The sequence below is a fragment of the Oryx dammah genome, unplaced genomic scaffold (assembly GCF_014754425.2).
Source record: "Oryx dammah isolate SB20612 unplaced genomic scaffold, SCBI_Odam_1.1 HiC_scaffold_28, whole genome shotgun sequence".
Lineage (NCBI taxonomy): Eukaryota > Metazoa > Chordata > Mammalia > Artiodactyla > Bovidae > Oryx > Oryx dammah.
In genome coordinates this window covers 3650117-3722205 of record NW_024070212.1, presented here as the reverse complement: position 1 = coordinate 3722205, position 72089 = coordinate 3650117, and the positions used below count along the sequence as shown (strand labels likewise).

The following is a 72089-nucleotide window of genomic DNA, read 5'->3' as shown; positions in this document are numbered from 1 at the left end:
CTTTGATGTGTCCCCATCATTGTGTGTGTATGTGCGTGTGTGTGTGTGTGTGTGTGTGAAAGCGTTGAGGCTCATCTTGTATAGTTCCTGCCTCAGCCCTACTAGAATCAGTCATTTTTCCCAGCACCTCCAATTCCTTGTATTAGAGAATGGTATTAGAAATCAAGATCTAGATACTAAGTACTCATGGATTTTAACATAACAGAGAACTTGGTTTCAGATTCAAATAACCTTTAGGGAGCTATACCTTATCAAGTTTGGGTTTAATAGGATTACATGTACCTGTTTCTCTCTTGCACAAGGACAGGCGCTTCTAAGATTCACTACTCTACCATGGTTCAGAATGTAACGCCAGGCACATATTTGGCATCCAGATATGTTTGTTGAACAGCTGACCCAGTGAAACTGTCTCTTCCAGAGACTGATCAGGTATCTCTGCTGGCTTTACATCTGAATGAAATTTGTTTTTCTCCATTTCCCTAGGGCAAAAAACAAGTGTTTACATCTTAGAAAGTGAAAATATTAGTCTCACAGCCATATCCAACTCTGCAACCCCATGGACCTGCCTGGTTCCTCTGTCCGTGGAATTCTCCAGGCAAGAATACTGGAGTGGGTAGCTATTCCTTTCTCCAGCAGATCTTCCTGACCCAGGGTTTGAACTTGGGTCTCCAAGGCAGATTCTTTACGGTCTGAACCCCCAGGGAAACTCCATCTTTTCATCTGAATTAAATGAAATTTACATCTTGGAAATTGTCTAGCAGGAATAACTGGTCATTGCATTCAGGGCCAGTGGACATAGATCAGTCAGCTGCATCCAAATGTAGTCTTAATCCCAGAACATAAATAGGCCAGGAGCAAGCAGTTATCCAGTCAAAAAAACTGTAGGCAGCTAGCCTTAGTAATGAAATGTGAAAAAGATCTTATGCTAGCTACTGGTCAGATTTATCCAAATTCAACAGCTATGATTCCTCTTGAAAATGATATGCAAATGTGACCAAGTCCTTGCTCCCTCAATAGTTTAGCATTTGCTTTCTGGCAGGCATGAGATAAAAGGAGGTGCAAAGAAGACAATAGGAAGAGATGATGCAAAAAAGAGAATTCAGCTCGCGGTGCTCTTTGCCAGGCACATGCGGGTAAACGCCAATACGCTGCTTTTTCAGATATTTCAGGCTAGAACCACAGCAGTGTCCTTTTTGCCACTTGCTTGGTATATGAAAATGTTTTGGCCTAAATGGTCTAGATGTGTGCTATTCAATACAGTAGACACTACCCACATGTGACTATTGAGCAGTTGAAATGTGGTTAGTGGGACATGTTGAAAAATAATATTTGGAATATATGGGACTTATTAAAATTTATATCACCTATCATCCATTGCTTCTTATCATTTTTAAACATGGCTAATGGAAAATCTTAAATTCCACAAGTGGCTCATATTGTATTCTGAGTGGATACTGCAGCCTCACTTTACCATCTGATGTTCAGTTAGCAGAGGCCTTGGTTTGAGTCATTTCTCTGTCCCATATGATTGCTCACTTGGCTAGAAAGCCCTGCTTTTAACTCCAAGCCATGGCCTCTGCCTGCCTTTGCAAAGCAAGGTAATTAACCTAAGATCACTCAGAACAGGCTCTTGCCTGTCTCCTGATAACATCACGTGGAACCCCCCACCTGAAAGGCAATCTCCCAGCAAATCTCAGGCTGGCCGTCAGGCAAGATCTGAGGACAAAGAAGGGGTTGTTGATGGAACGTTCCAATCCTTAGAGGAAGGTCAATCCCAAATTCATCCCTTCTCCTCTCCCTGTCCTCCTGCACCTGAGGAAACCTTCATTCCCCTTAGAAGCTCCCCTCAAAGACCCCTATCTCTGAACCTCCCTGCCTTCCTTCTCTGCCAGAGTTCTCAGCAGCAGCCCTGTTTCGTGGCGGGCATGGAAGCCTCCCTGGAAAAACTCCCTCTGATCTGCTCCCCTAGCCAGGCTGGCTCCCAGACACGGGCCTGACATCCCGCAAAGGCTAGTGAGAAGCCAGTTCGGTGTTCTGGGTTTGCATTCGTCAAAGGCAATCTTCTACCACAGGGAAGACAGGATGTGGTAAGACTTACTTGATATCCTTGTTTCAAAAGGCATCACCATGTTTCCAGTCACTCAGCCCCAAAAGGGCTTTAATCTCTCTTCCCTTGTCTGATCAGTGAACAAGTCCTGCGACTTGTCCCGCTAAATCATTCCCCTGTTAGGACCCTTTCTTCCCCTTTCCATCTTCCTGGCTTCCCTAGTGGCTCAGACACTAAAGCGTCTGCCTGCAACGTGGGAGACCTGGGTTTAATCCCTGGGTTGGGAAGATGCCCTGGAGAAGGAAACGGCACTCCACTCCAGTACTCTTGCCTGGAAAATCCCATGGACAGAGGAGCCTGGTAGGCTACAGTCCATGGGGTCGCAAAGGGTCGGACACGACTGAGCGACTTCACTTTCACTCCCCCTTCCCATCCTCCTACACCAGGCCATTACTCTGCCCAGAGTCACTACAATGATGGCCCCCAGGTCCCATGCAGCTACTGATCTCACACTTCTACTCCTAACACCAATCTGGCAATCAGGAATCTTTATCTGATAACAGAGATTTGGGGGAGAGGAGTGTTAAACGTGTGGCTTTAAGTGGCAGAAGGACAAAGAAAGCATGTCTGGCTTCACAGTACTCTTATGTACCTTCTACACTGGTTTCCCTATCTCTGTGAAATGAAAAAGAAAGAACTGAGGTCCTATCCTTCTAAGTTGTTTCAGTTTCTCCATAAGTCAATGTGTGGATGAAAAGTGAAAAGTTTAATCCATCACCTAGGCGTTCCAAACATCTTGCTATCGCAGGTTGTAGGACCCAGCTGGCTGACATGGTGGAGTCTTGACTTGTTGGGATCTATACTTAGGCCTCTGTTTTACATTGCTCACTGTGTTTTGATCTGTATATGTCTCATATAGGTCATTATTAAATAGTCAAATATTTTCTTAAATAAATATGCTAAAAATATTTACTGATATGCTTTGCCTCCTTACTAACCTTTAAGCTTTATAAGGATGGAAGTTGTATCCTTATCTTTATGGCATCCCTTAGCAGGGCCTCTTCCCCCTCGATGTTCAGGAAAGGTTTGTAGAATTGAATACTTTCTGATACCTGGTGGATAAAGTCCCATCTGTTAAGGAGGCATCTGAAGTCCTTCCCATCCACACAGCCATAATTTAATTTCACAGCCTTGGCTCAGCCACTCCCTGACCCCTTTCCCCTGCCTCCAGTGTTCAGCCACAATAGGCACCTTCCTCCTGCACTCTGCTCTACACTAATTATTTCCTCTTTCTGGATTGTCCTTCCCTGTATTCCTGGCATTCTCTGCATCTTTCAAGGCCCCGATTAAATATCACCTCCACCATGATGTCGTTCCTAACCCTCTTCTCACTTTGCCTCTATGGAACACTGTACATACCCTTGTTAAAAGTCCAATTATATCATAATGATCTATTTACAAATCTTTCCTCACCAGCCAGGATTATGCTCTGTGGGGAAAGATTAATTATTTCCAGAACCTAGTGAGGCAGGAAAATATGTTACTCTAAAATAGTATTTTATTTTATTGCAGGAGGATTAAGCCAAGGAAAAAGAGTGAGGAGTCAGGACATGGCGGGGCGGAATATCTTGATTGAAAACATAATTAAGAAAAGCTTCTTCTAGTGTTATTCAATAAAAAGGGATCCCTAGCTTGATTATGAGAAGGAAAAGGGTGGGAGAATACATAGGGTTCCTAGTAATGTTAACAGAAGACCCAAGAGAAATGATAGCTGTGAAAAAGGAAAGGATGGCACGGACTATGGTGATGGGTACATCAGAATAACGTCCAACACCAGATGGGTTCCTTAACCTTAAGTCTTCAGCTACACTGACCTTGTCCAAGACCCAAGGCTAGAATATGGCCATGGGGTTGGAGAGAGAAATCCAGCCTAAGGAAAAAGGGACTGAAACTAGACATAGGTTGCATATAGAAAATAAGACATATATGCTTCTTATAAAGCTGGGATTTCAAACTAAAATTCATGCTCACTGTTCCAGACTAGTGACTGACACAGCAATGGTTCTGAAAAAGTTTGCCTTAACTTAAACTTTGAATGGATGAATGAATAAATTTATAAACATTTAACTTTGCCATGCAGTTGCTGAACTTTTTATGGTAGATTTAATGGGTATTTAATTGTTGGAGTTTGGGGGAATGATAAATAACATCGTTGGTTTTGTTTCCCAAGTTGGTAACTAACTTGCAAATATTACAAAGGAATCAGCCATATGGAGATTTTTGTAAAAAATCAGCTTTATTGGTCAATCTAACTAAAGGGTGATCCATTAATAGCCACATTCAGGATCCCTAACACAATCGCTCTGAATGGAACTGTTCCCTAAACTGCATTTCTGTTCCTGGACCTTCCACACGGATGAACCAGGAACACCCAGCGCTGAGCCCAGGCCACCGAGGCACCAAAGACCCACAGACTCAGCAGGGCTGGTCCACACATGCTCGGCTCCTTTCCTCGCACCATCGATCAGATGCTTTATCCACTCCTTCAGGATAAGCAAATTAGGACAAAAGAGGCCAGGGGTGTTTCTCTAGGGGAAACATGTTTCTCTTCACAGAAGCATGAGACCAGAGGAATGAAGTTTCCTCTCTAAATCAGTACCTAGTGAGTTCCTGCATGAGGTATGATAAGTGATCACTCAGCTCCACTTGGCCTCCCAGATGACTTCATCCCCTCCTCACCCTATTAGGAGGCCCCCACCCAGGCCTGTCTGTTCAAGGGTCTGATGGGGCCCACCTGATGCCTTAGACATCTTCACACCCTTTCTCCTACTTCAGAGTAGGAGCAGACTTCCTTAGCGTAATAGCTTAGCCTGCTGTTTCCTGCTTTCTCCTTGAGATTATAGAAAATGTTGGAAGAAGCATGCTGTGTATCATAAGAAATGAACAGAGCATTTTGGTTTTCTTCACCTCTCATGTCTCCTAGATCCCCAACATAGACATAAAACCATTCTCAGGATTTGTCCCAATTATAGCTTAGGGCTAGGACTGAGAAAATATCTGATCAGCTGGGAGTGTGACTTCTGGTCAAACCTCCTCATAAATATATATGTATATGCAAAAAGTGGAAGCTGTGACAGATTTTTTTTCTTGGGCTCCAAAATCACTGCCAATGGTGACTATAGCCATGAAATTAGGCTTTCCTGGCAGCTCAGTCAGTAAAGAATCTGCCTGCAGTGCAGGAGACCCGGGTTCGATCCCTGAGTCAAGAAGATCCCCTGGAGAAGGAAATGGCAAACCACTCCAGAATCCTTGCCAGGAAAATCCCACAGACAGAGGATCTTAGTGGTCTGCAGTCTACAGGGTCACAAAGAGTCGGGCACGACTGAGTGACTAACATTCACTGCTCCTTGGAAGGAAAGCTGTGACAAACCTAGACAGTGGATTAAAAAGCAGAAACATCACTTTGCAGACAAAGGTCCATATAGTCAAAGTTATGGTTTCTCCAGTAGCCATGTATGGATGTGAGAGTTGGATTATAAAGAAAGCTGAGCACCAAAGAATTGATGCTTTTGAATTGTGGTGCTGGAGAAGACTTTTCAGAGTCTGTTGGACTGCAAGGAGATCAAATCAGTCACTCCTAAAGAAAATCAACCCTGAATGTTCATTGGAAGGACAATGCTGACGCTGAAGCTCCAGTACTTTGGCCACCTGATGGGAAGATCCAGCTAACTGGAAAAGACCCTGATGCCGGGAAAGATTTAAGGCAAAAGGAGAAGGGGGTGGCAGAGGATGAGATGATTAGATAGCATCACCAACTCAATGAACGTGAACTTGAGCAAACTCTGGGAGATAGTAGAGGACAGAGGAGTCTGGTGTGCGGCAGTCCATGGGGTCTCAGTCGGATATGATTTAGTGACTGAACTTCAGTATGTATGTGTGTATACATAACGGTGTACATACATAAGTGTATGTAAATAACATATATGTGTGAAAATTTGAAAATGAACATGAATATATAATATGTAATATATATAAATATATAAAAATGATTTTTACAGCTGCACTGGTGGCCAAAACTGGGGTATGGAGGAAACAGTGTATAGAGCTGCCTGTTCATTCTCCTTCAGGAGGCCAAGTAATCTGCACAAGTTCCACACTGCAGAACCCAGGTAAATGCCCTGGGTTCTAAACGTACCATGTAAGTCTACATCTAAATGCTACGTGTAGATGTCCAGGTAAATTTATTTAAGAAGATAGAGAAATTTGTGATAAAAGTGATTAAATAGATAAACCACATTGATGTCCACAAGAGGACCCAGCTCCAAAGTTGGTGCTTTTTAGATCATCTGTATTTTCTAAAATCACAAAATGATCCTTCTACCCTCTGTCTGCCTTGCCTCAGTTGACTCTTGTTACCTGGGGCGTCTGAACAGTTCACTTTTTATCCACAGGAGAGGAACAAACCAGGCCTAGATTGCTTCTTAACTGGCTTAGGACTAGATTGAACTACGAGTCAAGGAAATACAGAACAACAGTAATTTAAAGAAAGAAGTTTATTTTTCTCTCATATATGCATCAGGGCATAGATAGTTCAGGGTTAAAATGGCAGCATGGCTCCCAGGCATCCTCAGGAATTCAGGTCCCTTCAACCTTATTGTGTTACCATGTGTCGCCTCCAAATTCACCTCACGACCTCAAGGTGGTTGCTTCAGTTCCAGCCGTCACATTACATCCCTGGCCAGGAAGAAGAAAGTGACACAAAAGAAGAGGGGAAGAGCACATGCCAGCTGTCTCTTAAGGAAATTACCTCAAAGGTGTCATGCGATACTTCTGCTTATCTCATTGGTCAAGATTTAGTCAAATGAACACACTTAGCTGCACTGGAGTTTGAGAATGTAGACTTTATTCCAAGTTAACTTGTACCAGCTAAAAACGGAAGATAATGCTTTAGGAAAGAATAGATCAAGGGGAATGACTAGCAGCCTCAGCTACATCTTGAAATAGGATGTCTTTGATCTGTGTTAGGAAATCACTAGCAACAAGCTACTGTTGCCAACAGCTTTATCATCAACCTCATCCAGGGCCTTAGTCAATCTTCCACTCCAAGCAGAATGGCCTTTGTGCATCTGTTCTTGTACATGTCTAGCATCCTTTCCTCTGTACCTACTCTGGTCCTTTTTAGAGTGTCCTCTCTATTGCTACTTTTCTAAATTCTACCCATCTTTGAAGGCTCAGTGGAAGTCCCATATTCCTAGTAAAGCCTCTTCTCACCTCCCCATTTCTCGGTAACCTCACTCTCTTCAGATGGCCCAAAGCACATATTACTTATGCCAGTGACCTGACCCCTTACATATACAGGCATTTATGTTGAATCTACCTGATGCAAAGAGCCAACTTATTGGAAAAGACCCTGACGTTGGGAAAGATTGAGGGCAGGAGGAGACAGGAGGGACGGAGAATGACATAGTTGGATGGCATCACTGACTCAATGGACATGAGTTTGAGTAAACTCCTAGAGATACAGAAGGACAGGGAAGGCTGGCGTGCTGCAGTCCATGGGGTGGCAAAGAGTCAGACATGACTTAGCGACTAAACAACAACAATGTTGAGTTAGTGTGTACATCTTTTACTTTCAACTAGTCTCCTTGTAGGAGGAAAGATATCATAATTCTCTATACCTCTCACCGTCCCTGGCATGCATGTACTTCTAAATTCGTGTATGTTGACACTTAGAAGTCAGGGTTGGGGGAACAGCAAAAAACTGAAAGCCAAAAGGAATGAATTAGAAACTGCACTCTGATCCTAACTAACTCTACAACCTTGGGCTTAATTTCTCTGAACTATAGGTTTCTTATCAATAAAAGGAAGGACGGACTACCAGCCCAGGCTAACCCAGAGGCTGTGGCAAGGACAACACACACCCTTTATATAATGTCAAACATTACACAAATTAAGTAGGGATTCCCTGGTGGCTCAGTGGTAAAGAACCTGCCTGCCAGTGCAGGAGATGCAGGTTTGATCCCTGGGTCAGGAAGATCCCCTGGAGAAAGAAATGGAAACCACTCCAATATTCTTGCCTGGGAAATCCCTTGGACAGAAGAGCCAGGGAGGCTACAGTCTTTGGAGTCACAGAAGTGTTGGACATGACTTTGCAACTATACAATAACAACAAAGCTTTTGTCAGGGCTTTTTGACTGCAAGCAACTGAAACCAACTCAGGCTAACTTGAGAAAAAAGGGTCTTTACTGGAAGATCAGAGAAGATTGCTCACAGAATCATAAGTTGTCTGGAACCCAGTCTTGGCAACAGATGGGCAGCAGGGCAACTCCAGGGTCCACTCAGCAGGAACTGTTTGGCCATCTTGTTGGGAGCACCTTCAGAAGTGAGCTAACTCTGAACACGCTCCCAACTCTGTATGTCCCTGCTTCTTCGTTATAGCAGCCTGGAGTCACCCTGACTTATAGTCCCACAGAGTCTACTCCATGCAGAAAGGTCAAAGCCCTGAAGGAAATCAAAGTGATGTTATCAGTAGAGTGAAAGAAGGCTGGACGGCCAGAAAGCGCCAATGTCCACAATCAGCTTAATAAACAGTGTTGATTGACAGAGTCCACTCCTTTGATTCTGAAGACATTTTGCATTAAAGATAATATAAGCAACTTCTTTAGACCTTATCAGCAAACACCTTGGAGGACATGAGTTCATCAGATTCTTTCCATCCACGGCAGTGAAAATATTAATGCCCTTATAGGAAGGAGACGCAGAACTACTTACTTGATGGGAGAGAGCACAAGGACAGGTGAATAAAGTCACAGCTCCATCATCACTGGGCCACAGAACCTTCTCTGACCTCCCTGGCTAGGTCATGCCTCTGTGCTTTCTACTCTCTTACAGTTCTTGGTCTTCTTGGCTCTTGATACTGTGTAAGTTAAATTATTACCATTTATGATTATCAGTTATTTCCTCCATTAAGTTGTAACCTCCATGAGGGCAGAGCCAATGTCTCTGCTCCTATTTCTATATCCCATCCCAGAGCCTGGCACATTCTAGATGCTCAGTAAATATTTACTGAATGAATACATGAATAAATAAGGTGCTCAAAGCAATCAGTTGCACAACTATCTAGGGAGGGTCATTCCCATTACAAATCAGGGGCAGGTTTCACCTTTTCCTTTCTAGGCACATGGGGTGATGGAACAGATTAAAAATAGTGGCAGATTAGCTAATTCACCATCCACTAGGGGTTGGGCCACCCTGGTGGTTGTTTTTTGTTTGTTTGTTTGTTTGCCAAAATCTGCTGCTAGAGGGGAGGAGGCCCATCAGGCAGTGGGAGAAGTAATCCACAGCTTCTGGGAGAGGAAATAAGACAGTCTTAATGATCCTCCATTCACTGTACTGATAACATCACGCTTATTTCCTTCAGGGCCATCCTGCTGGGAGCATCCACCCAAGTAGGAGCACCGCTCCCATGGATAACATGACCCCCAAGTGGTCCCTCTGTGGTTGCTTCCTGAGACAAGATACTAAGAAGCCCTCCTATTTGTACAGCATCTGTAGTCTACAAAGTGAAAATTGCTCAGTCGTGTCCAACTCTTTGAGACCCGTTGGACTATACAGTCCGTAGAATTCTCCAGGCCAAAATACTGGAGTGGGTAGCCTTTCTCTTCTCCAGGAGATCTTCCCAACCCAGGGATTCAACCCAGGTCTCCCTCATTGCAGGCGGATTCGTTTCCAGTTGAGCCACAAAGGAAGCCCAAGAATACTGGGGTGGGTAGCCTATCCCTTCTCCAGTGGATCTTCCCAACCCAGAAATCAAACTGAGGTCTCCTGCACTGCAGGCAGATTCTTTACTAAATGAGCTATCAAGGAAAGCCTGTGGTCTACAAAAAGCTTTCCTAATTATCTCCTTTGATGCTCACCATGCCCAACCTGTAAGATAGGCCCCATTTCACAGATGAAGAAATAAAGGCTCAGAGCCTTGCTTAAGGTTATTTAGGTAACTTTAAATATTGCACAAACTTCATGGTTAGGGAATCTCCACATCATCCTTGTGTATAGGGACTATATTTTTAACATAAACATCTCAAGGTCTTTTTTTTTTTTTTGAGCCCTAAAGATAGCTCACTCCTTTTTGTCATTGAAATGTTGCAACATAATAAACAAAAGGATTAAGGAAAGCAAGATATTCATTTGGTTTTTATTCTAGTGAAATCATATCAGTTTGCAGGTCAACTTGGATTGACTGATTATATTTGTATTTGTATGTAAGGAGAGGGAAGAGGGGAGAGATGGAGAGAAACATTTTGATTTTACTTGAGGTTCAGTTAAAATTTTATTTTGTCTTTGAATTTGGAATTGACAAATTCATTCCCACCTTGTTCCCATTTTTCACTCATGATGGGTCAGCTCAGAACTCTCCTATTCAGCCTGTGGATCTGGGCTCTCACTCTCATCTCAGCCCTAAGATCTAAGCCCCAAGTGACAGATGACTGGAGAAATCACCTACAACCTGACTGCTTCTCCTTGGGAGCCAGAGTTCTTGATGTCTCTTTGGAATTGGAATTTTATCTGTGTGCATCTGAAACATAAACCAAACCAAACCACTCCCCAACAACTGTTAAGTCAGGCTAGAAAAGACCCACACTGAGATTAAAGGGAGTTCCCCTGAGGCGTGATCAGGAGCCTCCCTCTCAAGCGAACCAGTGTGTGTTCTTCTTCTTCAGACGTGGTCTGAGACTCCCAGGGGCCTTTCATCAGTGACCAAACCGTGAGAGCAGGGTCTGGCCCCTGGCACAGCAGCTAACACACATGCCCAGTACAGCTCTTGGCGTGAGCTTTCTCACTTGTCCTCACCACCTTCTCTGCAGTAGCTAGTGAAAAGCACTGGGCCTGTCCTGTGGATGAGGGGTCAGGGCTAAGCAGGGGGAAGTAACTTGCCCAAAGCCATGCAGTTAGTAAGGGGAGAAGCTGGATTTGGATCTAGACATATCCACTTTCAGCTGGAATTGGGGAGAAAAGAAAACAGGAAACAACCAATCCCCAGTGGAATCTTGGATGGAAAAGAGGTGCCCTTCTCACGCAAACCTCCTCCCAGGCCTTTTATGTGAGCAAAAATAGAAATTTCTCTTGTGTTAGAGCTATTCTAAAATTGGGGGGGGGTGGCCACAGCAGGTAGCATTTGTCCAATTCCTCCTCACAGGCAGGCAGGCAACCCAGCCCTGCAGACTTCTCTGAGGAAGCCAAGTCTAGGCTGATGCTGCAGGGTGAGTGGATGCCAAGCAGGCAAACATGAGGGGTGAAGGTCTCATGCCTAAGCTCTGTCTGGAAACTGGAGATGAAACCCAGGGTAGCCCAGTCAAGGCCAGTCTGAGATAGACGTTTCCTGGGTGGACACCACCTGCCCACCAATTTCTCATTCTAGACTCTCAGTGAGAACCAGAGCCAGCTTCTAACAGTAGGTGCATGAGCCAGGGTGGGGGGGTGGAAGGGTCTGAACAACTGCAGGGGGTGAAAGTCTCTCAGTCATGTCTAACTCTTTGCGACCCCATGGACTAAACAGTCCGTGGAATTCTCCAGGCCAGAATACTGGAGTGGGTAGACTTTCCCTTCTCCGGGGGATCTTCCCAACCCAGGTATCGAACCCAGGTCTCCTGCATTGCAGGCAGATTCTTTACCAGCTGAGCCACAAGGGATGCGCAAGAATACTGCAGAGGGTAGAAAGAATATTCAAAACAATGCCACCTCTCCTCTGAGTATGTCTTATGCTCTTCCAGCCACACTATTTCCTGACTTCTTTACTCCATAAGCATAATCTTTGCCATTCATACATCATATTTAAAATTGTTGAGGGTTCGGGGAGAATCTATCAGGGGACCCTGATCCTGGCAAGGCACCTGCCTGCAGTCCTGCATGAGAAATCTTTCTCCTGCCCATGACTCTGCTCTGATATCCAAGCAAATGCATATCACAGGCTGGCCTGCCTTGAGTGAACTTGCTGGGAGCATGGAATGTTCCCAGCACCTCCTCCTGGAGAGGCGTCTGTAGGGACTGAGGTCTCTGAGTCCATCTCGGCAGGAAGGTGAGGGCTGCTTTCCCCTTCTGTTTTGTTGTCATCGCTTGGTCAGGTTTCCCCTGCACGGGCAGCTTCAGCCACTGCTGACAAAACATCCAGGTCCCCCAGTCCCCTGCCAACCACCCCTGCCCCTAAATAAACACCAGCTCATTTGTAAGAGGTTTTTAATTTGATCTTGGTATGCCATTAAGGAGCGGAATAAGGATCTCTACTCATCTTCACTCACACAGTATCTACTGCTTCTCTCTAACTGATCTTCACATTGGACGCCTGTGTAGTCATAGAGCGCCTGCGTGATTTTCACTCAGCAGACTGGTTTAGGTCTCTCGGTGGTTTGCAGAAATTATAAAAAAGAGCACAAAAATCACACAACAGTGACTCTATCGTAGGGAGCTGTGTTCCCTCTGGCCTTGCAGACAGTGATGGGGACAAGCAGCTGTGACCAAAGGTCTGATGACTGGTAACATCCCTAGGAGGGAGGCCAAGCCTGTCCCGGCCCCTCTCGGAGGAGTCCTCTGTCTTCCCCATCAACTTGTTCTGGTTTCTCAGGAGGCCTCCTAACACAGAAGGGTCCCATCTTAGCACCACAATTGGTGGACAGGGTGTGGAACTGTCCCTGTGTACAATGGCAGCTGGGTCTTCTATGCTCAGCAACACGAAAGCGAGCCAGGAGGAGGAGCCCTGGGTTTCTGCCAGGACCTCTTCTGCCTCTGTGAGCTCCAAGAGGCTGTTAGCAGAAACAGCATCTGGACCATGGGTCAGCCAACTTTTCATGAACAGAGCCAGATAGTACAGATAGTAACTATTTCAGGCTTTCCAGCTCACATACATTCTGCTGCATATTCTTCTCCCCCCTCCTTTTTTTTACAACCCTTTAAAAATAGAAAAACTCTTCTTAGGAGGCAGGCCGTAAAATACAGGCCTGCAGGCTGCAACCTCTGGTCTAAAATCTGATAATAACCTGTCCAACCCATTAGTCACAGTCTCCTCCCCGTCGAAAGCCTCTAGTCCCCCTGGGCTGCCCTGATGTAGTATGTGCAGCCCAGGCTTGCCGGGGGTACTATGGCAGGCAGAGTTGCCCTCAGGCTCCTGCCCTATAGGCCCAAGTATCCTCCTTTGCCAAGTGGCTGGTTGGCTGGATTTTAAGCAAGTATAGATATTAGTCTCAGCCCTGCTCATGTGTCCTGGGGTTGAATTAAGCCTCAGTGTCCCCAGTGAGGTAGGTAAATACTATCAGCCTCATCCCACACTTGCAGATGGTGAAGTTCAAGAGCAGAATTGACTTTCCTAGTCAATTTCCTAGTCGTGTGACTTCCCAACAGTCACATGTCCAAATTTCAAAGAAAGCCAAAGAGTCTAGGCTTTAAATTTCCTAATGATCAGGAATTGTTCTGTCCCCTCACAAGCTCAGTGATTGATTCCACCTCAAACAGAGCAAGAATCCACCAGTGAATACTGTCAGCCACACAGAGTAATTGCTTTCCAGACCTCAACGACACTCTCTGAAAACAGAATTAACTCAAGCACTCAAAGCTACGGGCCTCGGTGGAGCGGCGCTCTCTGCCCTGGCCACAAGTCTCTTCAAACTCAAAATAAAGTTTATAAAAGTAAATTATCTCATTTTATAACTTAAGTGCATCAAGCATTTCCTTAAATATAGTTCACACTGAAAATAAAGTTACTTTTTGCTGTACAGTTGGTGTGTTATAATTAGGAATAAACTTTGATGATAAAGTAGGAAAGGTTACACACTCACGCACACATCTATCTATCCGTCTGTCTGTCTGTGGGTGTGTGGATGGGTAGACATATGCACCTCTCGACAAGAGCTTCCCCCCAAAGTGGTGGGAAGTTGTTAGGGGTCTCTAGTATCTAGTTTGCATGAAAATGCCTATATTAAAAGTCCCTGTCCTTAATGATAAACACATTTTCGTACCTAACACTAAGACTCTTATTAGAAACATTAAGCTATGCAATCCGTAATGTATTCAGTCTTTGGAAATGCCAAGCTACACCATATCATTATACAACAGCATCCCCAGCAAAACTCCCACCCCTCCCCATCCTAAAGCCAGTCGACCCCTCACGTAACACCGTTGTTCCAGAACGGGAGCTGAGCCACAGGATTCAAGGGGAGGACTCAAGAGGTGAAGTAAGAATTTTGCATGGAGTACAGATGATCAATGGGGTTTCCCACTCTGGCCTGCAGGGGCCCAGCTTCTGAGGTTGCTAGGAAACAGTCACCCAGGTTACTGAGGGAGGTGTCCTCACTATCCAGCTCGTGGAAGAGGGGCTCAGCACCTGCAACGGAGACGAAACACTGCCGTGAAGGTCCGGAAGGAGGGACTCACTCGGTGCCGGGACATTCAGCTGAACTGGCCCGCGCGGTCTAAGCACACCACCCCGTCCCCACGATGGAAAGCCTTCTACCGGCTGCTGGGAATGGGGAGCGCTGGGGGTGACAGGAGAGCTACACAGAAGAGCAGGAGGGGGCAGAATCCCTGCCCACCAAAGACCTCCTTAGAGGGTTATGTCTAACGTGTAACAACTGAAAATAATATAAACTAGGATCTGACAAAGTAGTGCTAAACCGAGCGCAGCATAAGCAAATATCAGCATGTTTAGACATTGGCGGTGGGGAGTGGGCGAGACCCAGCACGGCAGGCTGCAGAGGCAGGCACAGGGCTTCCAGAGGACTCTGGCCACAGAAAAGGTTCTTGTAGGAGGGAGGGTAAGAAAACACACATCGGCTCTGTGAATGATGCTCACGAATCCACCACTGGTGATAATACTTGTCCTTTCAAACAGCACAAACATACTGAGTGCCAGCTGTTTCCCCAGATTTGTACTGCAAAGGAAAGGAAGGTTAGGTGTCCGCACTCAACTAGTATAACCTTTGACAATGAAACTAGTAGGGCAAATTAAGGAAGACCTGGGGGACCACTGTGACCAGAACCTTGAGGTGTGGACATTTCACCTCCACTTCAAGTAAATGGGAGAGAGGAAAACTGCTGTTTATAAAACTTGTCATGTGGCTTTAATTATTCATTGTACTAAAGGATTCATCACAGGACTAATTTACGTAACAAGACCCTTAGGACTCTGAAAATGTATGAATTGGCAAAAAAACAAGAGCTATTTGTCCTGTTTTTGCATAGCAGAAGAGTGAAGACAGGCGTAGATGTGTCTTCTCAGGAAGCAAAGAGGATGGCCGTCACTGAGCACGCACAGACGTGTGTATGAGTGAATGAGGTTAGTCGATGATGGCCCTGCAAGTGGCTAGATCTTAATAAATATTTGCTGAATGCATCACAGGGAAAGATAGGGCTGGTTTCAACAATATAGATAATTTTATAATGAAGGCAAAAAAGAAGTTGACAAAATCTGTGCACTGAGGCATGTATCTCTGATACTGACATTTTGAAGGCTTACTGAATAAAACTTTATTTTTAGCTATCAGGGTTACTGATTCACAGTACAGGCAAATGCATTACATAGGCCATATACCTTCTCTGTATAAAAACCCAATGGCCTATATTTGACTCTAAGATTGAACTTCAGCCTTCAACTCTAGAGCCTGCCCACTCCATCAGGGCATCCAGGTCCCAGCTGCTGTCCACTGGCTTCAGAAGCAAGCCAGGAAAGTGGGGGAATCTCAGCTGCCCCCACACCCTGCCTTTAAAGCAACCCCATTTTGGCTGCGGTGGGACTGGGACTTTACTTCACAAGTCAGCTTATGTTTTAGGAATTCCATGAGAATACCTGCTAGTGTCCATAATAGGAGAGTCCAATTAGAACCTTTGTTTTCCGTGCTTTTCTATGTATTCTTTCTTATGTAAGAGTTTGCATAATTAAGGCCTCTGACTATATCACTACTGATAATGCTTATGAACTTGTAAGTGTGGTAAAAGTGATAGCGTTAGTCGCTCAGTCCTGTCCGACTCTGCGACGCCAGGGACTGAAGCTCACCAGGCTCCTCTGTTCATGAAATTCTCCAGGCAAGAATACTGGAGTGAGTAGCCATTCCCTTCTCCAGGGGATCTTCTTGACCCAGGAATCACGTGAGTCCCAGGCACTGCACGAGTGTGGTACCTGGCATGGCGGTGTGCACAGCAAGGTAAGTGTGGTGTTTGTGCTTAATTGCTCAGTCAGGTCTGACTCTTTGCGGCCTCAGAGACTGTAGCCTGCCAGGCTCCTCTGTTCATGGAATCCTCCAGACAAGAATACTGGAGTAGGTTGCCATTTCCTACTCCTGGAAGTGTGGTATCTGGTAGGAAACGGAAGACTTGGGAAGTTAAATCCTAACGAAAAGGTCTACAGTGAAAACACAACCTCCTTTTCTAACAAATAAAAAGTTTTGAAAAAGGAGAATACATGGAAATATGACTCATGGATATGCATCCTGGTCTTACTTCTGGAGCCATAGGTTATGTGATTCTAGCAGCATTTTATGGGACACTTATTCTGCTTTGGAACTTTAATGAGCAACTAGGAACTGCAGAGGGAAAGGAACTGGGAGGGGATGAAAAACTCACGCAAGCAAGCTGTGCGAGGTCCCTGCGGGGCTTGAGTCCCTCTTACCATAGGGGTGCATGTGGTCTCCAGGCATCTGGGGTGGGGTGAGCCCCTGTCGGAAGGGATCTGAGCTGTAGACACTCTGCTCGATGGCCAGGAGCTGCTGTGGGGTGGGCAGAGCCGTGTAGGGGTTCATGATCCCTTCCATGCCAGCGCTCCCACCACCGTTTGTCTGAGCTGTGGGACAAAGAAGAGGATAAATAATTCTCCACGTGCAGCCCAGTATCTCATGCTGAAGGTGGGGCAGGGCCTCTGAACAACCTCTGAACTTCACGTGCCCCACTGGCTGGGGACCGCACACGCTATGTGGCCATGGCGACATCATTTTACTTTCCTCATTTACAGAAGGGAAGGGATGAGGTGACATCAGTGGTTCCCAGCTTGTGCCCTACCATGGGCCAGAAGTGACTATGTTGAAGGATAGAAAAGAGGGATGAGTGTTGCACCTGGAGAGTTTCCTTGAACCATATCATTAAGACAAAGGCAAGACACAGGCTTGGCAGCCAGCGGAGTATACACATCCAAAGATCCTTCCAGTGTTACCCCACTAAGATCCTATCAGTCAAGTGGGTTCATCGTTTTGATCCAGGGGGCCTTGTGGAGCTGATATGAAGACTCCGTGAGAGGCGGTGTGTGTGCTCTGGGTCTGCAACTTGCTCTGCTGTGTACACAATTCCATCAGAAAAGGAGGACTCAGTTCCCCCTTCCACATCCTGCTGTGGTTCTCTGAACATGGCTGCATTAACTCTCAGCCTCTAGTTCCACCTTAAGTGCACCCTAGGAGCTGCCCCTAGAATTCTTCAAAGTTCCAAGCACTAGGAGTCTGTGTTCTCATAATGCCATGATGCGTTCTCCTCCCTTTGAGCAAGCTGGCCTGTATGGAGCCGACCAGCGTGGCTCCTCCTGAAGCCCTGTCCGATCTGTGACCCTCTCTGAGGCCCACAGAGTTGGGAGACAGGACTATCAGACAGCTCTACCCTACCCTAGGGACACAAGCCCGAGGTGCAGAGAGACAGAAAGGCAGGTCTCAGGTCTCCAAACAGCACGGTACGTAGAGCCGCAGCAGATTCAGGCCTTCTGAGCAGCTTGGCTCCACCCTGCCCAGCTGCCCATGCTCTTGCTTGATTTTTCTACCAGAGCATCTCTCTTGTCATTAAGATACTATTTGGCCTCAAAGGTAAGGAATAGAAAGAACTCTTGACTGGAAAAATCAAATTTTTGATGGAGCCTAACCCCGCATCAAGCACAAGGCAAGATCCATGAAGTTAAGGGGCCAGCCCCTCTCTGTTTAGGGGCCAGACAACTGATGCCACTTTCCATGGCTTTCCAAGTGTGGTCCACAGGCTGGTAGAATGAGAATTTGTTAAAAATGCAGACTCTTCAGCCCCTTCAAAATCTCAAGGATCAGAATCTACCCCAATACCAGCTGGTTGCGGTGAGCCTTAAAGGGCGAGAATCCCTGCTCCAGGGCGCAAACAGACCACTCGGGAGAGTCTAGTGGGCATCTGAGGCTGGCGCCATGTCCCTTTAAGAATGACACTGTTTCAATGTCGTCATTCGTGCTTTTTTTCTCTTAACTTCCTTAAAGGGCCCCACAGCTTGTCCCGTTTCACACACTCCCCAGTCCTCACATCACCCCGATTAAAAAACAACACATGAAGGTACACGGAGGTAAGGGCGAGCTAAGGCAGCGTGACCAAGTGAGCCTTAGAGAGACAGGTTCCAGCCCAACTCCATCCTTCGCTGACCTAGGACTGTGGTCCATCTTGCAGAGCCTCTGTTTGTGCATCTGAGATGGAAATATTAATAACTCCTCTGCTCCCCTTGGGGGTTGGTGGCTGTGAGTCAGGTCAGTATGAGTGAGAGCAAAAGTGCTCAACAAAGGAGGGTTTTCTTTTTTTTTTCCACTATCATTATTTTTACTATTTCATATTATTTTGGAAGGGATTGTAAGTCACTGTGGTGTCTTCCATGAAACTGATTTGCCTAGAAGAAGGAGGGCTAGGCTGGACGAGAAACAGGGTGTGTCTTTGACTCTGCAGGTAGGCCCCGACACAGGGCCGGATACCCCAGCAGGGTCTGGGCACGGGGGCTTTGGACTGGTTAGTACCACCTGCAATCCACAGTTCTAGGCCTCAGCTGGCGCCCTTTGCCCTCTCACAGTTCTCATGGTTTGGTCCTCCCTGGAAGGTCCCTTCTCTCAAATGAGTGTGGACTGGGCTTCAGGGAGCCCAGAGATGTGATTCCAAGGGCAGGGCAGTTGCAGGCCCCTGGCAGGAGAGGTCTGGCCAGGAGGAGGTGCCAGCTTACCGGAATTCAGCCTCTGGGTGTTCTGCTGATCTTGCTGCTGCTGCTGCTGCCGCCGGGCCAGCTTCTTCATCTGGGGAGGACAGAACTCAGGATTAGAAGTTAGGGGGCCTGCAGCAGGTTCTCACAGCTAGGCCAGGGGGAATCGGCTCAGGGGGAAAGCAGAGGGACCCCTTCCCTAGCTTTTTCTCAGGAGAGAATCCACGTTTCAGGAACCGCGCCTTGAGCCTGATGCATGGTGGCTGAGGGATTTCTACACCGCAGCCATGGAAAGACAGCTGGCTAGGAAGCCACAGGGCAGCTGCTCTTAGCAGGAATAGGGATGCCCTCTCAACAAATAAAACCTGCTGCTTATGGTGTCACAGTTTAATGTGAGGTGTAAGTGAGGGATGTGCAGTCTGCAGGCCAGCTTAGATGTGCAATAAGGGCCTGCTGACAGCTGTGATTTGGCATGAGCCAAGAGGCCGTTCCACCCACTGGCCCTTGTGGCAGAGACTCCTACCAGAACATGCCTGCCTTTAGGTAAGGAGCTTGTCTCCCAAAGCACACTAACTTCCCAGAAGGAACACATCAACCCAATCTTTCTCAAAGTGTCTTCTGTGGAACATTAGGGTTCCATGAGATCCTTGTTGTGTGTGTGTTGGGGGGGGCAACATTAGGTAAACCTTCATTCCCCAGGTAAAAGAGAAAAATAAGCATAAATTTAGGTATGTATTTCAAGAAGTGTTCCTGGGTTTCTCATCCTCTGGAAATTGGGCCTTCAGGTGGTTTTTTTTGAGAGAGAGAGAGAGAGAGTGTGTGTGTGTGTGTGTGTCTGTGTGTGTGTGTGTAGGGAACATTAAATTTTTAAAAAAACTTCTTTATTGCAAGATTTCTCAGAACTTCAAATATGCTCCCTGCTTATGAATACATAGGCTATAGGTTCTCTCAAACCTACTGAACTATGAGATTCTTTCACAGAAAAGACCATGGACTACACACCAGAAGCCCAGTCTGAGGAATTCAGTTAGGGAAATGGTATCTTAACCAATAACGATTAGCTAATGAGATACGAATCCATCGCCCACTAAAGATTAGAGGTCTAGAGAAATGGGCCACTAACACACGTGTGTGTGTGTGTGTGTGTGTGTGCTCAGTCATATCCAACCCTTTGCAACACCCTGGACTGTAGCCCAGCAGGCCCCTCTGTCCATGGAGTTTTCTGGGCAAGAGTACTGGAGTGGGTCACCATTTCTTCCTTCAGGGAATCTTCCCAAATCCAGGGATCAAATCCACGTCTCCTGCATTGGCAGGCAGATTCTTTACCACTGTGCCACCTGGGATGCCCAACACATGCATGTGTACAGGTAGGAAGATAAGTAAAAGTCTAAGAGAAATGAGAGACCGTGGCAGGGGTACGCACACCTTGGTAAGATCCAGAGGACAACACGATGATCTAACAGGGACAGGCGGGGCACTAGGAAAGGTGAGTTAGGACATCCAGTCCATGTGCCATAATGTTGTCTTAGACCAATCATATAGGTGCTACGTTGGTTTCCCTCTGAAATTTCAGAGGAACTCTGGCATCTGGTTAAATGAATAGGAATTAAAGAATCTGCTTTTACCAAGACACAGAAAGGTATTTCTTCATGAAAACGACTGACAGTCACAATCACAAGGAAAATAACAGCATCCCACTAGAACAAATGCCCTTCTGTGAGTATACTGTGGCTGAAATGACTGCTACTTTCTGAATTGAGAGCACTGGTCTATCCAATGAATTGAAGTTAGAAAATTTGTGGGCAAGTACAACATTCTACTATTATTTCAGGAAACCAGCCACACAGAGACAGAAGTAAGAAGCAGATTACCTTAGCTCTCTGGTTCTGGAACCACACCTGAACCACACGGACGCTCAGCCCTGTCTCTGCAGCCAGGGTCTCCCTCACCTTAAAAATATGTAACATTAGAAATATAGAAATATTGGCATGTCAGAGTAGAAGGCAGAACACTTTCTGTGCAGTGCACAGAGAGCCCAACAGGCCACATCCTACACAGAAGCTGGTGAATATTCAATGCTCAGCGAAATCCCAAACACAGAGCATTGCTTCCCTTCAGTGGAGAGACAGTGCTTCCCCAGGTAAGTGAGAAGAAGCATTCATTTATGTTTCCTGGGTTTCCCATCCTCTGGAACCTGGGCCTTCAAGTGGTTCTTAGATACTAGCAAAATCTATCTTTGTGTTTCGGCTGTATGCCAAGTATATGCCATAACCTACTTAAGGAGAACTGGGGGTGCAAAATCACTTTGCAAAAGCACATGGTTCTCACTTGCTCTCTTCTCCTACCTTAATTCACTGACTTAAATGTTTGGTTTTGTCCCTTATAGCTCTAGGTCACTTTGGGTGTCTCGGGGATATTCGTATTTACAGCGAGCTCTCCAAAAAGATAAGACAAGAGCCACCTGGGATCTGACAGAGCAAGGCAGACCAGGCTGAGGTGGGTACGTGGCCTGCGGCTGTGAAGAGACAGGACAATCGAGGTCCCTCTCGTGAAGAGAGGGGTTTAAACGTCTACCCTCCGTACAGGCACATGGCGAGGGACGGGCCAGAAGGGAAGAGGGGAGAGGCACAGATCTCCCAAGAGTGGCCCTGAGACACACTGGCCCCTCATGGTTAGATTCTGAGGAAATCAGACTTAGGAGCTCCTTGAGTAAACATAGAAAATAGAGCAAGCTGGAGGCCTGCGGAAGCGTTTACTTTTGTCATGCTACTCAGGCTCAAGCTTAGGAGAAACGGGATGATTGGAGCAGATTTTTAAAGCACATCCTTCTGCTAAGCCAACTTAAACAGCAGTGTACTCGGGCCCACAACCACCTGCAGAAACCTTATCCACCCTTCAGAGGCCCGGCTCAGAAGCCACCTGTCCCACAAAGCCTCGCCTGATTTCCCAGACTCTAGTGGCCACTCCCTTCTCCTGGCTCCAGGCTGCCCCTCTGTCTTGGCCCTTGCACTTTCTCCCCAGGGTCCCAGCGCACAGCTCCTCCCTGCTGGTGGCCTGGAGACAGGCGGTGGGCACAGGCCACACACAGGCTGGGGGTCTAGTTCATGCAGAACAAGCAAACCACCGAGGGAGGTGGGAACTGGCTTTTGTGCCGGCCTACTTTGGGGCTCACTTTCTACCAGCTCATTCTGCTGGAACTTATGGGGCAGTGAGGTCAGGGAAAGAAAGCATCCTGCAGTTGAAACTTCAAAAGTCAGAAGTGGTGGGAGGATGCATTATGGTTCAGCAAATAACCATCCTTCCCACGCCTGGATGGGTTTGTGCTTCCCCTGCACTCACAGTGGGCTTACCCACGTGACTTGCTGTGGCCCATGGACTATTACTGGATGTGAAGCGAGTGGTCTCCATGGAGATCCACTGGGCATGCCCAGTGGAACTCAGCCTCTTGCCTTCTGCCATTGGCAGGAGACCCATGTGCCCCAGGTGGCTGCTGCTCCCGTGGCCTGGACCCTTTAATGACAGGCATGCGGGGCAGACCTGACCCCGAACCCAGCCAGGCCCCAGCCAACCCACAGCCTAGCAGTAGGAAATAAATGCTGGAGCCGCTAAGATTTTGTTTGTTACCACAGCAAAAACTGATTCCTACACAGAGGGAGAGAGGAAAAACAATGCTAAAATTTTTTTAATGTCTTTCTTCTATGAATTTCAATTCAATTTCAAGAACCTTTCTTTTCTTATCTTTGTCGCATAAAAGACAGTACCTGGTATGGCAGAGTCAATAAATGGTGGGTACTTAATAAGTAAATGCAGCTATTTGTGACCGAGACTACTAATTGTCTCCAAAATGAATTCTCTCTTTCTTCCTCTTAGCCACTGAATTCCTAAGTTTTAGGAATTTATATGGATACCCAGATGGACTCATTTCCCAGGTCCCTTTGTAATCATGGGATTAAATTCTAGCCAACACGTGAGAGTGATGCAAAAACTCCCAGGATATGTATGTCCTTTAAAAAGACACTGCTTGCCTCCCGCCCCCCCGCCGTACTCTCTCTCTCTCCACCGTGGTAGCTGCAAAAAATGGTGACATCTGGAGCAGGCCCTTAGACTCACGTGATAAGACAGAGCTTCTCGGCCAATCTTGTGTTGCTCACCTCTGGACTATGATGTGAAAGCAACATGAACTCTTATCTCATTAAGTCACTGTATTTTTTTTTTTACATAGCTGTTCACAAGCCGTGTCTGTAACAGCCCCAAACAGGAAACAACCCACATGGCCATCAACAGGTAACGGGACAAGCAACCCACGGTATACCTATGGAATACCACGCAACAACAAAAATGGGTGGACAACATGGGTGAATGCCAAAATCACCACCTTAAGCAGAACAAACCAGACCAAAAAAAGAACCTATGCTACAACCCACTGTATTTTTCTTCTACTGTAACATCTTGACCTATACCCCAAATGGAACTCCTTATTATTCTCCCCATTGCTCTCCACAAAATGAAAGGTAAGAGGAGGTAGCCAGTTGGAATGGTGCATGCCGAAAAGCGAAAGGAGATTCTACCACTGCCCCCGCCACAACTACAGGGATCCCTGGAGCCTCCAATGGGGCTCAAGGCCACCCACCCAGACTGTCTGAACAGCACTCCCCACCCTGACCGTCCCCCCAGGTGCCCATCGACTCCCCAGAGGAGTCCAGGGTACACACAAAGAGGGGCCTTATCCCCTTTCTTCCCTTCTTCCCCTCTGTACCTTCCTGCACGGCTTGGAGGATACTTCAAACGAGGCCTTGAATGCTCTCCTCTGTTGGGTTGTCAAGATGGTTCTGGGACGTTTGGGGCGCTTATGGTCCTTGCTGTCCTCAGAGGCTCCTTTCCCTGCCCCGTGGGCTGACTTGCAAAGACTTTCCTCATCATCACTTTTCCCTGAAAGAAGCAGAAGTAATGTGTTGAGTCCCTCAAGCCTACTACCTGGAGTTGTATGTTATTCCATAATAAGACACTCAGGTCTGCGTTCTGAGGATGACTTAAGATATGAATGAAACAACCTGTGTGGTATTGATTCCAAAGCCCCCAGGAAGGGGCTAAGGAAAAACTTCTGAAACTTGGAGATAGGAACCAGGAAGTTCACCATCACAGCTCAGGACGTCCTCCCAGGATGCTGTCCTAGCTCCACATTTACCAGCTGTGTGGCCTTGAGCAAGTGACTTAACTCCCTGTGGATCAATTTCCTTCTCTGTAAAATCGGGATAGAGGAGAACACTTCACTGAGGTTATCTGAGGACTAAATGAGGTTACCAAGAAGGCATTCAAAAGGCTGATAAGCATATAATAAATGCCCAGTAAGCACTGGTTATAAGTGTACTAATAGTTTGTGTAGTTTTCTTTACCTGGGTAAGTTATATATAACTTCTAGATACTATGTCTGAAATACTAGCCACTGCCAGGAGGTAAAAAACAATACTGTTTAAAAGGCTATAGAAGACCAGCATAAAACTACGTGCAGAGACAGATAAAAGGCAATTAGTCAAACTGCCTGTCTATAAAATAAATAATTCTCTTATTTCAGCTTTATCAGCAGTGATCAATACAAGGAGTAACTTGAAGGAAATAAAGCCTCTAGTACATATGACATTCATTCCCAGGCTACCTTCTGCATCCCACAGATTTCACACTTCTGAGAAGATGTTTCCAGGATCTAGAAAATACCCCTATGAGAGAGATTCCTTCCTACTTTTGGCATTCAAAGCCACAGGCAGTTGTGTGCTCACATTACCCTAGTAAGACCCTCATTTCTCTCTGGGTCCTTACACAGCTCAGCTGCTCTCTTTCCTCCAGGAGAGACCTTTGTCCCAAGAGCTTCCTTGGCTCCAGTCCCCTCATTCTAGTCCCCTTCTGGCCACTTCAAGAAATCTAGGATGAGGGGACCCACTGGGTGTGAGCTCCACATCCTACTTCTTCATCTCAGCCTCCTCTGGAAAGTTGGTTTTTGCATACCATCTTTGAGTTTAGACTTAGTTTATCCTACTTTTTGACTCTGCTAGAGCCAAAAAACCTTATTTTTATCTGAAAGACAATGGCTAAAAAGCTTTCCTCCATGAACTTTTAGACATACAGTCTGAATGCGAAGGAAGATGAACCTGTGAGTTCCTTGATGGCATGACCCTTGCAATGTAACTGAACAGTCTGACACAGGCAGACCTGGGTCTCCATCCAGCTCTGTCCTCTTGTTTTAAGTTCAACCCTGTGTAAGGGATGCCCTTCACTGAGCCTGCCCTGGAGATAAGAATACCCAAAGCAGCTAACACGGAGGCACAGAGGAGGCCTCTATTAGACGTTATGGGAGGGACATCTTTTCCTCTCTGCCTTACTCCCTATGAGAGTACAAATAATAAAACCTAAAAGACGGATGAAGGTGGGATTAAAGAAGAATCTTCATGACAAGGATTGGCCTCTTCAGCTCTTCAGCTTCTTTCCCCAGGGGAGAATTCAGTAAGCTGATCTAAGTCAGATGTAAGGGGTTTTAGGATCTTTCTAGAAGGAGGTTTTCAGAATGGCAAGAAGAAAAAAGCATGTAAGAACTAAAAGCCTTGGGGAACTAAGAAGATCACACAAAGAGAGAAAAGGTAGGAAAAAGGGGGCCATTGATGGTGCAGATTCATCCTTGCTGGGCCCTACATCCTGCTGCTTGGAGACTCCCCAAACTCAGTCTTTTGTGAAGCCAATAATTCTGAGTGGATTCTTTGGGATCAAAAGATGCTCCTCTGATACCGTTGATGCTTTGGGTACTATTTCTGAGGCAATGTGGCTGACACCCCATGCCAAGCATTGTGCAGCTCTCCTGCAAGGCAGATGACTACAAGGTTACTGAGTCTGGAACAAATGAGTGAGCAATCCAAAGCACAGAACTGATTTTAAAATGCAATTGTATCACCTTCAGAACCTACATGTCTTATACCTGTTTTGTTCATAAAATGGTATTTGCAAGTGTCTCACAGACTCAGTCTGGTTCTTTTACAGTCACATAGCTTGATACAAATGCATACTGATGACTAGGATGATGCAACTATTGAAAATGGAAAATCTAAAATAATGCTAGGTTCCATGATAATGGCTCATAGATGCTGACACCATTCAGAAGAGCATGATGGTACAGTGTCCACAAGCATGGGCTCCGGAGCCATAGGAACTCGGGTTTCAATTCTGGCCTTGTCGGTGATGATGTGTGATTGTCAAGAAATTCCCAAGACTCAATTTTCTTATTGGAGAAGGTGACAGTGTTGTTGGAATTAAATGAGATGATATATGTAAAGGGTTTAGCACTGTCTAGGTATGATAGGTACGTAGTAAATCATCATCATCATCATTTCAAAGGACGTGTTCTTAATCTGAGATCCGCGTTTTCTCTTAACAGTTGCACATTGATGGGAGTCTGAGTTATGGTTTTAAGTGCAAGCATTCATTCCTCTCTTTGCAGACATGACCCTAGCTTGCACTGTGAGTTGGTTTTATAGAAAGTGAGTGTGTGAGTGCTTGTGAGGAGGAAAAGAGAGGGAGAGGGGGTCAGAGCTGGTTCCAGAAGGAAGATGTGATGAGTGAAGTTTGTTCAGAGCCCCAGCAGTGGTTGGCTGGGGCCCCTGCCGTCTGTGTACTCTGGACTCACATTTCCCAAGATCCCATCATGGAACAGCTAGGAGGAGGGCAAAAAGAACCGTCTGCTAGGGCAGCATCACAAGCAGCTGCTCACTCATTCTCTCTATAACCCTGAGAGGAGAGATGAAAACATTTGTTTTCAGAGGAGGAGGAGAAGGAGGACGGGCAGACGTGGGAGGAGAGGGAGGATGAGATGAAGATCTGAGCCTGGAGTGCCTCTGTCATTTTTGTGGCGCATTTTCTCCCTTTGATTCCTCCTGGTTGCTGTTCAGTCTTTCTCCTCTGTCTCCTAAGGGGCCCCATTTTGCCTTCCAAGAAACACTAGATGCTCTAGAGCAGGCATCTGCAGACTTTAGGGGTCAAAGGCCAGGGAGTAAAATATTTTATTCTTTGCAGGTCTTATGGTCTCTATTGCAACCACTCAACTCTGCCATGTAGCGTGAATGCAGCACAGACGGGATGAAGAGGCGTGGCTGGGTGCCAATAAAACTATTTCCCAAACAGGCACCCGGCCAGACTTGGCCTGCATGCCAGTGTGCTGACCCCTGCCCTGGACCGCTCCTGACCTGTTCTCCGTCAAAACGTACATATCCTGTGCTCCAGGCTCTCAGGCTCTGACTCTGGAGCAGCAAGCACTGTCCAACACTGAGGAGTTAGTGACTGCCATAGTTTGATGTGTCCTCTGGCACAGTCAGAAATGTACAGACATGGAACAGGAAATGCCTCCAACCAAACATTCACCTCTGTGAAATTTCAGGTGTCTTGGCAGATCTGAGCAAGAGAGAGTCTGAAGACGGAGGAATGGAGCGCCTCTGGGCATCTCCAAAAATGCAGACAGATGTCGCGACCCAGCTGCCAAGGGGAATGCAGGCCATCGCTGGCTTTAGCCTGCCAGGTGGTGAACAGGAGCGCAGCAGTGCCCTCTGACTCTTTCGGGGAATTTCCAGGCCACTCCTGGGATGGTAACACAGGCTCCTGCCGCCTCCTCCAGCAGGGGAGGGCTGCCTGCCTCTGATGCTGACTTCTCCATGCAAGTCTGCAGGGCCTCAAATATACACTTAACGATTTGTCCAAGAGAAAGGAAAGTTCTAAATGAGCCAGGAGATTTCTCACTGGGCCAGCAGGAGTACCATAGAGCAGAAGACGAAGAAAACCCTTCTAACAGCAGAGACGTCGCGGGAGCGGAGGGAGGGCTGGCCCCTCTGCCTCGCCAGAGGCTCCCACACCCAGATGCCGGCCAGAGCGATCCCTCATAATTTAAGCTGACACCCCTCAGCGGAGATGAAAGGAACACCACTTGCTGTCTCCAGCAACAAATGTCAGCATCCCTGGAGGCCGTTTAGACACAAACGCAGCATAAATCTGACTCCTAGAGGGAAAGTCCAGAGATTAAGTCTCCACACACAGCCTACCAGGCTGAAATGAATTTGCTTGGCCCAAAATTTGCTTGGAGCATGTTTCTCAGGGCCTTTCTTCCCGCTTTCTTGTAAAAAAGAAAATCTGGAATGGCTCAGGGGCTATAGCTTCCCTTTGCCTGGTCCTCCCACTCATTCGTGACATAAGCAATGGCAGATGAAAGATCAGCCGTGGTTTATGGCTCCGAGACAGGCTGTACTACCTGTGGGGCCTCCCAGATTCATTTCAGGTTGTTGGAAAAATCCCAACTGCCCATAAACTGGGCAAGAGATATCAGAGCTTGGCCCAGGAGGCGAGGGTGAGGGAGGGGGACCAGAGACCCTCAAGTGAGGGAAGGGAGAGGCAGGAACAGGGCTCAGATGCTCCCCCATGATGGTCCTCATAAATGTCCTTCAGGCAGGGGAGAAGAGGAAGGCTCTGGGACTTGTGGTGGGTGGAGGGGGAGGGAAAGAAGCAAGGGAGGAATTTATGAGGACAGAATATAGAGGAAACTATTTCAGTCGCTGCCCTGTGCTAGAGGATCAGAATTCCACTCTCCCCGAGCATAGATACAAGGCAGCATTTCACATTCAAGAGGCAGGAGGTAAAGCTCTCTAGAATAGTGACATCCCTGCAGCTACAGTTTGAAACTGCCTTATACAGAGTCCTTCAAGGAGGTCTCAACTCAGACCCAAATCACGTTTCTGTAGATTTGCCTTGGACTTTGCATCAGCATCCACTCAGCATCTATTGTGGGCTCCCGTGTCAGGCAGTGCGGAAGGACAATTCTGGGCTACAGAGATGATGGAGATTCGGCCTCTGCTCTTACAGATCCCAGATTAACAGAGGAGAACGATCAAGTGCCAAAATAATAACTCTGCTTACAGGAGCTGGAGGAGGGGCCTGGGAACGCAACAGAATACAGGTGTCACTGGAGGTGCAAGTGAATGACAGGCAATGCACAGAAGCTTCCAGGCAACAAAGGACAGAGAGGGTGTTTTGTGTCAAGAGGGAACGTCAAATAGCAGGGGAGCAAGACCTGGGCCTGGCAAGTGAGGCTCATTGAATATACAGTCCACTTGCCCATCACCAGGTATGCAGCCCCAGGGATGAGAGGGATCAGAGGTGACCCCTTGCTCTCAAGGAACAGACAGCGAGCATGTGAGAGGGTTAGCATGTGTGAAACAATAAATATAACATAGTATTTGGTTATGAGTTTTAGGCATGGTAAAAAAAACTATCAATAAAAATGGAGGCATATAGAAGGGGAAAGAAGGAAGGGATAAATTAGGAGTTTGGGATTAGCAGATACACTATATATTGATAATACTATATGTATAGTATTATACTATATTTCTACTATATAGCTCTACACTTATACCATATATAAAATAAACAACGAGGTCCTACTATATTACACAGGGAACTATATTCAATATCTTGTAATAAACTGTAATGGAAATGAACCTGAAAAAGAATATATATGTAGGTATAGCTAAATCACTTTGCTGTATACCTGAGACTGACACAATACTATAAATAAACTATACTTCAATTTTTAAAAATAAAGGCATTGAGGAAGGAGGGTGTCAATGAGCCGGAGGAGCTAGTGAAGGCAAGAGCCTAAATGCAAGGGAGGAAGGAGGAGCGGGTCCAGACAGGCACAGGCAAGAGGGCAGGGGCGGGAAAAGGGCTCAGCCCGAGACTGGAGAAAAGGGGAAAGAATGTGTATGCTGGCCAGTAGGGGGACCTCAGGGCCTCAGAGGGTGTGCACATCTGGGGAAGAAGACCAGCAGGGTGGAGAGGCCACGTGGAGCTTTCTCCAGGGGCCCAGATGTTCCTGAGCCAATGTCATTAGCAATGACGAGACATGGGGGAGTTCTGTGGCTGGAGCTACACAGGAAAGGTGTGGAGACAGGTTAAGGGCCCCGGGGTCCAGGAAAGCAGACACCAGGGTCTACATGCAGATGATGCCACCCGGCCGCCAGGTCTGCTTTGCAGACTGGGCTGAGGAAGTCTCTCAAGTCTCAGCACTAGACAAGGGACCTGAGAAAAGAAGAAAAGGCCCACATCCCAGTTAGGTGTCAGTCTGTGTCCAGGGTAAACATTTCACCTCATCTCCATGGCAACACAGCATGGCAGGTACTGGAAGAACTCCTCTCCTACCTAAGGAATAATCACAGCTTCAGAAAGCTTCAGGAACCTCCCCCAACACACAGGATCCAGGTGGTGGGGCCAGGTTTCACGCCAAGCTTGCCTACTTCCAAGCCCAGGTGAGAAACACTCCTGCAGGGAGCAGGGATTCAGACTTTTTACCCAGAAAATAAGGCATAAACAAATGACAGTCACCTGTGTGGGCCCTGGCCCAGGAGTGGGGGCAGTTTAGGTGCCAGGTCTCCTGTAAGCACTGAAACACCACTCTTTATATCAAAAGAGCAGATGGAGTGGTGGAAGGTAGCTCTGGCCATGAAACAGGAGACCTGGATTCTAGTGCTAGTTTTGCTACTCGGCTATGTCTCCTCGAAAAAACAGCCCTTTCCCTTAACTAACACTTGACAGCTTCACTTTACAATTGCATTATTTCCTTGCTTCTGTTGGAACACTAGGAGGCAGGAATTGTGTTATTATCTGTCCCCTCTTTTTTTAAACTACACAGGAGTAAACCAGGCCCCAGGGAGGTGAGTGATATTTTGCCAAAGGGCACACAGCTGGGATGCTCTGTCTTCCACTTCCATCTTCCCTCTCCTGCCTCCTCTGCCTCCCAGGGTCGTGAAGATCCAAGGATACCTGGGACTTGCAGCACCAGGCGAGGCAGCATCACTGTTATTAAAGAGTGAGGAGAGAGAAGGGAAGGGTTTCTGGGGTAACGGGTCTTCCACTCTGAGCTCCTGCTGGAAAAGCCATTCTTTTCAGTCCAAAAAGGACAGACCTTATTTTAAATCCTGGTTCCCCTCAATCCACCCCACTCTCCCCAGGCACACCCTGCCACTCCAACCCTCACTCTGGGAGGATCCTCAGTCACGGGACACCTAGCATTTCAAGATCACGGCAGACAGGAGCAGAGCTACACTCCTGAGCAGACCACGGGTAAGGGGTCCCAAAAAGAACTTCTCTGTTCAGCCATGTCCACTGCGGATGGAGGCTCCTGTGCCAAGAGGAGGGAGAGGGGCAACCAGCTCAGACTTCCAGGTAGTCCCCCGAGAGGAGCTCGGTCTCCACTCTGAGAATGCAGGCGCCCTCCCCCCCCCACCACAGCCTAGCACCCTCTCCTTTTGCTTTGCTTGGCTGGCTGGTGTTCCTGAAGTTCCCCTTGAGCCTGGGAGGTTTGTCGGGAAAAGAGACAGTATTGGTCTGACTAGTGGAATTTCCGTGGATCTGCATCAGTTTGGGGTCTTTTCACATTTCAACAGGCCTCCTGCTGACATTTACCCTGCCTCACTCCCTCTCCTTTCTATACAGGCATACACACTCTGTATCTTTTCCTCTCTGAGTTTTCCCACCTCTTTGCCCTCCCCTTTTTAAAGAAAAGATGGCCACATGCAACCCCAACTGATAAGCAGAGGCAAATGTTCAATGGAACTATGCATAGCTTTGTCAGTACTGGAAATCTTGATCAGGACATCAGAAAATACCTCTCCACCACCATCACTGTATTCCAATCAAGCATGGATGCATAAACCATAACTTGTTCTTTTTGATTCAGCCAGACTTAGAGAAGGTCAGGAAGCTCATAACAAGTCAGATTTGGGGTTCTGCTCTCAGTCTCAACTGCTGTTTAATTACTAAGTCATCTCTGACTCTGTGACCCCAGGGACTGTAGCCTGCCAGGCTCCTCTGTCCATGGAATTTCCCAGGCAAGAATACTGGAGTGGGTTGCCATTTTCTTCTGCAGAGGATCTTCCTAACTCAGGGTTCAAACCCACATCTCCTGTTGGTAGGCAGATTCGGTGTGACGTGCATGGCACTGTATTTGGTTATATTATTAAGGTTTTAGTGTGTTTGCTCCAAACTTAGGAACGGACTTAAGTGGATTGAATACCATATCTCTTTGGAATAATCCAATTTTGCTGCATTAATCACCAGTCTTCAGGAGGATAAAATTATCTGGAATGGAAGACAAAGGGTTAATTATCTAAGTTAAAAAGACCCAGACCAACAATCCTCTCGGTGACTGGGGAGCTGGGGTGAATTGGCTAAAACATTCTAAATATTAGGACGAATTCGTTGTGGACTTTATCACAGAGAGAATTTGCCTAGAGAACCACAGCTGATCTGACTGCCTACCCTCTTGGTCTAAATGTTCTGGTTCTGCCAGGCCCTCTGCTGGTTTGGAAAGACAAACCAAGGCCAATACCCAGTCAGGCCTGTGCCTTCAGACTCTAGACCATTCTATAAACCACTGATAGACTCAAAAGAAAAGGGCCAAGTGAAGTCAGACACCTAGCCTCTGATATTACATCCACCACTCATCTGCTGTGTGACCTAAGGCAAATGACCTAACTTCTCTGAGCCCCACCTTCCTAATTTGTAAAATCAGGGGAATAAAGAGCTGATAAGCTACCCTGATGGTATTATGAACTCAACAGTAAGAATAGGTAAAAGCACTTTGAAAAAAATTTGTAAAATAGCATAAAAATGTGCGATATTTTAAATATTTTTACTTTATTATGCTTCTTAGGTGTTCATGAACTTATTATATGTTTCCACTGATTAAGAAACTCACAGTTCTCATACAAAATTCCTGTCATTCAACAACCACACACGAGTGTGCCTACTGTGTACAGGTGCTAGACCCAGGATAAGGAGGAATGGACAAGGTCCAGGAAGTCACTGATCTCCTATCCCTAGTGGGAGAAGAGAGAGAAAAAGGAAAGAAAAACACAATGTAGCTGCTAACATGTTAAAATGTTAAGAATAAAATAAAACAGAGTAATTAGCCAAGGAATGACTGGGGGCAGGGCGAAACCTTCTTTTGTTTCCATAATTCTCCACTAATAAGATCCAAATTTATCTTGTCCTGAAGCCTCCCTCAGCTTCTTCCCAAGTCAGTTTCATCCCTTTCCAAATGCCCCGAGCATCTCCTTGTCGACCTCCAATGTTTTAGTTATTCAAGTGTATTCAAGTTAGAAGACAATTGTATATGTTGCTCGACATTATTCTCAAACCGTTTAAACAAAAACAAAATTACAAATGCTCAGATTTTAAAAAAAAATTGTACTGGACTAATATAAAAATTTCAGTATGGGGGACTTCCCTGGTGATCCATCCAGTGGTTAAGACTCCACGCTTCCACTGCAGGGGGGCATGGGTTCGATCCCTGGCAGCGGATTCCACATGCCTTGCAGAATAGCAAAATAAATAAATAGATGAAATTCCATTATGGGCACTAGAACAGAGTGGTTAAGGACAGTGCCTTGGCCTCAATACTTTGCTGCATCACTTACTAGCTAGTAGTCTGAGCCAAGATGCCTCTACATTGCTTTGGTTTGTCAAATGGGGTTTAATAGCATCTACCTAATAGGATAGTTATAATAATTATATGGATAATTTATATACAGTATTTATAGTACTAATGGAGAAGGCAATGGCACCCTACTCCAGTACCCTTGCCTGGAAAATCCCATGGATGGAGGAGCCTGGTGGGCTGCAGTCCATGGGGTCGCTAAGAGTCGGACACAACTGAGCGACTTCCCTTTCACTTTTCACCTTCATGCATTGGAGAAGGAAATGGCGACCCACTCCAGTGTTCTTGCCTGGAGAATCCCAGGGGCAGAGGAGCCTGGTGGGCTGCCGTCTCTGGGGTCGCACAGAGTCAGACACAACTGAAGCGATTTAGCAGCAGCAGCATAGTACTAAACTCATGGTGAGAATTTCATAAATTCTAGCTAATTACCATCGTTATAATTTTGCATCCCTTCTATAGAGACCAAATCTAAATCATCTTTGTATCCGCCACATATACCACCACATTGAACTCTCAGAAGACTAATAATTACTTTTAAGTAGTTTGTATCTAAAGCATACAGAACAAAGTGATGCAATGTATTAACATACATGCCGAGGCCTGTCTTTCCATTTTTCAGAGATTAATTCACCAGTGTCAACCAACTTCCAGTAGCTATAGAAACTATTATAGAATTACTAGCTACTTCCATACTTGGGCTCAGCTAGAATGAAATAAAGAAAGCTGAGTGCCAAAGAATTAATGCTTTTGAACTATGCTATTGGAGAAGACTCTTGAGAGTCCCTTGGACTGCGAGGAGATCAAACCAGTCCATCCTAAAGGAAATCAGTCCTGAATGGTCATTGGAAGGACTGATGCTGAAGCTGAAACTCCAATACATTGGCCACCTGATGCGAAGAACTGACTCCTTGGAAAAGACCCTGATGCTGGGCAAGACTGAAGGCAGGAGGAGAAGGGGATGACAGAGGATGAGATGGTCAGATGGCATCACCAATTTGAAGGACATGAGTCTGAGCAAGCTCTGGGAGTTGGTAATGGACAGGGAAGCCTGGCATGCTGCAGTCCATGGGGTCGCAGAGTCAGATATGACTGAGCGACTGAAATGAACTGAACCATGGATGAAATTCACTTCCCTTAAACCACAGTTTGAATTTTTTTTTTTGTGCTGACATTCATTCCACTGACAGTCTCATCAGTACCATCCAGTTATGTTTCCATAAGAAGGATAGGAGAGAAAACCATGACAAAGAAAACCCAAAATACAATAATTAAGACTAGAAGAAGGTTGGCATACATACACTGCTATGTATAAGATGCTTAATAAAAACATAATTTTACCTGTACCAACCCCTGTACCCAAGGTTTTCTCTCACAGTTTTATACAAGATGGCAGAGTAGAAGGACGTGCACTCATCTTCTCTTGTGAGAACTCCAAAATTGCAACTAACCACTGAACAACCATTGACAGGAGAATGTTGGATTCCACCAAAAAAGATACCCCACATCCAAGGGCAAAGGAGAAGCCCCAACAAGGTGGTGAAAGTGAAAGAAAGTGAAAGGGAAGTCGCTCAGTCCTGTCTGACTCTTTGTGACCCCATGGACTGTAGCCTACCAGGCTCCTCCCTCATGGGATTCTCCAGGCAAGAGTACTGGAGTGGGTTGCCATTTTCTTCTCCAGGGGATCTTCCTGACCCAGGGATCGCACTCAGGTCTCCCACACTCCAGGCAGACGCTTTAACCTCTGAGCCACCGGGGTGTTAGGAGGGGCAAAATCGACGGTAGCCTGCCATGGGGTCAGGGGCACAGAATCCACCCGTTGGGCATAAGGCCTTTGAAAGGAGGTCACCATAACCTCTACCATAGTAGAGGCCAAACTACAGGAAGGGAACACAGCCCCACCCAACAACAGAAAACTGGATTAAAGATTTACTGACCAGAGCCCTTTCACAGCATCATCTTTTAGGATTTGAAATAGCTCAACTGGAATTTCATCACCTCCACTAGCTTTGTTCATAGTGATGCTTCCTAAGGCCCACTTGACTTCACATTCCAGGATGTCTGGCTCTAGGTGAGTGATCACACCATCATGATTATCTGGGTCGTGAAGACCTTTTTTGTACAGTTCTGTGTATTCTTGCCACCTCTTCTTAATATCTTCTGCTTCTGTTAGGTCCATACCATTTCTGTCCTTACTGTGCCCATTGTTGCATGAAAAGTTCCCTTGGTATCTCTAATTTTCTTGATGAAATCTCTAGTCTTTCCTGTTCTAATGTTTGCCTCTATTTCTTTGCACCGATCACTAAGGAAGGCTTTCTTGTATCTCCTTGCTATTTTTTGAAACTCTGCATTCAAATGGGTATTTTTTCTCTTTTCTCCTTTGCCTTTTGCTTCTCTTCTTTTCATAGCTATTTGTAAGGCCTCCTCAAGCAACCATTTTGCCTTTTTGCATTTCTTTTTCTTGGTGATGGTCTTCACTGCCTCCCGTACAGCGTCAAAAACCTCCGTCCATAGTTCTTCAGGTACTCTATCAGATCTAATCGCCTGAATCTATTTGTCACTTCCACTGTATAATCATAAGGGAATTGATTTAGGTCATACTTAAATGGTCCAGTGATTTCCCCTGCTTTCTTCGATTTAAGTCTGAATTTGACAATAAGGAGTTCATGATCTGAGCCACAGTCAGCTCCCAGTCTTGTTTCGGCTGACTGTATAGAGCTTCCCCATCTTCAGCAACAAAGAAAATAATCAATCTGATTTTGGTATTGACCATATGGTCAATGTCCATGTATAGAATCTTCTCTTGTGTTGTTGGAAGAGGGTGTTTGCTATGACCAGTGCATTCTCTTGGCAAAACTCTGTTAGCTTTTGCCCTGCTTCATTCTGTATTCCAAGGCCAAATTTGCCGTTTACTACAGGTAACTCTTGACTTCCTACTTTTGCATTCCAGTCCCCTATAATGAAAAGGACATATTTTTTTGGTGTTAGTTTTAGAAGGTCTTATAGGTACTCTTGCCTGGAAAATCCCATGGACGGAGGAGCCTGGAAGGCTGCAGTCCATGGGGTCGCTGAGCGTCGGACACGACTGAGCGACTTCACTTTCAGTTTTCACTTTCATGCATTGGAGAAGGAAATGGCAACCCACTCCAGTGTTCTTGCCTGGAGAATCCCAGGGAGGAGGAGCCTGGTGGGCTGCCGTCTATGGGGTCGCACAGAGTTGGACACGACTGAAGTGACTTAGCATAGGTCTTCATAAAACCATTCAACTTCATCTTCTCCAGCTTCTACTGGTCGGTGTATAGACTTGGATTATTGTGATACTGAATGGTTTGCCTTGGAAATGAACAGAGATCATTCTGTCGTTTTTGAGATTGCATCCAAGTACTGCATTTCAGACTCTTTTTTTGACAATGAGGCTACTCCATTTCTTCTAAAGGATTCTTGCCAACAGTAGTAGGCATAATTGTCATTTGAGTTAAATTCACCCATTCCAGTCCATTTTAGTTCTCTGATGCCTAAAATGTTGATGTTCACTCTTGCCATCTCTTGTTGGACCACTTCCAACTTGCCTTGATTTCACGGACCTAGGATGGATTCTAGGTTCTTATGCAGTACTGCTTTTTATAGCATCGGACTTTACTTTCATCACCAGTCACATCCACAATTGGGTGTTGTTTTTGCTTTGGCTCTGCCTCTTCATTCCTTCTGAGTTATTTCTCCACTGATCTCCAGTGGCATATTGGGCACCTACCAACCTGGGGAGCTCATCTTTCAGTGTCCTATCACTTCATGGCAAATAAATGGGGAAACAGAGGAAACAGTAACAGACTTTATTTTGGGGGGCTCCAAAATCATTCCCAGAGAAGGCAATGGCACCCCACTCCAGTACTCTTGCCTGGAAAATCCCGTGGATGGAGGAGCCTGGTGGGCTGCAGTCCATGGGGTCGTTAGGAGTCGGACACGACTGAGCGACTTCACTTTCACTTTTCACTTTCATGCATTGGAAAAGGAAATGGCATCCCACTCCAGTATTCTTGCCTGGAGAATCAGAGGGATGGGGGAGCCTGGTGGGCTGCCATCTATGGGGTCACAAAGAGTCGGACATAACTGAAGCGACTTAGCAGCAGGAACAGCAGCAAAATCATTCCAGATGGTGACTGCAGCCATGAAATTAAAAGACACTTGCTCCTTGGAAGAAAAGTTATTACCAACCTAGATAGCATATTCAAAAGCAGAGATATTACTTTGCCAACAAAGGTCCATCTAGTCAAAGCTATGGTTTTTCCAGTGGTCATGTATGGATATGAGAGTTGAACTATAAAGAAAGCTGAGAGCCAAAGAACTGATGCTTTTGAACTGTGTTGTTGGAGAAGACTCTTGAGAGTCCCTTGGGCTGCAAGGAGATCCAACCAGTCCATCCTAAAGGAGATCAGCCCTGAATGTTCGTTGGAAGGACTGATGGTGAAGCTGAAACTCCAATACTTTGGCCACCCGATGGGAAGAGCCGACTCGTTTGAAAAGACCCTGATGCTGGGAAAGATTGAAGGCGGGAGGAGAAGGGGACAACAGAGTATGAGATGGTTGGGTGGCATCACTGACTTAATGGACATGAGTCTGAGTAAACTCCGGGGGTTGGTGATGGTCAGGGAGGCCTGGCATTCTGCAGTCCATAATGTTGCAAAGAGTCAGACATGACTGAGTGACTGAACTGAACTGAGTTGAGCACAGCCCTGCCCATCAGAGCAAAACCCAGATTCTCCTATAGCCAGTCCCTCCCATAAGGAAGCTTCCATAAGACTCTTATCCTTATCCATCAGAGGGCAGACAGAATGGAAACCACAATTACAGAAAACTAACCAAACTGATCACCTGCATCACAGCCTTGTCTAACTCAATAAAACTATGAGCCATGGCTGTGTAGGGCCACCCAAGACAGATGGGTCATGGGTGAGATGGGAGAGATCTGGATCATGGGAGAGATCTGACAAAACGTGGTCCACTGGAGAAGGGACTAGCAAACCACTTCAGTATTCTTCCCTTGAGAACCCCATGAACAATATGAAAAGGCAAACAGAAATGTCACTGAAAGACGAACTACCCAGGTCGGTAGGTGCCCAATATGCTACTGGAGAAGAGTGGAGAAATAGCTCCAGAAAGAATGAAGAGGCGGAACCAAAGCAAAAGCAAAGCCCAGCTGTAGATGTGGTCAGTGATGGAAGTAAAATCTGACGCTGTAAAGAACAGTATTGCATAGGAACCTGGAATGTCAGGTCCATGAGTCAAAGTAAGCTGGAAGCAGTCAAACAGGAGATGGCAAGAGTGAACATTGACATTTCAGGAATCACTGAACTAAAATGGATGGGAATGGGTGAATTTAACTCAAATGACCATTACATCTACTACTGTGGGCAAGAATCCTTTACAAGAAATGGAGTAGTCCTCATAGTAAAAAAAAAAAAAAAAAATGCTGTACTTGGGTGCAATCTCAAAAATAACAGAATTATCAATGTTCGTATCCAAGGCAAACCATTCAGTATTACAGTAATCCAAGTCTATGCCCCAACCACTAATGCCAAAGAAGTTGAAGTTGAATGGTTCTATGAAAACTTACAAGACCTTCTAGAACTAACACCAAAAAGAAGATGTCCTTTTCATCACAGGGGACTGGAATGCAAAAGTAGGAAGTCAAGAGATGCCTGGAGTAACGGGCAAGCTTGGCGTTGGAGAACAAAATGAAGCAGGGCAAAGGCTAACAGAGTTTTGCCAAGAGAATGCACTGGTCATAGCAAACATTCTCTTCCAACAACACAAGAGATGACTCTACACATGAACATCACCCAGTGGTCGGTACTGAAATCAGATTGATTATTTTTTTTTGCAGCCGAAGATGGAGAAGCTCTATACAGTCAGAAAAAACAAGACTAGGAACTGACTGTGGCTCAGATCATGAACTTCTTATTGCCCAGTTCAGACTTAAATTGAAGAAGTAGGGGAAACCACTAGAACATTCAAGTATGACCTAAATCAATCCCTTACAATTATACAGTGGAAGTGACAAATAGATTCAAGGGATTAGATCTGATAGACAGAGTGTCTGAAGAAGTATGGACAGTGGTCCATGATATTGTACAGGAGGCAGTGCTCTAGATTCAAGAGATTAGATCTGATAGAGTGTCTGAAGAAGTATGGACAGCGGTCCGTGATATTGCACAGGAGGCAGTGATCTAGACCATCCCCAAGAAGAAGAAATGCAAAAAGGCAAAATGGTTGCCTGAAGAGGCCTTACAAACAGCTGAGAAAAGAAGAGAAGCTAAAGGCAGAGGAAAAACCATAGCTTTGACTACATGGGCCTTTGTCAGCAAACTGATGTCTCTGCTTTTTAATACACTGTTAGGCTTGTCCTAGCTTTCCTTCCAAGGAGCATATCTTCTAATTTAATGGCTGCAGACACCTGCAGTGATTCTGGAGCCCAAGAAAATAAAATCGGTCACTGCTTCCACTTTTTGCCCTTCTATTTGCCTTGAAGTGATGGGCAGACGGGGCAGGTGCCGTGGTACAATTTGTTCTGCAGCCATCCCTTAGGGGACTGGAAAGCACAGTCTCCAAGGTCAGCTGGGGGAATGACGGGCCCTTGGCCTGGAAGCCCTCCACCCCATCTGGCTGGGCTGCCCTTCCCAAGTGACAGATCTTCGACAGACCTTCCCCTAGCCATGGTTCTTCATGAGTGAGAACACAAGCTTGGGTGAGAAAAATAAATATTTATCACAGGAAGAGCTCTCCCTAATTTAACTATCAACTGAGTATAACTGTGTGCAGTGAACTCCTTTACAGCCCTTCACAGAGTATTTATGGTTATTACTCATAAGTGAAATTGGGTGTCCCAACATGATTTTGAGCTTGATGAAATCATAGTTAATAGCATCATCATGAATTCTTCTTACAATTAGTTAGCCATGAATTTCTAAGACTAAAAATGTTTCTTTGCCATCCTGTCATTAGTTGTAAAGCACAAAGTTTACTGTTGAAATAAGGATGAGAGGAAGAATACTGTTATTATGAACCAAAGACCGCTGGAGTTCTAGTCTAGACTCTGGAGAAATGGATCTCCAATCTGAGTGTGCCTCAGAATCACCTGGAAGGCTGGTTAGACACAGACTGCTGGGCGCACCCGCAGAGTCTCTGACTCAGTAGGTCTGGGATGCAATCTGTGATTTTTCATTTCTAATGGTCCTGGGTGATGCTGATGCTGCTGGCCCAGGAACCACACTTGGAGAATCACTGGTCTAGAACATTCCTCTTGCTCTCTTTCTCCACCCTTATACCTAGACACAGGGATATGTATATGGGCAGGGATGGGAAGTCTGCAATCATAACACATCCTTTCAGTCAACATAGGCCTTCATACCTTTCCAACGAGTCCCAAATCTTCAGAGTAATTTCTGCCAGTTTTGATAATTAGGGGAGAATAAAATTATGATAAAAAATAATGGTGTGCGTCTATAAGCCAGCTAGCTACTTTGACCTTGACAGTGTTGACCCTCAAAGTATTTTTGCTTTTAAGCTGTTACATGAATTGGCAACATTAAGAATGACTAGCTATTGAAACTTGGAGAAGAAAAGTGGTTGCCAAGCGATTGGGAATAGGGGAAACAGAGTGAGCCTGGTAAAAGGATAGAACCTTCAAGATGAATCAGGTCTGAGGCTCTAATATATAACATGATGACTAGAGTTAATAACACTATATTTTATAACTGAAACTTGCTAAGAGAGTAACACTTAAATGTTCTCACTGAAATACATTTTTAAAATAATAATGGGTGTGCATGGGAATAATGGGAAAATTGGGGCTGAATATATGATGACTTTGGGTTGACATGAGCAGGGATAGATAGCCCTTGTTATCCATCATCTTGAAATACCCTACCAAGCACATGAGTCAGATTTGCCTCTTCTTTGTCAAGGGTGATGGCCTCAAAATACCAAACCCACAGATACTTGAGCTGGTAAGACAGCAGAGAGCCCTAAGAGGGCTCAGCTCTCCCTCACCCTGGTGTGGAGTTGCTCTGTTCCCCTCTATTCAGGATCACCTCTTCCAGGATTGAGGCAAAAGGGCTGGGTGGCTGTTCTGCTTGCCTCACCCAAATGATTCAAAGTTATGAACCACTCACCAAACACAGATGTCATCATGTGTCCATTTAGCTTAATGTCTTAGATCAAGTCTAAATGCATCCTCCCTTGCAATCAGCTGTTTCAGCTCTAGAGATCTGGGACAAAAGGTTATCAGGAAAGACCCAGTTCCCTTCTAACAGCTAATATTCATTGTGTATATGTACCACATCCTATTCATTCCCCTGCTGATGGACATCTAGGCTGCTTCCATGTCTGGCTGTGGTAAACAGTGCTGCAGCAAACACTGAGGTACATGTGTCTTTCTGAATTATGATTTACTCAGGGTATATGACCAGTAGTGGGGTTGCTGGGTCATATGGTAGTTCTGCTTGTTTCACAACATGGAAATACCTTGCAGGTACAGCTGAGCTTCAGGAAAATAGAGGTGGCTGATGGACTATAATGCCAGTTGTAGCTTAACCTTGCTATTAGGGTCTAAGTTAATATAGGTTTTCTTTATATCACACATCTTGCTCTATAAAATGAACGTGCACCTGAGAAGCATGCATGGATCAAGCTCTTTATGTAAAGCTAAATTTTATTCTCCCAGTGAAGAAGAATTCTTAGTTTCATAGATTCCTTATTTTCAGAGATAAATATTTTTCAGTACGCAGGGGTCCTAATATACCCATCATTAGTATTCATCTTAAAAATTTTTAATTAAAAAATCTTTAATTGAAATATAATTGACATATAACACTGCATAATTTTAAGGTGTACAAACAAAATGATTACCACCACAGCATTAGCTAACACCTCTAGCATGTTGCAAAACTGTCATCTCTCTTTTGTGGTGAGAACAATTATCTCATCATGTTTAGCTGAAGCTCCAATACGTTGGCCACCTGATGCAAACCACCAACTCACTGGAAAAGACTCTGGTGCTGGGCAAGATTGAAGGCCGAACAGAAGAGAGTAACAGAGGATGATATAGATGGTTGGATGGCATCACTGATTCAATGGACAGGAACTTGGACAGACTCCAGGAGACAAAGAGGGAAAGGGAAGCCTGGTGTGCTGCAGTTCATGGGGTCGCGAAGAGTCAGACATGACTTGGTGACTGAATAACAAATGTTTAGCAACCATGAAGTTTGTGGTACAGTATTGTTGTCTATGTTCACTATGCAGTGCATTCCATCTTCAGGACTTATTCATCTACTAGTTCCCAGTTTGTAACCTTAAATAATATCGCCCTAAATCCCCCATCACCCATGCTTTGGTAACCAGAATTCTATTCTCTATTTTTAAAATATTTATTTTTGCAAAATATTTAGCATACATCCATGAACAAGACAGAGTCCTGGCTCAAGAATATACAGTCTAGTGGAAGAGATGGCAGGTTAGTATTTACAAAGCAGCAAGAGAAGTGTTCTGATGGGGATTCTCCCCATCAGAGCGTGATGCTGGGCAGAATTCAGTAAAGGGGCATCAAATGTGGTCACTGGGGAACAGGGTGGGATTACTCAAGAAGACCTATGGAAAGAATAGGTTGGATTTAACAAAAATAAATATAAAATAAAGGAGGAGGCGGCAAGGATATTCCAGACATGGAGAGACAGTGGAGTATGGACAGTGAAGAAGGAGAAAGTGGAACCGATCAAAATTGACCTTGTGTTTCAATTTTCTAAAATACAGAAGCACCACAGTGAAAGGATTAAGAGGAGGGGCTTTGAAATCAAAGAGATCTGGGTTCCATGCTGGCTCATTTGAAAGTAATTTCTCCAGATCTCAGTTTCCTGTACTGGGCACAGAGTAAACATTTAAGAAATTTAAAATATTAATTTTCTTAGTTACAAGTACATATTCATAAAGTAATATCACATACTCTATCCACAAGGGTCTTATTAACATTAGAAATGGCCAATTTTTTTTAATTTAAAAAAAAAAAGGAAGGGAGGGAGGAATATCTTTAGTCTGAAACTAGGGAAACAGTCAAACAGCAGATAATTAAATACCAGCTAAAGGCATTCTTGAGCCTTGGACTGCAAGGAGATCCAACCAGTCCATTCTGAAGGAGATCAGCCTTGGGATTTCTTTGGAAAGAATGATGCTGAAGCTGAAACTCCAGCTCATGCAAAGAGTTGACTCATTGGAAAAGACTCTGATGCTGGGAGGGATTGGGGGCAGGAGGAGAAAGGGACGACCGAGGATGAGATGGCTGGATGGCATCACTGACTCGATGGACGCGAGTCTGAGTGAACTCCAGGAGTTGGTGATGGACAGGGAGGCCTGGCGTGCTGCGATTCATGGGGTCGCAAAGAGTCGGACACGACTGAGCAACTGAACTGAACTGAACTGAAAGGCATTCTTTGGTTCACTATGTTGGCAAACATTTACTAAACCCATAAAATGTTGCCACTGTTGTTCTAGATTTGGGGACTACGGTGGAAAATAAAATAGACGAGACTCCTTCCTCTTGGGGCATTTACCTATCTTTGGGGGAAACATATCAAATAAGAACAAACTAGATCATTGCAGAATTTAAATAGTGAAAAGTAATGAGGAGAGATTTAAACTATGGTGACTGTGAGGGAGAAATCCACAGTTAAGGATGACTTTTTAGATAGGGTGGTCAGTGGAGCCCCTGCTGAGAAAGCACCATTTGAAGGTGACAAGAAAGAGCAAACCATGGGAGCGTTCAGGGCAGGATGTCCCAGCAGAAGCGCAGAATGAGCTGACCGAGCTCAGAGGTTAAGGCCAGGCCACAGTCCCCAGGAGGAGAGAGGCGGAAGACAAGGCGAAGAAGCTGATGCCAGACCTGGTTAGGGCACACAGGCCATGACCTGGGTTTGTTCTTGACATTATGGGAAGCCATAGCAAGTCAGGGAAGGGACTGAAGCAGAGTTCTAGTCCCCATCCCCTATCTCCTTATTTCAGGGCTTTCCCCTATACTTTCCTGCATGCCTAATGCACTCTAGGAAGCCAAGAGACCTACCTTTCCTCTAACACAAAAGGCCTCCATTTCTGTGAACAAATATTGATTTTAAAATTTTCTTTCCACTATTTTGCTGCTAAGTCACTTTAGTCGTGTCCGACTCTGTGTGACCCCACAGATGGCAGCCCACCAGGCTCCGTTGTCCCTGGGATTCTCCAGGCAAGAACAGTGGAGTGGGTTGCCATTTCCTTCTCCTTTCCACTATTTTAGAGGTCTCTAAATTTCTTCATCTGCTTTACAGGTGTCACAGATTAAGTGCACTTCCTTGGAACTCGTATTCCTCCTTTGCTTCTCTTTTATCTCCTATGTATCACCTGGCGTGCTGACCCTTGCAGGCTGCTTGTCTGCCTGGGGCCAGCCAATGGGAGGCATTTACAAGGAATAAGAAAGGGAAAAACGAAGGTATTTCCTTGACCCCCCTTCTGCCATGGGTGTTTTCTCTGCATCTCCTGAATGGCTCCAAGTCCCACCTAAAAGTCCCACGGCAGTGTTTGCTTCCACTAGATGTCCACAGAAGTCACATCACCTGTCGTTCCGAGGCTTCTCGGTTGCAAATCCGTAGACTGCTTCACCATCCTGATCTGTTTGTATCGCCAACAATCTCATCACTGTGTCATCAGTTCTCTGTATGAAACCGTTGTAAATGCTGACAATTAGTTCTGCCCTCCCGCTGGTCCCTGGCTGATATAGATCTTGAGACTGACAAGTGATTTTGCAGGTTTGGCAACTGTCCTTTCATCTGCCAGGGGAGCATCTCCAAACACCCCATTTACTAGCACTATTGAAACCTAAGTTAGCTCAAGTCACCCTCTCACTTCCTTTGTTATTTTCCTTGGAACTAGTTTTGAAGACTTCTTCCAGAGTACCAGTTAGGTAATGAGATATGGCAATTATCTACCCCAGCATTTAGGTATTTGGTACAGAATTCACTGGAAACAAGTAATAAATTTCTATGAGCAGTCAGCACCATGGCCAGATCCAAAGGCCAGGGACAAAAACTGGAGTCCAGAAAAGACTTCAACAGAACTTTATTCCAGGGACAAGAGAGAGACACTGGACAACTGATCATTTTTATTTGCAGAGCCTCCTTTCAATTTCTCAATACCTATACTACTGTGTCACACATAAACTAAACAATTAAAAGGGCAGATTTTGCCACATGCTGTGACAGCTCTCGGAGAAGGCAATGGTACCCCACTCCAGTACTCTTGCCTGGAAAATCCCATGGGCGGAGGAGCCTGGTAGGCTGCAGTCCACGGGGTCGCTAAGAGTCGGACACGACTGAGCGACTTCACTTTCACTTTTCACTTTCATGCATTGGAGAAGGAAATGGCAACCCACTCCAGTGTTCTTGCCTGGAGAATCCCAGGGATGGGGGAGCCTGGTGGGCTGCCATCTATGGGGTTGCACAGAGTAGGACACGACTGAAGCGGCTTAGCAGCAGCAGCAGTGACAACTCTAGGAACAGTTAAAATTGAAGTGATCTCTATACTTCTACAACCTGTCCTGAAAATAATCTACCATATTTCATCAAATATAAGATGCTTTTAATTATATAATATGTTATTGTTTTATGGGCCACCAAGGAAAAAGAACTTGACCAATTAAAGTTTGATACAATGCTTTCTCATCATACCAACCGTTGAGTTATGGTTCAATTTTGGATATATTAAAATACAACCAGTAAAAGTGTCTTAGAATATGAAATACAGCATTGGCTCTGCTTAGGCACCTAAGTTCGTTTAAGCAGGTGAACTGGCTAAAGGACTGGTCATTCTAGAAAACCCTCAGGCTTGGGGCTTTGGGGAAGGCGTTCATTAATAGAAGTTATAGATAGCCCCCTAGTCATTTAAATTATTAGTCCCAAATATCTCTTTGACCATATCAGTGAGTCTTGCAGTGGGTGAGAGTCTAATACTAAATGGGCCTCCTCCAATAATTACAATGTGGCCTTGGATGAGGTACTTCATCTTAATTTCCTCAACTATGAAGTGATAATGTCCTAAGATTCATTTCAACTCAATTTTCTATGTTTTTAAATGAAAGGAGAAAATACTAACTAAACTACTGTCTGATTATGATCACTCAACTGACCAGTGGTACTCAATCAGGAATGTTCTGTTCCACAGGGTCAAATGTATGGGTTTTTCCTGCTTGATGCAATAACTGGTAGCCTTATGGGCATTTGGGCTTCCCTGTTAGCTCAGTTGGAGAAGGCAATGGCACCCCACTCCAGTACTCCTGCCTGGAAAATCCCATGGGTGGAGGAGCCTGGTGGGCTGCAGTCCATGGAGTCGCTAAGAGTCACACACGACTGAGCGACTTCCCTTTCACTTTTCACTTTCCTGCATTGGAGAAGGAAATGGCAACCCACTCCGGTGTTCTTACCTGGAGAATCCCAGGGATGGGGGAGCCTGGTGGGCTGCCATCTATGGGGCTGCACAGAGTTGGACACAACTGAAGTGACTTAGCAGCAGCAGTTAGCTCAGTTGGTAAAGAATCCGCCTGCAATGCAGGAAACCCTGGTTGGATTCCTGGGTTGGGAAGATCTGCTGGAGAAGGGATAGGCTACCCACTCCAGTATTCTTGGGCTGTGGCTCGGCTGGTAAAGAATTGGCCTGCAACGTGGGAGACCTGGGTTTCATCGCTGGGTTGGGAAGATCCCCTGGAGAAGGGAAAGGCTACCCACTCCAGTATTCTGGCCTGGAGAATTCCATGGACTTTACAGTTGCAAAGAGTTGGACACAACTGAGCGACTTTCACTTTCCCTTTTACTGGCATTTACTGCATGAAAGCCATAGATGCAAAGCAGCAAACTCACACCCAAAACGCCAGTAATGCTCAACTGAAATATGCTGACTGAGATCTTCTGCAAGGTGTTTATGATGGTGGACAGAAACCGCTGTGCTTGTGTTCTGTTTCCATTATGATTCTTTCTAATTTTATTGTAATGACTTAATGTCAATAGCTATACAAGAGAGATAGCAAGATTGTCACTCACGCAATGCCTAAGGGCCACCGCCCCCACGTTTTCTCTCAAGATGACAATCTAAATCTTAATATTCTCCCAGGAACTTTTCAAGTGTCAAGTTTCCTACATGTATAATGAGCTCTACATTTAAGGTGATGAAGCCAGCCCTACATTTCAGGCAATAACTTCCTTCATGAGTTGAAATAAGTTTCCCACTGTCTTATCATATTGTTCACTATTCAGTACATACACATAGCATTATGACTTACCTTCCAGCTGCTCCTTGGTGGAACATGTTGAGAAGAATAAACAAACCCAGAGAACTTATAGATCAATGCCCTCACATTGCAGGTAAGAAAATGAGCCCCGCTTTGGTGAAGGAGTGTGTCCAAGGTCATACACCTAGTTATAGCAGCCTGTAAATAGGCTTTTAGTCTCTTGACTCAGAGTCCAGAGCTTTCCCCACACCAAGTGTCCAGCATAGTTGTTGAGAGAAGGAAAGTCCTCAACAGTTCTGAGTCAGGCTTCTGCTCAGCAGATAGGTGAACACCTCAGCATAGAACTTTGTTGACCCACTGCCCGGAGAATGGGCTACTCTTCCCCTGACACACATGCAAATATTGGATTGGCCAAAAAGTCATTTGGATTTTCCTGTAAGGTGTTACAGAAAACTTGAACATTTTGGCTGACCCAGTACTTCAGTATTTCCTAATAATTATATCCTTGCATACTTGTCTGCATGTTTGCTCAAGTAGTCGTGTCTGACTCTGCGACCCTATGGACTGCAGCCCACCAGGCTCCTCTATCCATGGAATTTTCCAGGCAAAAAGTACTGGAGTGAGTTCGCATTTCCTACTCTAGGGAATCTTCCCGATTCAGAGATCAGACCCTCGGCTTCTGCTGCGTCTCCTCCATTACAAGCAGTTTCTTTACCACTGCTCTACCTTGTCCGTATTGTGACATCAATACAATTTTGAATCTTCATTCAAATTTTGCTAATTGTCCTTCAGTGGTCTCCTTCTGGTCCACAGTCCAACCCAGGGACCCACAAGGAAATCAGCTGCTGGGCCACCAAAACCTTCCCTAGTCTAGGACAGTTTCTCAAACTTTTACTTCCATGAAGATTCACTCATGAAAAATACAGGCCAGTTATTCTACAGAACATCTTCCAGTTTGAGTTTGTCTGATGCTTCCTTATTATTCATTTTAAATCATGTATTTTGGGGCAGGAACCACAGGACTGATGTAGAAAAGTACTGTTCTTATTAACTCTATGCGCTCAAACTGTCGAGCTGAGCACCAACACCCCTAACATTTGTTGATAAAAAGTTTTCTGAAGTAAATTATGCCATCTTTCTGGTTCACAAACTAGAGTTTATAGACCTAATTGGTCTTTTCTGTATGGTTCTTGGTCTCTCAGTAAGTCCTAAAGGGTATTGTTTTTAAACATAAACAATTACTTTATACAACTGCAAGGGTAGAAAGTATAGAAGACAGAGCTGAGTAGGGACTAACCCTGGAAAAACATTATTTCAAGGTTATTGCTTGAAATAAATCTTTAATACCTGTTTATTTTCTGTTTCATTCATTCTTTATACTAAAGGAGAATTTCAAATAACATTCTGCTCCACTGAGAGTTCAAATCAGTTGGGTTCCATTCAGCTGTGTTTGATGCAAAATTAAAACAGTTGCTATATCTGAATAACCCTTTTCCCTTACTTAACACTGATATAATAGGCATTTTAACCTGTCCTGAAAACCATAAATTGTATAGCTTATAACTTGAGAATTCTAGCCTTTGAGTTTCAAGTTTCTCCCAACTTTCTGGAACCTTTAAGGATTATAAATCTGTTGTTACTGAGACTTTGCTACAGAGACCGTCTAAAGGCATGCAGTCTGTCACACACAGCTGACAAAGCAATCTCAAGGAGGAGCTCTCAGACTAGAAGAGAGGCCTCCTTCTGTTGTCCCACTGTCCTTGGGCACATCCAAGGTTTAAAAAAAAAAAGAATGAACAGGGTGAGGAGGGCTCTGTAAAACCTGTCTCCATGGACCATGGTACAGGGAAAGTCAGGGCTATGCCCCTATACCAGGGCAGCAAAGGCTGAATATTAGGGTGTGCAGAGGCCTGTGGGAGCCTTGATACTCTTGGGGAGATGTCCAACCCTGCTGTGAGCCTTTCCCTTTGGCAGGTACTGTGTCTGGGCTCAAAGACCCAGGGTTCATTGAAGAGAGGGAGGCATTTCCATTCTCTTTCTCAACCCAGGGAAAGCACCAGAAGATGCCAGCGCGTGGTTCTACGAGTCTTTAGAAGGGAAAACTCAGTCTCCATGGATCTCTCTTACAGATAATATGGAGTAGGCTATGGCATCCCAGAGAACCAGGAGACACTAGCAAAGGACAGAGTGATGGAGGGTGAACGCTTCCTTGTACTTTTTTCAGGGTAGGAGATATCTGATATCATCACCTCATGTGCTTTGGAAGAGACATTTACTTCTGCAAAAGGTAAGGAACTTTTCAAGTCGTAGTTTGTTTATGAAGATAATAGATACAACTTAAAGCCTCCTACCCCTTTCACATGAATCTAAACAAATTCTGGGGAAAGTGCTAGACCTAATGTCACATTCCCCTTGGCACATTCCATTTTGCAGGCATTGTGTCTGGTGTCCTGTGTCCCTCCTTTGAGGGCCTGAATTCCCTCTCATCACACCCCAGCTGTTAGGTGAGGTCATGCCAGCTGTGGTTCCTTGCATCACTGTCAGGCTGCCTAACATACAGCTTCTCAACCATATGAAAAGGACACCTGTGAGTCAGGAAGATGTCCTTGGAGGGTCATTACTTCTTGGATTTACTCGCTCTCTTTTGTCAGTGTATGGATCGGATGTCGAAATGACCAGCTAAAGTCCCCGGTATGTATGTATGACAACAAATTCTCTTTAATGAGCACTTACTTTGTGTCAGACACTACAATAAACACATTGCTCATGTAGTCTTATCTTATTCAAGCCTTATAACAGCCCGTTTTTTTCAGGTGGGGGAAGGGGAGCTCTAAGTTCTTACCCAACGTCAGTACTTATCAAACGGAAGAAAGAGAAATTAAATCCAGGTGTCCATAACCTTAAAGCTTTTGTTTTAAAACAATACAGTAACCGAATCACTGATTACTCTTGTCTGTGTCAATTTCTCTCTTCTCTAAAATCATTCAAACACCTAGAATATACATCAAATCATCAATTTATCCACAGACAATAATTCATTACTCACTGAATGATTCTAGTGTGTTGGAGCCCATCTGAATCACAGAGATGGTGTCTTTGTATCTTTAATGTTCCCTGAGTGACCAGTCCAAGGCTGGCCACAGAGGTTGGGCTTAAGTGTTGCCTGAATGAATGACACTGGAGATTATTTGCAGAATGAGTGTGTGTGTGTGTGTGTGTGTGTGTGTGCACGCGCGCGCGCGTGCGTGCATGATTCACACCATAGAATCAGAGTTAGAAGGAATTTTAGAAACTGTTTTGTCAAGCCTTATCTGATGCTTAAGTCCTTTCATATCCGTTCATTCATGGCATGATCGGGGATATAGCAAAAGCATGGACAAACAGAAGACTGCATTCATCAGATTTGAGGTGAGTGGGACAGGGCAGAAGTCTCACGGTATCAAAGATTACACTAGAATGAAAAAAAGTTGAGAATCAAGGCATAATCCTTCAAGCCTTAAATTCCTGTCTGAGTCCACACGTTCCCTGGGGGAGTCAGAACGGCCCACAGGTGTCCTGGATGCAGACACATCAGTTTCCATGCACAACGGCCCTAACGAGTACTGCTTCTGCACGGGCTACCGTCATTTATGGCTTGTATCTGGTGGGCTCTGCTCTGTGGGCTGCTCTAGTTCACTAGTTCTCAAACTTTACAAGGCAATAGACTCACAGATTGCTGGCCCCACCCCTAGAGCATCTGATTCAGGAGATCTGAGTAGAGTCTAAGAACGTGCGTTTCCAACAGGTCCCCAGGAAATGCTGACACTGCTGGTCCTGGGACATACTTTGAGAACCACTGTTGCACTTGATATTTGTTGCTGCTATTGTTTGTTTTCCCATGCAAACTCACGCAACTGCAACAGTGGAGACGTTGGTGAAAACCTACCTAGTTGTAAACCCTCAGCTTTTCTGTGGTCCTCAAATCCACACCTGACCTCCCTCTTGAATTCCAAACAGATGTATTCAACTGCCCACCAGACATCCACATCTATGTGGCCCACAAAAGCCTTCACATGCAACATGTTCCACCTGAATTCACTATTTAGATCTTTCCTTCTTTTCTGAACTTTCTATCTCTGCTTATGACATCAACATTCACTCAATTTAGAAACCTCAAACTCATCTTCAACTTCAGCTTTTATTCTTTTATATTTAATGTTATTTAATTCTAGAATTTAAGCTCCCCAATGGCAAGTATTTGGTCTGTTCTGTTTACCATTATATCTCCAGCACTTCTAAGTGATACCTGGATTCACCCGGTATTGAAGGAATGAATTCCCTGAAACTTCTCTCTAATCTGTGCAGTGGGTCAAGCCTTATCCCTCACTTGTAACATAACAATAACCTCCTGCCCAGCTTCCCTGCCTGCAGTGTTATGTCAGCCCCAATCCTCTGTGCTTCTATGTTGAAAGCACAAACTGAGTAACATCACAAATGTGACGTTACAAACTTCTGATCAGACTTTGCCTAACTCTCAGCATAAGGCGCTACACAAAACAAGTAAGATACTGTACAAAGCACTTCACACTTTGGCATCAGTCTTGCTGTTCACCAACACCAGGATCTCTGTCCCCCAGATGAACCCTTCATGCCAGTCTTCCTCCCATGCCAGACACAACCTTATTTCTGTAACTCTGTACGTGCGAAGCTATACCTTTCTAACAATGTACTCATCTGCCTTTCATCATCTGAAAATGACACACTCTGTCAAGACCAGGTGACAATGTCACATCCACTATGAGCATTTTTAAAACCAGACCCTTGATCCCTCTGCCCCAGTATACATGTATATACCCCAAGGGGAATTACTGATCCAATCTCGCCTTTGTATCTGCACTATAACATATACCCAGACTATATTTTACGGTGATTATTTTGTTACAGCAGTATCTTATCCACAGAGGAATCTGAGTGCTTGTAACACAGAGGCTGTTTCCTTTCCTCTTGTAATCACTAGTATCTAACCCAGAGTCTGACAGAGAGAGAGGTCCTCAAAATGTTTGCTGAACTGGCCTCAATTTAATTTAGTTAGCATCAATCAGAGAGTAAGGAATAAACAAACAGCCCTGGACTTAGTGAGACTAATTCTCTGAGGTCTTCACCATCAAGGCCAAGCTGAAGACTAAAGTAATTACTTGGGTAGATAATTCATGAAAGAAGGAAAACCATTTGCATTTGAATGCTCTATGGAGGATTTTCTGCTTGTTGATGTTTCTGGAATTTTTCAGATAATGGCTTCAATTCTTTGATTCTTTCTTTAGTATAGAGAGTAGGCCAGAAAGTTAATCTAGCAATCACTCTCCCATCGTAAACCAGGCAACTTTCAACCAGTTATGCTGAACAGAAAGTGTCCATAAAACCACTAATATATATACATATTACAGAATGCCATAATGCAGGGGGTGAAGGGTGTGCAAGGTTCAAATTCAGCCCTCCAAAGAGTTCCGAAAGAACGCCGGTTGGTGTTAAGTTGCTTTCCTGCAATTTTAATAACCTCAGATCTGGCTACCATTTATTCATGCCCTTAGAAATTCTCAAGGTCGCGGAAGGACGGGGGCGGGGGGAGACAATTCAGTAAGTGATATCTGTAGCCCAGTGTGCAGGAGTTCTGTGTCCCAGGAACAAAATCTAATCCAGGACGCATAGGGCGCCTGGGAACCACAGGGGACGCCCAGTTCAGGTGGCAGGTGTCTGTGCGTCTGTCTCCTTCTGAGTGCACGTGTGCGGGCAGAGGGGTAAGGGGTAAGGTCATCTCTGCCTCGAAAATGCAACAATATGCCCGCCCCTCTTAAAACAAATCACACACACACACACACACACACACACACACACACTCTCACAGACGCAAATCCCCAGCACCTGCTTCGGAAGGCCCTCCCTCCAAGGCTGGCCGGGAGGGGGCGGGGGCGGGGGCGCGAAGGCGGCTTCAGCAGAAGAGCGCGGCGGATTTACCGTGGCATTACTTTTAATTAACTCTGCCGCGGGTGCGGGGAGCGCAGGGTGGGCCCTAATCCCGGGCCCGCCTGACGTCACCTGGGAACGCGGCGGCGCGGGGCGGCGGGGACCGGCGACGACCTCGCCGCGACCCGGGCGCGCCTCCGCCCGCGCGGGGCTTTGCTCGGCGGGAATTAAGGAAAGGAGAAATGTTAGTACACTTTTAATTGGAAACCGAGTTCTGCTTTCAGAGCGGCTTGTTTACTCAGGACTGGGCATTAGAACTCAGGGGAGGCTCTAATTGAAGTGACGGCTTTGGAGATTATGGGGAGCATATGGCCCTACCGCCGGGCTCTTTATCTGCATTTTCTCATAAAACTGCCGTCGGTGTGTGTTTCTGCGCTCGCCCTTGTACGTTTCTCAAGGGTCTGGGAGGAGCGGGTGAATACGGTGCCCGCATGGGCTGGGACGCCCGGCACCTTGAGCTCCCTCCCGGCCCGATGGTACTGGGAGCCCTGCCTGGGCTCGTTGGCTCAGCCTGAGCACTCGGAGGGGAAAAAGAGAGAGAGAGAGACCGTGAAAGAAAAGAAATGGGGCTGGTGAGCGTCTAGCAGGGGGCGTCACTCAAACTGTTGTGAGCTGACTGCAGGAGGGAGTTGCCAAGGTGACGGAAGATTCCCACCGCCGCCGCCTTCCTCGGAAGGCCAAGAGAGGGAGCCTCCTCGTGCCTGGTTGCGGCCAAGCCATACACAGAAAGGAAATGAGAAATCGGGTGTCTTGGGAACAGAACTACACTTCTCCCTAGCTGGCTAGCATCAACCAACCAACCAGTCAATCAATCGATCATGTATTTATACACCTGTGCAGTCTCCAGCACCAATCGCCATCCCGTTGGTTACCACCCTCCACACTAGATTCTTACTACATCTAGAGGTGCCAGGTAAAATATAGGACCCAGTTGAATCTGAATTTCTGAGAAACGTGATTTTATATGATAGAAGACATAGTCATACCAAAAATATTATTCACTATTTATGGGAAATTAAAATTTAACTAGATTTTTTTTGTTTGTTTTTTACTAAATCTCACCACCCTTCTTACTCTACTGAAAAAGCTGCCTTCCGTCTTAATTCTAGACTCTCTCTGGTTCACAGCCGATTGACGAGCCCCCACTCTGTCCCCCTGAACTTCACCTTCAGCTGGACCTGTGACTCTCAACCTTGAGTCTGTACATCAGACTCAACCAGGGAGCTTTCACCCCAGATTTATTAAATCCTCAAGGCCCACTCCACAGGAATCCAAAGTATTTTTTTTAATACATAAGTAGAATAAGTCATATAGAGTGACTACTTTGAAGAGTAACTCTCATTTGAACAATCTGGTTTATCTATTTACTTGCCTGTGGCTATGGTCTGTCTCCCCTCCCCTGCCCCGCCCCACCGCCTATTAGAATATTACGTAAGAGCAGAGCTCTCAGTGCACCACCTAAAACAGGCTGCTACTCTCTGTGCTCCACAATATTTGCTCATTAGTCAAACCTCACACATGTCCGTATGTTCCCCCATGCCCCAAACACAGTCCTTGCCCAGGGCAGGCACTCAGTACATTTCTGTGGATGAAATGGATGCTGAGTTGGTTCAGTCACTGCTTTCCCATCCTTATGGATTCCTAAGAAGGAACACACTCACCGTGAACTCACTGATCCTCCTCAGTGCACACATGCACGTGCTACTCAAAACCTTGCTCACACTCCCAAGAAGAAAAAAGCATGGCTTTGGATCCTGGTGTGCAAAGCTGGATCTAGACAACTAAGAGTCCAAATGGTTCTTAAATCCTCAGCCTTCATATACTTGCACAGCATCAAGTATAAAAGTACTCAAAGGAAGCCATAACCTGGTTTGCCACCAATCCTTAGTAAAGTGGACTTTGGGTTTTTCCTAGGTCACCACTACCAGGGCACATGGAAATACTGGAGGTGATTCTTCCTTTTGCTCAGTAAAGCTTCTTCAGACTCAGCATGAAAATTCTTGGTTGGAAATCTAAAAGTTGATGGGCTTAGCCAGAATGCCAGTGCAAGAAAACCAGTGTCTTTTCTGTACTTCCTCCCCATCTTTACTATTGATACATGATAGTAAAGGAAAGTGAATATCTGATTATTTAGCTCAGGTCATGAAAGGTCAAAGTCATGGGTTGACTCCACATGGCCAGAGATTTCACCCCTAGCATACATCAGTCACACCACAAAGCCCTGCCCTTGTACCCCAAAAGGAGCCAATAAAAAGGTGGATAGAAGCACAAATTTCATCACTGCTACTAGAAAAACAAACCATACTGCATTTCTTCTGAAAAAGGGGTTATAACAGATGGTAGGATATTCCAGGTCAGCCTGTAGAAGCCTGTTAGAAAAAGTTTTGATGTGTACTGATTTATTCCACCATTGTACTTTATCCATTTAATTCTCAAGGACTCTGGTTTGCATGGCTGATAATTCTCATCTGCACAAAAAGAGCAACTGGTTTTTCTTGCTGTCATCAAATAAGTCATAGGGAACGGAATAGAAATTTATTGAGTAGTTGTAAAAGCAAACAAACAAAAAAATAGTATCTTAAGCAAACTTTTAAAGTACTTCCACATCCACACACCATGTTTGCTTTGGATCCTTGCAAGCCTCCTACTTCCTTATAAAAGGTGTGCACGTACTGTACAGTGATAGGGGTTAATTATTAAAGAACCAGAGGTTAGGACAGAAGGCAAACTTGTGATAGATTTGAAAGAGTGGAGACTTGATTAAAATCTCCTTGTTTTTATCACTTTATCTCCTTGCTTTATCGCTTGTTTTTATCGGGTGAGAAAAGATACTTCAGTTGGGGTCTCTCAGGTAGTGAGTCTGACCGAACACCTGGAGCCCTCCCATAACCAGCAGGAAGAACTGTCCGTGAAACATGAGAACAAAATTTTAATATACGTGTACATATTGTTATTAACCAGGCAACACAGCCTAATGCTTAATGAATCTGGGTCTGGAGCTGGTTTGCCTGTGTCTGAATGCTGGCTCTTTTCATTACTAGCTATAGAACTTAAGAAAATTAATAATTTGCCCATGCTTATCTTCCTAATCTATAGAATGGGAATAATCATAACATTCCTCATCAGCTTGATACAACAGCTAGGTCAGTTCATTCATGTAAAATGCATACGGCAAAGCCATGTGCAGAGTGAGGGTCCATAACTGATAACATCATCACCATGCAAAGATCACAATGACCAACTGTCCATTGACCAACTGTTTTTCTTACAGGGGCTGTGCAGAAGAAATGAATGCACACAGAACACTGTTACAGATGAAATATGATCTGCAGCCATTGTGCTCATTTTAAATTATGGTTTTTAACCAAAATTACTAAGTGAGAGCACGTATCTGAAATTAAATCACACTTCAGTGGAAAAGAGATTATGCATCATCATCTCAATTTATGTATTGCCTGTAACTTTTCAAGCACCGAAGATAAACTCTGCCCAACTCACAGTTACAGCAAAGGCTGAGTATCAAGTGTCCTGGCCCGGTAATTGGTAGAATTAAGTTCTTATTTTGGCTTACCTCTGACTCAAGTATCCTGTGTCCTTATTTCTCCATCCATAACATGAAGACAAAACAAATACACCAGAAGACAAAGGTTCAGAAGAGAAAAGAAGCACGGAGCCTCAGACTGAGGGCAACAAATAATTCTGGCATCATGGCTGTGATACTAACAAGAGGCAAAACTTGATTTTGGAAAAAAAAACCTGAGAGACTCAGGCAATTATATCTGCTTCTTGCATGCTATCCACAGATGCCAGATTAATAAATCAAAAGTGTCCATGAAGACCTTTGTGCTAGTCATGATATAAATATGTGTGCTCTTCATGTCTCCTTAATAATACCAACAAAACTGAAAACAGATAACAGTTATCACGTGTTTACTCTATGCAAGGCGCTGAGCCAAGTCTTTGGGCCAGACGATATTTTCCATCTTTGGTTTTAGTCTTAGCACGTGACACAGTGTGGATATATGCAGAAGATTAAAACCTATTTACTGGCCTGAGATTCAAAGGATTTATAGTTCTAAAACTTGGGAATAGGTTTGAAAGTAATTGCCCTGTGAAGCAGTATTTTTCAAATTTCAGGCCACGATCCATAAATAGATTATGAAATTAATAGAGTAGCCTAAGACTAGAGCTAAAAAAAACAAATGTAATGGGTAATATCAGCATGTGGGTTAAGCAGTGAGTCAATCGAGGTGTTGAATCTTTATTTCACACACACACATGAATGTATATGATAGGGCACGACTTTTAAAAAGTATTTTTACTGAGCCACAGTTAAAATTTTCAAGAAAATGTTCTTGTAGAGGAATCTTGAACATACTGCTTTACAAGAAAGTATAAAACAGAATTTAAATGTATTTCTTAACAAGAATAATGTTTACCTGAGTATTTTAACATCTACTCAAGATGTTTTGGTTTTGCTTTTATTTTTGGTGGCTCACCCCCTTGTTTCTTAATGAAAAGGGTGACAAGGCTGATCTCTAGGCTATGTCCCTTTTCCTAGCTCTCAGCCCTTGTATATTAACAAGATTAGCCTCATTGTCCCCCCAATATGGGCGCTGGCTTTGAGATGTTTTTCCGAATTCTGCCCCTTTTTTTTTTTCTGCAACTAAAACACAGCATTTAGCACAGAGCCGGACAAAGCATAGGGGTTCATAAGAAATATCTTTTGGATTAAGGTTGGTTAGGTGGCTGCCTGAAGGACAGAAATAGATCATGGCATGTAACAGAGCAATGCTAGGAGGCCCCTGAAGGAATACAATGAATTCTCTAATGGGTAACTGTCTGGCTTGGGTCCTTCCCAGACTCAAAGATGAGTGCTACAGGAGAGAATGGGGGCTAAGCTCAGTATGCCCTTCCCATTCTAGCTTGAAATGCCTCCTGAGTCCCAGAAGGGACTGCAAGGCCATTTCCTCCTGCTCTTCTGAACTGACTTTCCAGGGTGCAACGCTGGATCTAACATTCAGAGACTGGAGAGCACCTCTGAGACACGCAGCCCCAAGGAGTGAATTGATCCCTCTCCAGTCCATCACCCCAGCCACCCCAAGTGACAAGCCCGCCCTGAGGTGCCCTCAGGTCAGCTATCCAGAAGCATCTAAAATAGAAGCGCAAAGACAGAAGATGAGACGTTTGTGAAATGATAGATCTTTGGGGAAGTAAGCTTATGAGCTGTGAGCTATCCAGAAGTATGTCAGCCTCTGCGCCAGCAGATAATACTGCTACTATTTACTGGTTATAAGCAACCCACTCTGACTTCTTGCCTGGAGAATCCCATGGCGGGCTCCATGGGGTCAGACACGAGTGAAGCGACTTAGCACACACACACCAAATTTCAAACTGTCGATACCCATTACCTCTCTGACTTCTTACAGCAACTCACAGAAGCATTAAAATCCACTCTTACTGATTAAGAAATAGAGTCCTATAGAGGAGAAGTACAAGCAAACCTCATTTTATTGTGTATCACTTAGCTGCACTTTGCAGATATTGCTTTGTTTTTTAAACAAATGGAAGGTTTGTGCAGCCCTACATTGAGCAAGTCTATTTATGCTGTATTTGTCACAGCATTTGCCTACTTCATGTCTCTGTCACAGTTTGGTGATTCTCACAGTGTTTCAAAATTTTCCATTATTCTTATATTTGCTATGGTGATTTGTGATCAGTGAATTGTTTTTAGATATAATGCCACCGTACACTTGACAGACTACAATACAGTGTGAACATAACTTTTATATGCACTGAGAAACCTACAAATTCTTGTGACCCACTTTAGTGAGATAGTCTCTTTATGAAGGTGGTCTGGAACCAAACCTGCTATAATTCTGTAAATCGCCAAGCTGTGATTTTTGCCACGCCTATAATTTTTCCCAAGGTCACAATGCTTGTGAGCATAGGCACAACTCAAATTCAGACCTGTCTAACTCCAGGTCCCAAGCAGTTTGTGCTACAATGTGGAGAATGAGTCTAACGCAAACATCCCGCTGACTTTTCCTTGCATTTTAAAATTCATGACTATGAACTGACAAGATAATCCCATAGGACAGTGGAGCATTTTCCAGAATTCATGAGGTAACCACTGACTCTCTATTCTAATTTATTGAAGAACAAGAAGACTTCCAAGATAGGCTGGAATATTTCTGTAATGAGTTAAAAAAAAAATCAATTCCAAGGTTGTAGAAGGAAATGAAAACCAGCATCTAAATATTAGCGGTAATGAACCTGACTCAGAAGAGGAGAGATGTATTCCACAATGAGAACAGTGAGAGTCATCTGAATCATTCCAAGCAGCAATATCCCACATCCTAAGAAAAATTAAGAAGGAAGAAGCATTCATGTGAGGACTACCCACTCCTGCTCCAGTAAGAAGAAAGTCATACTGGAGGTTAGTGTTTGTCTGATAGGGATCACAGAGGCTAACGTGGACAGGACAAACGTAACTTATTCACATGAGAGATAAACATTTACTGAGTACCTACCGCATGCCAGGCACTGCATTAGGACCAGGTGGATGCAGACCTTAAGGAAAGAGGCACCATATGCCTTTCAGTGCAGTCCAGACCAGCGGATCAACAGAGGCTGTTGATGGAATTGCTGTCGTCATCTACAACATAATGCTTGCTTTGAAGAAAGGTTTCTCACGATGGGACTTCATGACCCAGGCTTCTTCTGGGAAAATCTCTCTATAGAAGCAGAGCATCAAAAAGAATCCTGCCTTAGGCTCCTGACAGTTTTAACTTTAAGAAGGAATGCAGGGCCAGCTATTTTTAGAGTTTGGTCTGACCCAGGAAGAGCTAGTAAACCAAGAGGGTGTAATGGTTTGAATCCTGGAAGGAAATCTTAGACAAGGAAGAAATCCTGAGAACAATCTAAACTGCATTCTCTTCTTCAGTTCAGAAAATTTTAAAATGGTAAGCAAACAAACGCCAAAACAACTAAGCAAAGAAACAGATTGGTCCCATGGTAAGAGATGCTAAAAGGAAATAAAACATAACAGATACAGCTGGAGGGAGGGGCAAAAAATGAAATTCTGACTAGGCATTTCTGGTGATCTCAAAAAGGAAGGAAAAAGGCAATTTAACACAAATATAACATAAAACTACATGCAATGTGGTATCCTGGATTGGATCCTGGAATGAATAAAGACATTAGTAGGAAATATCTTGAAACTGAATAAGCTAGAGTTAATAGTTCCAAACCAATGTTAATTTCTTGGTTTACATGGTACCTTTATCAAAATGTACATTTAAATGTAAAATGTTGACATTAAGTGGAACTAGGCAAAGAATGTATGGGAATATCTGTCCCACTTTGCAACTGCTCTATAAATCTAAAATTTTATTTCAAAATTTGGAAAGTTTTAAAAAACCACTATACAAGACATTCTTAGATGAACTCTGATGTTGAATGAAATGTGACAATAAGAGGGTTGGATAATTAGGAAATGCAACACGGACAAGCCAGGAGCCATGATTGCATATAGTGAGCCCCCAAGTCCCCACCTTCTTCCCTGGGTCAAAAAAGCTAATGACATCAATAGAATATGATGTCCCTGACAAGCAGGAATAATAACACAGTGCTAGCTCAGACTACATATGGAAGATTTTATACCCTTCTGGGTGGTACATTCTAAACAGAATACAGTATTTTTATAGATAGAGTTAAGAGTCTTTTCTAAGGGATAGTGAAAGAATAAGGAAAAAAAGAAAAGATTTACGGAGCTGAAGGAACTCTGTCTCTAACACATGTCAGAGAGACTACTGTATTCTTTGAGTTCCTGAAAGAGGAACTAACGCCAAAGCTAGTGTTACACATGGAAGTAGATACTTGGGTTCAATGGAACAATTTGACAATCCACACTCAGAATGTGAGGTCAAGCACTCCCTGTGGTTGGACAGGCTCAAAGAGAGGTTGAATGAGAGCTCCTGGTGGGTGTCTGAAGTGGATAAAGTTAGGGAGATTATAGTTCTAGCTCCAGTGATAGTTTTAGTTCTAGCAATTTAGTTCCAGTAATGCAGCTTAGAGCCTTTTTGGTGCCTATTGACTTTATGATCAACTAAAACCCCATGTGAAATTCCACAGAAAGAGGCCCTGTAGCATATAAATACTGTTGAATTTTGGAACGAAGTGGTTAGATCTCATTTTGCTGACTCTGAACTGTTCTGGTAGCTTGTCAAAATCCTTTTGAACCTGGCAAATAGCAGCTGCCACACCAGTGTTTGCTGTCAGCTTTGTGTCATCTGCTAATTGAATAAACCTGCCTTCAGTGTCTTCAAGTTATTGATATAAATGTTAAAGAGGACAGTCATTCAGTCATTCATTCAATAAATATTTATCAAGCACCTACAATGTGTAAAGTGTTCAGGACAGAAATGAGAGGAGAAACCATATTTGTATTGGGACAGATCCTAAAACGGTTTGCTTTCTCTAAAGTGCTAAGATGAGGTGTACTTCTTTCTTTGAAGATTTAATTTAACTCATTAGGTATTTATTGATCACTTTTTTCTTGGCATCAGCTAAGCCTTCTTAAAGGAACAAAAGAATTAAAATTTGCAACCCTATTCTCAAGAAGTTGGTCCTCTCACTAGTAATTCTGGCTTTGTGGCTTTTATGCCACAAGATAGGCAACATTTATATTCTTGACAAAGTGAGTGGTAGACGAGATATTTGATTCTGATTAAAACCTTAATGTCATTTTATTTAAAGCTGCAAAAAACAATGATAGATTATTAGAGCTGAAGCGGGCAACAGGGCATCATCTTCCCCACCCACCTAGCCAATATTACTTTCAACAACTACGGTCTGATTCTTGAGCAGTTACACTGTTGTTGTTGATCAGTTGCTAAGTCCTATCCAACTCTTTTGCCACCCCATGGCAGGCAAGAATACTGGAGTAGGTTGCCATTTCCTTCTCCAGAGGATCTTCCTGAGCAGAGATTGAACCCACGTCCCCTGCTTTGCAGGCGATTCTTTATCGTTGAGCCACTGGGGAAGCAGTTATACTGTGTTCAGTTCAGTTCAGTCACTCAGTCGTGTCCACAGGCAACCCCATGAACCACAGCACACCAGCCTCCCTATCCATCACCAACTGCCTGACTCCACCCAAACCCATGTCCATTGATTGAGTTGGTGATGCCATCCAACCATCTATACTGTGATAGACCTAATAATTAGAATGACATCATAACATTCCCTATGTCAAGTCAAAATTGTTCCCCTTTGTCTCTTCATCTATAGTATAAACCCTCCATGGTTTTTGTTAAAGAAATGAATGAATTCTAATTCTTCTCTCTGAAGCTAGGTAAAAAAAAAAAAAAAAGGTTTGGTCCAACCACTTGAAGTCAATAATTATTTCTCCATTTAATCTCTACTTTTCTAGCCTAAGGATCTACTATTCCTTAATTTGACATGAGTTGAGGACTATTCTTATCATTTACAGCTTGACGCCATGCCTGGCATAAAGCAAGCACCTAAGACACACCTACTGAGTAAGTACATGAATAAGTGAACTGGAAAGCTCCAGTCTGTCAATATCAGCCTCAAGAATAAATGCCTGGAACTAGGAAACATATTGCTAAAAATGTGGCCAGAGAAGTGGACTTGTTGACCTATTGCAGTTTGCCTGCTCTGAACATTATACTATTTTTTCAATTGACATATAATTGACTTACAATGTTGTGTCAATTTATGCTGCACAGCGAAATGATTCAATTATGCATACATATGTGGCGATTTAGTTGCTAAGTCGTGTCCAACTCTTGTGACCCCCATGGACTGTGGCCCACCAGACTTCTCTGTCCATAGGATTTTCCAGGCAAGAATGCTGGAGTGGGTTGCCATTTCCTTCTCCAGGGGATCTTCCCGACCCAGGGACTGAACCAGGGTCTCCTGCACTGCAGGCAGATTCTTTACTGACTGAGCCACTGCTGCTGCTGCCGCTAAGTCACTTCAGTCGTGTCCGACTCTGTGCGACCCCATAGATGGCAGCCCACCAGGCTCCCCCGTCCCTGGGATTCTCTAGGCAAGAACACTGGAGAAGTCCTACATATACATATATATCTATGTGTGTGTGTGTGTGTGTCTTGTGTACAGTGAAAGTTGCTCAGTCATGTCTGACTCTTTGCAACCCCCTGGACTATACATTCTATGGAATTCGCCAGGTCAGAATACTGGAGTGGGTAACCGTTCCCTTTTCTAGGGGATCTTCCCAACCCAGGGATCGAACCCAGGTCTCCAGCATTGCAGGCAGATTCTTTACCAGCTGAGCCACAAGGGAAGCCACGAATACTGGAATGGATAGCCTATCCCTTCTCCAGCAGATATTCCTGACCCAGGATTTGAACCGGAGTCTCCTGCATTGCAGGCAGATTCTTTACCAACTGAGCTATCAGGGAAGCATGCATGCACACACACACACACGCATATACACACACATGTACAACATATATATACACACACATATATGTATACATTCTTTTAAAAATTCTTTTTCATTATGATTTATCACAGGATATTGAATACAGTTCCCTGTGCTATACAGTAGGATCTTGTTATTTATCCATTCTATATATAATAGCATCATTTGTTAACCCCAAACTTCCAGTGCATCCCTCCTCCTTCCAACCTTCCCCCAGGCAACCACAAGTCTTGAACCCTGCACTTTTGATGGTGCTTAGATCCAGCTTCTTTTTGTCTTTGTGTGTGGGGAGGAGGCAGTACACTAATGACACACTGTTTGTGGCCAGTTAAAATCTATAATTGGAAAACAGTCATCAAGAGTCACACAATTGTGTACCAAGAAAGGCTAGACCACAGCATTTGTTTCCATGTGAGAAAGAATGGTATGTCCTTCTGGGTCTGCATGCCTTCCTAAGGTCATGCTGGTATTCTGACCCCCATAGCACTTAAGCCCCTTGTGAATGTGAAGATTTTGCAATATGGTGCAGAGGAGGTCCAGTGGTTGGGTACAGCATGACACCTGAGGAAAAGACAGGATTAGCTGATCTGCTAAGCAGCTGTTTCGAATGGGCCCGGCTACCCCAGAGTGAGATGTTCAATAGGGAGAAATTTCCCCCAAATTAAAACATACAGGAAAACTTAAGTCCAGTGAACCCAACAGAAGCTGGGATTGTCCTGGTATCAGCTTACCTGAGGCTGCAGAGTCAGGCAAAAAGAACCAACCCTCAGGAGGGAAAGGAAACGAGACACAACTGTGATGACGATGCCAGCACCAGCAGGCACTGGCACTTACTAAACTCCAGACTGTTACCATACATTTATGCTTTATTCCCCAAGGTAAGACACCATGAGCACCACAACACCATGATCACCATTAACACCATGAGCACCATTCTACAGCTAAAAAGATGAGGGCTTGGAGAGGTTCCAAAACTTGCCCAAAGTCTCACAGATCTAAGTGGTATACCCAAGGTGAGGTCCCCAGCTGACTGCCTCTAAAGCTCTTGAACCCAAGCATCACCCCGCAGGGCTTCTGTCCCATGTGTTTATTTATCCTTTAAAACAGATTTTATCAAGCATCCTCAGCATTCCAGGCCTGTGCTAAACCCTGCACACACAGTGGTTAAAAAAAAAAAAAAGATACACACGGTCCTTCATGGCGTTTAGCGCTCTGGCAAGAACAACAATCAAACAAGCAACCCCAATCAAGTGGGATCCATGTCATGGCAGGAGAGGTTAAGGGTAAACCCCCCAGGCACAAGGGAATAAGACTCTTCCTCCATGAAGTCAGTCTTAGAAAGAAGCTTAAGGGATATGCTGGCAAGACTAAAGAGTGAGTCAGAGAGGGAATAAACTCTTGAGATGTGGAAGTCAGTGGGAGACACAGATATGCGCTGGATGTAGAGGGAGGGGTCAGAGGCTCCCATGAGGCTGAGGAGATGAGCACAGTGAGATTCCAGAGGCCCTGTAAGCCATGGTAAGTGGTATGGAACTAGACTAGAATTGGCAATGGCAAAAACTACTAAGTTCACAGGGACATGCCCTCATACGATTATAAGATTCTTCCACAAAAAGGGAGGCCAGGTTAACACAAATGTTGCCCCGAGGGACTGACACCCTGGGAAGGCATTCCATGCTTCACTTGGGCAGTTGAAATTTCTCAGGCCTTGTGAAACCCAATCCAAAATGTTTCTGAACCTCTCCAGGGAGGGTGTGTGAGTCTTAGGTGAGTGAAGCAAATATATTCTAGATCCTTTCTTTATGTAACCCACCAAACCTTAGTTAAAGTCCAGCTTTCCCACTTGACAGGTGAGGAAACAGAGGCTAGAGCAGTTCAGCATGAGTGTGGCAGATGGAATTACTGGTTCCCATTGATCATTCTCCTTAACAGTTTTATGCATCTCTACCCGGTCAGGGCCTTGAGGTGCTTGCAGCTTATTCCCCCTCCCCAGACTTTAGGTTTCATCTAGTTTGATTTGAGCAGCACAGTGCTAGCAGCCGTCACGAGTAGAGGTTTTAAATGTGATTGAACGGTGAAGCATGCCTTCCTGCACTTCTGCCACTACCAGGAGATTATGCCTCATAGCTGCTGCTTCTCAAGCCTGAACCCAGTCACACAGGGCAGACTTGCACCCGGTCTGTAGCCTAGAGCCAAGATCAGCAGAGGTCAACAGACCCCAGGAGACTTGAAGACTTTCAGTGTGAAGCAGAGTCCCTTCTGTTTACCCAGAGACTTGCAAATGTGTGAATAAATGTTTCTGGTTGTATGCCAAGGAATTTGGGGGTAATATGTTACACAGCATCATCACAGCAATACCTGACTGATAAGAACTTATTCTGAACTTATAAAGAAACTTGCTGGAATGCACAGCACTGCCCTGTCGTGGAACCAGGGTGCATTGGTGGTGGCCTTCTAAGGGAGAAAGCAATCTAGACTGCCGCTACAACCCACTCTCCTAGCCCCTGGCTTCCCGCCCACCACACATCACTCACCTGAGTCTGACGCTGCTGGGCTCACCAGGCTGAGCAGCTCCCGCTCCTTCTCATAGTCCCCTTTGCAGAGCAGCTGCCCCTCCTTCAGGACAAACTCATCACCCTTCTGGAGCTGCCGCTCACAGACACAGCAGCAGAAGCAGCTCAGGTGGTACACGCTCTTCTGGGCCCGCATAACAAACTCGTTGGGTGCGATGGCCTCAAAGCAGCCCCCGCATTTGACAGCAAACAGCCTAGCAGCAGGGAAAAAGCAAAGCAAGGTCTGTGAGAAAGATGGCTGAGGCCCAAGGCTTCCCTCAAGTCAATCGCAAAAGGAATGTCAAGAACTGGGATAAGGAGACTTGGAATGGAATAGGCTTTAAATCTAGGTGATTTTATTCCCAGAGGAGGTTGAACCAAAGAATTCAGTTGAGTTACTCTCTCAAAGGCTTAAGAAAAGGCTGAGCAGCCTTGCAGGAAATGTGAGCTGAAGCCCAGAGTGTATTTGGTGTGGTCCATGGCAAACTGTTCCCGAAGGATGCTCTGCAGACTGGTGCCAGGCAGGCTGCCCAGGGTCCCCAGGGGCTGACTATTCAAACAAAATAACAGTAACAAAAAGGTCCAGGCCCACTCCAGTCGCATGCAAATGCATGGGACCCAGAATGTGAGTTTTTAACAAGCTCCCCAGGGCATTCTGAGGTGTCATCTAGTTTTTGAGAGAGAAACTGCATCCCAGCTTCCGAGCCTGATATTCAGTGGATTCAGCACAGCTTTCAGGACTTTTATCTCATTTCACTTATTTTCAACCAGCCTTGAAGAGGGTGCCCATCTATGGCAGGAGGAGGCAGTAGATACTAGTGATGTAAAGGTTAATGAGATAATTCCCTTCCAGAAATGAGCTCAGGCTAATAAGAGAGGCAGACATGTCCAAATAACCAGAGGGTTCCAGAACACGAAAGAGGAGATGACTGACTGTCAGGGAGTCAGCAGGAGAATCTGCATTTTTTAGCACATTCAGTAAATCTTGGTCCAGAGCATTATTCTATAGACAGGCCCTCCCCCATGACAGCCTAAGAGTGGCCAGTCCTTTCACACACTCACTCACTCATTTAGGCTTCTTTCCATTCATTCTTTCATTGATTCAGAAGCACCCACCACACACTACACCAGATACTCTGTGTCTTAACAGCGGGTTGGGGGAAGGAAACCCCGTCCCAGCAGCATTCGCGTCCTCAGAGTCTCCTGGAGTGTGTGTCGCAGGCCCGAAGAATACAAAACAAAGTCCTCATCCTCAGTCTGCATCCTCTGTTACAGAACTCCCATAACAGTGAGAGAAACCGCAAACAAAGAAACAAACAGATCATGTCTACCCAGAGGGATTTACCTTCAGGGAACAGAATATAAGAATGATATGAAGCAGTGCTTCATAAACACGAAATGGGTGGCACAAAGCCCTAGGCTGTTTATAACAGTCAATCACGTCTCAGTCCTGCAGCTATACTAGTCGAGGGCCACCTCCGTACACATGCACAGTGTGTTTATCTTGGCAACTTCCTGGACAAAGGGAAGAGTTTTGAGGGTAGAGTGGAGAAGTGGGTAAGGAGGAATTACCAAGAAAGGAACTGGCACAAGAGAGAGGAAGGCTGGAGTCTTCAGGTGAAGGAAACCGAGGCTTGGAAAAGGGGCTGAAGCCGCCTCCTGCGAGTCTGCTAGGGAACAGCCTCTCTGGACAGAGGCCAGCCTGCAGGGGACTCAGCACAGCTCGGGATGAGAAGCACATAGGCAGTCTCACTCTTAACCTGGACCTCGGGCCCCGACACCAGCCTACCCCTCCCCTTGACCGCCGGACGCTGATTAGAAACACCCATGATATGCCTGCCTTCTGCCTCTCAACAAAGGAGGGTGAGGTTGGGGGGAAGGTTCAGGGGCTGCTGTGGCTCTTTCACCACTAAGCAGGTATGTGACAGCCCCCTAAACAGAGCTCCAGGTCTCCACTGCTCTGCCCACGCCCTCTCCCTTCCCCCACCTGCTCTGGGTGGTTCTGCTCTCCAAGTCGGAACTTCAGGGCACACCCAACCCTGGAACGATGGCCTTTACTCCCCACCCCAATGCCGGATGTCGTGTATCAGACAGAAAATCCACCTAGTTCATCCCCAGCCCAGAGTCCCCAGACACTGTTTGCCAACTTAAGCAAACAAATCAGGGCTTTAACAGAAGCTGGTCAAACGCTCTTTGTCCCCAGGCTCTCCTTCTCCTCCCCTTCCCCGGGAAGGAACTGTCAAACAGAATCAAGGCAAACGCTCCCGGGAGTCAACAAGCTCTTGAGAATCCACAGTCACAGGTGGTGGCATCTGTGCTTGTCTAACTTCTACCCTGTTAATCTCCTCCTCTTTCTCCTCCCTTCTTAATTTCAACCCCCACTCCAAAAACTTCCCCCAAGTTGGAAAAGGGAGGGTTGGGGGGAGCTCAACAAAGAAATCCCACCATGTTGACTCAGGAACGGCTGAAGGAAGTGGCGGGAGTTGCCTGGGCTCCGATCCTGTAATAGTCATGATGGGCAGGGGTGGGGGGTAGAGAGACCTAGAAGCGGGGGGCAGTCCTGTTTCTCTCCATTCTCTGCATCAGCTTCCCCACTCTGGGTGAAGACCAAGTTGACCTCACCTAACTGCTTTTCACTAACCCGAGGGCAACGCAAGGCGAAAAAGCACACTCAGTCCACCACCTGTGTTCCAGATGTGTACACAGCTGCACGGGTACTACTGTGGACCCAGCTGCTGACTGCACACTTCCCACAAGTTGTTGTCTCTAAGGCTCAGACAAGCAGAGAAAAGGATTTGTTCAAAAGTCCAGGTCGTAATTAAAACACAGCCTATCTCTTCCCAATGCCCTGGATGGCGGCCCCCACGGTGACTTCACCCTCTGAATGCTAATGAGACTTCACTCCGGGTTCAGAGCCTGGCAGGCTGGCTGTGCCCTGGAAAGCTAAGCCTGATTTCCAGAAATGTCCAACTCTGCTGGGCACATATAACAACTGCCAACTTTGCCCACCACTAGACATTCACCCACTCCACTCCTGAAGGCTCCGTAAATGATTCTTTACCTCTTTGTTACAGCTAATTCCCTCATTTGTAAAACGGAAATAACAGGTTCTAGCCGGTAGAGACATGTCCAGGGCCCAAGCCCTCTGTTAAGAGTTCTCCTTCCTCTACTAAATGTCCTTTGTCCTCCATGGGGCAGACATGGGGGTGGAGCACTAAATAAGGCCGCTGTGTCCTCAGGGAGCTCACATTCTCCATCAGGCTGTCAACAAATGACCCCAGGAGGCTGTGTTTGGGGTATGTAGGAGGGGCCCAGGCAGAAGAGCCCCGAACAGCCCTACCCAACTGGCTCGGGCTAGAGGTCACGACATCATCCTTCTCTTCCTTCCCTCCCTCTGCATTTAGCTCTCCTCTTCTTCTCTCTGGCCCTTTCCTGCTCCCACCACAAGCAGGGAAGCCAAGGCTGACTGAAGTTCCATTCCAGGTCTTGCCTATCTCTCTCCCTGAACAGCCACAGCTCTAAGATGCACAACTGGGAGTTTTGGTGAGGGAGCTGGAGTCGAGTCTGCTGGCTCGGGCACTTCCAGGCAGTCCGTGTGGGTCAGGGCTCATCATGTAACCTCTGGCAGCCTCAGTTTGCTCCGACGATGATGCCTACACTCCTGGATTACTTGGGATGAAATGCCAGCAGGACCCGGAGGCCCGTAAGGAAGGGCACGATTCCTAGTTCCTATAACGTGCCTTGCCTCTGTGTTTGACTTTTTTTTCCCCAAAGGCGGCTGTCTGTGCTCGAGTTTCCAAGATGTGTCCTGAGAGATGGCTTCTTCCCTGACAGCAGGAGCCCTTTTGCTGAGTCCTCCCAGGTCTGACATTAGCACGACCTCCTCTTCAAAGTGGGCAGCACTGCCCCAAAAGAAGAACGGGGGATGCATGGCTGGCACAGCGGACATGCAGAGCACACGCCTTAGACAAGGCATGTCCTCCCACCACAACGCACTGAGATAATGCAACGGAAATAAGGTATCTTGTATTAGGTGCCATGGAGGGCAGCAAAGAAGAAAATAGAAGGTGACCTGATTCAGGGAAAGGACCCAGGACTTGATGTAGGAAGACCTAGGCTCCAGGTTTCTTTTATCAAGAGGCCTCAGAAAAGCCACTGTCTTTCCCTGGGCCTGTTTTCTTATCTTTAATGAAAAAGTACTGCCCTGTATCAACTGTTATGTCAAGTTCTTAGAGGTCATGGAAGGGGTCAGGCTCTATTCTGTTTGTCTCCTTTTAACCAGAGAAGCCAGCTAAGTCCTAAATCCATGTCTCCAGATAGCGTTTCAGCATGACAGGGCCTATGTTAATTCTCCAAACAAGATATTTTCCAGAAACATATCATTCATAGACATACATACATACATACGAGTATACGTGTGTGTGCACGTATATATATATATATATATATTTTGTATATCCGTGAATGTTATGGTTCATTCGCAAATATACACACATCTGTGTATATGTATACACAAATATACACACACATACACACACATAACAGGTAAGGCAAGAAGAGGACATGTGTGAATGAACACACAAATATACAAAACATACATATGCACACACCAGCTAAAACCAACAGCTCGCTCACGTATCTCCCTCTCTCTTCCGATCTACACAGTATAAATACGTAAGTACTTCCAGAAAGGATTTGCGTTATATATATACATGTATATATATATTATACAAATTTTCAAATGTATCTCTTTCTAGAAAAGATCTCATTTGAAGATAGCAAAATGCTCCTAAGGTACATTTGAAATCCATTAGGCTGGATAATTTCTTAACTCACTCCCATTTTCATGATTCATGCGTTTATTATAGTGTTGGAGATCCTACTCTGTAGGTAAGGAGAATGTTTCCAAAGCAGATATGAAGGCTTGCCACCTGAGAATCTCCTAGAGAACACGACTTCGGCGATGAAGACAGAGGCCAGGCCTCCGGGAAGCAACAGCACGTCTTACACAGCCGGAGTTATGGCAGAAAGATGACAGTGTTCCGGGTCCTGTGTGGGCACCTAGACTTTGGTGCTGGCTATGTGAGCGCAAGACAATCACTCCACATTATAAATGTTGGGGTCCTCATCACTAGAATATCTTTCACCCCCAAATTATTTTATTACAAAGAAAGAAGCTTATAGAAGATAGAAGAAGAGGAAACTGGTCTTCACTGAATACTGCAGTATTTCTTATATTCATTCCCTCACTAAATTTGTGTAGTAATAGCAAATGCTGCTGCTA

The 72089-nt window shown here is 45.2% G+C and overlaps 1 protein-coding gene across 1 annotated transcript; it reads right to left on the bottom strand.

Annotated features, from left to right (window-relative positions):
- Positions 1 to 12263: 12263 nt before the first annotated feature.
- LMX1A (LIM homeobox transcription factor 1 alpha) lies at positions 12264 to 70736 on the bottom strand. Its single transcript, XM_040229890.1, has 7 exons — positions 70675 to 70736; positions 66788 to 67020; positions 23734 to 23906; positions 20849 to 20926; positions 19002 to 19071; positions 16698 to 16868; positions 12264 to 14417 (listed from the first exon to the last, which is right to left on the bottom strand). The coding sequence occupies exons 1-7, from the start codon at positions 70734 to 70736 to the stop codon at positions 14257 to 14259; spliced, it is 948 nt and encodes a 315-aa protein (XP_040085824.1). The 3' UTR covers positions 12264 to 14256.
- Positions 70737 to 72089: the final 1353 nt, after the last annotated feature.

Bases quoted from the DNA above. Each gene is read 5' to 3' on its own strand.
- LMX1A (XM_040229890.1), bottom strand. From the start codon at position 70,736: ATGCATCCCCCGTTCTTCTTTTGGGGCAGTGCTGCCCACTTTGAAGAG. The intron at 20,927-23,733 runs GTACAGAGGGGA...CATATTTTTAAG, and splicing joins CCTCCAAGCCGTGCAGGAAG to GTGAGGGAGACCCTGGCTGC. The intron at 19,072-20,848 runs GTAATCTGCTTC...TGTCCTCCCCAG, and splicing joins TCCAGAACCAGAGAGCTAAG to ATGAAGAAGCTGGCCCGGCG.